Source organism: Salvelinus namaycush, chromosome 31, assembly GCF_016432855.1.
Source record: "Salvelinus namaycush isolate Seneca chromosome 31, SaNama_1.0, whole genome shotgun sequence".
Taxonomy (NCBI): domain Eukaryota; kingdom Metazoa; phylum Chordata; class Actinopteri; order Salmoniformes; family Salmonidae; genus Salvelinus; species Salvelinus namaycush.
The window spans coordinates 12,946,591-13,018,679 of NC_052337.1; the positions used below are offsets into that span (position 1 = coordinate 12,946,591).

Sequence of the window (72,089 nt, forward strand, 5' to 3'; positions counted from 1 at the left end):
CTCCTTTCTGAACAAAGGCACACAACGCAACACGCCTAACGTCCCGAATAAATTTCAAAAATCTAATAAAACTATATTGAAAAAACATACTTTACGATGATATTGTCACATGTATCAAATAAAATCAAAGCCGGAGATAGTAGTCGCCTATAACGAAAGCTTTTCAGAAGGCAATTCCAGGTCCAACCTCGCGCCTTCCTGAAAACAGGAAATGGGTGACACGTCATTCCAAGAGGATTTATTCCATCTCAGACCAAGATAAACACTCCATTTCTTCTCTCACTGCCTCTTGACATCCAGGGGAAGGTGTATGACGTGCATGTATACTAATACGTATCATGCCCATTTATAGGCAGGACCTAGAAGATAGCATCAATTTCAGATTTTCCACTTCCTGGTCAGGAAGTTTGTGCCAAATGAGTTCTGTTTTACTCACAGATATAATTCAAACGGTTTTAGAAACTAGAGAGTGTTTTCTATCCAATAGTAATAATAATATGCATATTGTACGAGCAAGAATTGAGTACGAGGCCGTTTGAAATGGGCACCTTTTATCTGGCTACTCAATACTGCCCCTGCAGCCCAAACAGGTTAATCATCAATAAGGTTCCAACCGGAGAATTTCATTGTCTGAAGAAAAGCATTGGAACGAGAGCATACTCTCTCGTGACCGCGCATAATGAGACCGAGCCTTTCTGCAGACCACTCAGTAAAAGAGCTCCTATGAGCCCCTCCTTTATTGTAGAATCCTACAACCAGTATCTAAAGACGGTGACATCTTGTGGAAGCCCTAGGAAGTGCATGCACATCCATAACTAACAGGGATTTCAATAGGCACTGTTTTGAAAATCGATTTCTCACTTCCTGTTTGGATTTCTTCTCAGGTTCATACTCACAGACATAATTCAAACAGTTTTAGAAACGTCAGAGTGTTTTCTATCCAACAGTAATAATAATATTCATATATTACCATGTGGGACAGAGTAGGAGGCAGTTCAGTTTGGGCACGCAATTCATCCAAAGTGAAAATGCTGCCCCCTATCCCTAACAGGTTTAAATTGTTGCATGTAATTTATATTTTTGTTCAGTATACATATTGCCAAAGCCTACTTTGGAGATTTAGTGATTAATTTACAATATTAACATAATTACAACAATAATAATCAAGATTGTCAACGGGACAATCAGTAACAACAATAACCATGGGTAAAAATAACCATATCATGGACAATAACAGTCATAGAGGCCGTGTGCAGGTTGGTTGGTCTGTCAGACACTGTTCCTCATCTACTGGCAGGCAGCAATGTAGTGCATTGCCAACCCACAGCTTTCTGCGTCTTCCCCCAACAGGACGGGTAGCCTGTTCTCTTCAGATAGGTCTTTGAAACCTTGAATAAGGGTCTCAAATTTGGGGAAATTACACTCTAAATTGTTTTATATTTTTTACATTTTGTCAGGAAATGCACCTCTGTCTCAGGTTCTGCTGTGGTGCAGTGGTTGCACAGCTTTTCTTCTACAGGGAGCCAGGTTTTCCTGTTTGTACCCTTCTCAATGGCAGAGGGGGTCAATGTATTTTACATGTTTCCAAAACTTAAATGCTCTATTTCTAGTTTTTAGTTTTTGTGGATATCTTCTTCTTAATAGGGGGCGCTGTTTTCACTTTGGGAAAAAAATAGTGCCCAAATTAAACGGCCTCGTACTCTGTTCTAGATCATATGATATGCATATTATTATTACTATTGGATAGAAAACACTCTGAAGTTTCTAAAACTGTTTGAATTATATCTGTGAGTAAAACAGAACTCATTTGGCAGGCAAAGTTCCAAACAGGAAGTGAAAATTCTGAAATGGGTCTCTGTGACAGGCCTTGCCTATTCAATTGCCTTGCATTTATGGATCTGTATGCACTTCATACGCCTTCCACTAGATGTCAACGGGCTGTAGAACGTTGAATGAGGTGTCTAGCCTGATGTGGGACCGAATGAGAGCTTTTGGAGTGACAGGTCAGCCATATTGGCAGTATTTTGCTACGCAGTTGGGAACGCCATATCTTTGTCAGCAATGCGTTAGGTAGACACGAATAAATGCTCCGTCTGGGACGTTATTGGATACATACGAGAAAAACATACTAAAGGTGGATTCTCAACTGAGTTTGACCAGTTTATTCGACTTTTATTATCAGTTTTTGAATTTTTCATTCCATGCGCCAAACGTTGATGGACACTTGAGCTCCACCATGCTAGACAAAGTTGCTAATTCGACAGAAGAAATGGACATTCTAAAACAAAACAACGATTTATTGTGGAACTAGGACTCCTTGCACTGCATTCTGATGAAAGATCATCAAAGGTAAGAGAATATTTATGATGTTATTTCGTATTTTTGTGGAATATGTTGACTCCAACATGGCGGAGAATGGCTGAGCGCTGTCTCAGATTATTGCATGCTGTGCTTTGTACTAAAGTTATTTAAAAAAATCTAACACAGCGGTTGCATTAAGAACCAGTGTATCTTTCATTTGCTGTACAACATGTATTTTTCAGCAAAGTTTATGATGAGTTTTTCTGTTAAATTACGTCGCTGTCTAAAATTTCTCCGGACATTTTGGTTTTATTTGTGACGATGGCTGCGTTGTAAAACCCAGATTTGTAGTTATAAATATGCACATTTTCGAACAAAACATAAATGTATTGTATAACATGATGTCATAAGACTGTCATCTGATGAAGTTGTTCAAGGGTTAGTGACTAATTTTATCTCTATTTGTGGGTTTTGTGAAAGCTATGTTTGCGGTGAAAAAATGGCTTTGTGTGTTTGGCTATTGTGGTGAGCTAACATAAATATATATTGTGTTTTCGCTGTAAAACATTTAAAAAATCGGATTCACAAGATGTTTATCTTTCATTTGCTGTATTGGACTTGTGATTTCATGAAATTATATTATATGATATCCCTGTGGCGCTAGGCTAGGCTATGCTAGTCAGCGTTTCTGATGAGGAGGATCCCGGATCCGGGAGGGTGATTAACTTCTTTGGGCTGCAAGCCCGAAGCCGGGCACAATATGACAACAGCCACTTCAAGTGCAGGGCGCGAAATTCAAAAGATATTTTTTTGAAATATTTAACTTTCACACATTAACAAGTCCAATACAGCATATGAAAGATAAACATCTTGTGAATCCAGCCAACATGTCCGATTTTCAAAATGTTTAACAGCGAAAACACCACGTATATACAGGTAGTATTACATTGGAGCGAGTGGTCGCATTTCGCATTGCTCCACAGGTAGTATTACATTTAATTTAATTACATTACAGTACAACGGTTTGATTTGTTTGATCTTAGCATTTTTTTCTTAGCTAGCTACATAGCCGTCTTTGTATCAAAGATAATTGTGTAGTTTAGATTATTATCGAATTATCGAATCTTCTAACGTTGTCAACACTGCTAGCTAGCCAGCTAGCCAACTTCTACCGAATCATTACAACGGAACGATTTGATTAGTGTAGTGTTAGCTAGCTACATAGTTGTCTTTGCATCTAGGATAATTGTGTAGTTTCGAGTAATCATCTAGCCAGTTATCGAGGTTACCTAGCCAGTTCCACTTTTAAACAAAGTCAGCTAGCCAGCTATTTTTGCCGTCAACACTGCTAGCTAGCCAGCTAGCCAGCTAGCCAACTTCTACCGAAACAGTACAACGGAACGATTTGATTAGTGTAGTGTTAGCTAGCTACATAGTTGTCTTCGCTGTCTTTGTATCTAAGATAATTGTGTAGTTTAGAGTAGTTATCTAGCCAGTTATCGAGGTTACCTAGCCAGCTCCACTTTTAAACAAAGTCAGCTAGCCAGCTATTTTCGCCCTCCTAACGTTGTCAACACTGCTAGCTAGCCAGCTAGCCAACTTCTACCGAAACAGTACAACGGAACGATTTGATTAGTGTAGTGTTAGCTAGCTACATAGTTGTCTTTGCTGTCCTTGTATCTAAGATAATTGTGTAGTTTAGAGTAATTATCTAGCCAGTTATCGAGGTTACCTAGCCAGTTATCGAGGCTACCTAGCCAGCAACACTTCCAAACATAGTCAACAACGCAGCCACTGCTAGCTAGCCTACTTCACCAGTCAGCAGTACTGCATCATTTTAATCATTTTAGTCAATAAGATTTTTGCTACGTAAGCTTAACTTTCTGAACATTCGAGACGTGTAGTCCACTTGTCATTCCAATCTCCTTTGCATTAGCGTAGCCTCTTCTGTAGCCTGTCAACTATGTGTCTATCTATCCCTGTTCTCTCCTCTCTGCACAGACCATACAAACGCTTCACACCGCGTGGCCGCTGCCACCCTAACCTGGTGGTCCCAGCGCGCACGACCCACGTGGAGTTCCAGGTCTCCGGCAGCCTCTGGAACTGCCGATCTGCGGCCAACAAGGCAGAGTTCATCTCAGCCTATGCTTCCCTCCAGTCCCTCGACTTCTTGGCACTGACGGAAACATGGATTACCACAGATAACACTGCTACTCCTACTGCTCTCTCCTCGTCTGCCCACGTGTTCTCGCACACCCCGAGAGCTTCTGGTCAGCGGGGTGGTGGCACTGGGATCGCCTCCTTTGAATTCCATGCTGTCACAGTTACCAGCCCTTTCAAGCTTAACATCCTTATCATTTATCGCCCTCCAGGTTCCCTTGGAGAGTTCATCAATGAGCTTGACGCCTTGATAAGTTCCTTCCCTGAGGATGGCTCACCTCTCACAGTTCTGGGTGACTTTAACCTCCCCACGTCTACCTTTGACTCATTCCTCTCTGCCTCCCTCTTTCCACTCCTCTCCTCTTTTGACCTCACCCTCTCACCTTCCCCCCCTACTCACAAGGCAGGCAATACGCTTGACCTCATCTTTACTAGATGCTGTTCTTCCACTAATCTCATTGCAACTCCCCTCCAAGTCTCCGACCACTACCTTGTATCCTTTTCCCTCTCACTCTCATCCAACACTTCCCACTCTGCCCCTACTCGGATGGTATCGCGCCGTCCAAACCTTCGCTCTCTCTCCCCCGCTACTCTCTCCTCTTCCATCCTATCATCTCTTCCCTCTGCTCAAACCTTCTCCAACCTATCTCCTGATTCTGCCTCCTCAACCCTCCTCTCCTCCCTTTCTGCATCCTTTGACTCTCTATGTCCCCTATCCTCCAGGCCGGCTCGGTCCTCCCCTCCTGCCCCGTGGCTCGACGACTCATTGCGAGCTCACAGAACAGGGCTCCGGGCAGCCGAGCGGAAATGGAGGAGAACTCGCCTCCCTGCGGACCTGGCATCCTTTCACTCCCTCCTCTCTACATTTTCCTCTTCTGTCTCTGCTGCTAAAGCCACTTTCTACCACTCTAAATTCCAAGCATCTGCCTCTAACCCTAGGAAGCTCTTTGCCACCTTCTCCTCCCTCCTGAATCCTCCTCCCCTTCCCCCCCCCCTCCTCCCTCTCTGCGGATGACTTCGTCAACCATTTTGAAAAGAAGGTTGACGACATCCGATCCTCGTTTGCTAAGTCAAACGACACCGCTGGTTCTGCTCACACTGCCCTACCCTGTGCTTTGACCTCTTTCTCCCCTCTCTCCCCAGATGAAATCTCGCGTCTTGTGACGGCCGGCCGCCCAACAACCTGCCCGCTTGACCCTATCCCCTCCTCTCTTCTCCAGACCATTTCCGGAGACCTTCTCCCTTACCTCACCTCGCTCATCAACTCATCCTTGACCACTGGCTACGTCCCTTCCGTCTTCAAGAGAGCGAGAGTTGCACCCCTTCTGAAAAAACCTACACTCGATCCCTCCGATGTCAACAACTACAGACCAGTATCCCTTCTTTCTTTTCTCTCCAAAACTCTTGAACGTGCCGTCCTTGGCCAGCTCTCCTGCTATCTCTCTCAGAATGACCTTCTCGATCCAAATCAGTCAGGTTTCAAGACTAGTCATTCAACTGAGACTGCTCTTCTCTGTGTCACGGAGGCGCTCCGCACTGCTAAAGCTAACTCTCTCTCCTCTGCTCTCATCCTTCTAGACCTATCGGCTGCCTTTGATACTGTGAACCACCAGATCCTCCTCTCCACCCTCTCCGAGTTGGGCATCTCCGGCGCGGCCCACGCTTGGATTGCGTCCTACCTGACAGGTCGCTCCTACCAGGTGGCGTGGCGAGAATCTGTCTCCTCACCACGTGCTCTCACCACTGGTGTCCCCCAGGGCTCTGTTCTAGGCCCTCTCCTATTCTCGCTATACACCAAGTCACTTGGCTCTGTCATAACCTCACATGGTCTCTCCTATCATTGCTATGCAGACGACACACAATTAATCTTCTCCTTTCCCCCTTCTGATAACCAGGTGGCGAATCGCATCTCTGCATGTCTGGCAGACATATCAGTGTGGATGACGGATCACCACCTCAAGCTGAACCTCGGCAAGACGGAGCTGCTCTTCCTCCCGGGGAAGGACTGCCCGTTCCATGATCTCGCCATCACGGTTGACAACTCCATTGTGTCCTCCTCCCAGAGCGCTAAGAACCTTGGCGTGATCCTGGACAACACCCTGTCGTTCTCAACTAACATCAAGGCGGTGGCCCGTTCCTGTAGGTTCATGCTCTACAACATCCGCAGAGTACAACCCTGCCTCACACAGGAAGCGGCGCAGGTCCTAATCCAGGCACTTGTCATCTCCCGTCTGGATTACTGCAACTCGCTGTTGGCTGGGCTCCCTGCCTGTGCCATTAAACCCCTACAACTCATCCAGAACGCCGCAGCCCGTCTGGTGTTCAACCTTCCCAAGTTCTCTCACGTCACCCCGCTCCTCCGCTCTCTCCACTGGCTTCCAGTTGAAGCTCGCATCCGCTACAAGACCATGGTGCTTGCTTACGGAGCTGTGAGGGGAACGGCACCTCCGTACCTTCAGGCTCTGATCAGGCCCTACACCCAAACAAGGGCACTGCGTTCATCCACCTCTGGCCTGCTCGCCTCCCTACCTCTGAGGAAGTACAGTTCCCGCTCAGCCCAGTCAAAACTGTTCGCTGCTCTGGCACCCCAATGGTGGAACAAACTCCCTCACGACGCCAGGACAGCGGAGTCAATCACCACCTTCCGGAGACACCTGAAACCCCACCTCTTTAAGGAATACCTAGGATAGGATAAAGTAATCCTTCTAACCCCCCCCCCCCCCCCCCCCCTTAAAAGATTTAGATGCACTATTGTAAAGTGGCTGTTCCACTGGATATCATAAGGTGAATGCACCAATTTGTAAGTCGCTCTGGATAAGAGCGTCTGCTAAATGACTTAAATGTAAATGTAAATGTATATTTATGTTAGCTCACCACCAAATACAAAAAAGGACAGACATTTTTCACAGCACAGGTAGCATGCATGTATTTTCTAGTAACGTTTATGAATAGTTATTTGGTCAGAATAGTTGAGTGTCATAAAAATATCCGCACATTCTGGGAAAAAGATGCTACGTTAGCACAATGTATAACCACTGATTTCAGCTCTAAATATGCACATTTTCAAACAAAACATAAGTGTATGTATAACCTGATGTTATAGGACTGTCATCTGATGAAGGTTTATGAGGGTTAGTGAAAATTAATATATTTTGCTGGTTTATTCGCTATAGCTAACGTGCCTATTGCTATCGCTAACGTGCCTTGATGAATGAATGCGGTAGTGTGGTAGGCTATTGTAGTAAGCTAATATAATGCTATATTGTGTTTTCGCTGTAAAACACTTAAAAAATCGAAAATATTGGCTGGATTCACAAGATGTTTGTCTTTAATTTGCTGTACACCATCGATTTTTCAGAAATGTTTTATGATGAGTATTTAGGTATTTGACGTTGGTGTCTGTAATTACTCTGGCTGCTTCGGGTACTATTTCTGACGGTAGCTGTGATGGTAGCTGCAATGTAAAACTGATTTATACCTCAAATATGCACATTTTTCGAACAAAACATAGATTTATTGTATAACATGTTATAAGACTGTCATCTGATGAAGTTGTTTCTTGGTTAGTTTGGTTGGTTCTTGGTTAGTTAGGTTGGCTTTGTGCATGCTACCTGTGCTGTGAAAAATGTCTGTCCTTTTTTGTATTTGGTGGTGAGCTAACATAAATATATGTGGTGTTTTCGCTGTAAAACATTTAAAAAATCGGACATGTTGACTGGATTCACAAGATGTGTATCTTTCATTTGCTGTATTGGACTTGTTAATGTGTGAAAGTTAAATATTTCTAAAAAATATATTTTGAATTTCGCGCTCTGCCTTTTCAGTGGAATGTGGGAGGAGTTTCGCTAGCGGAACCCCGGTGCCAGACAGGTTAATGCAATCGCCGTGTTAGAATTCTAAAAATAACTTAATTACGACATCCAGCTTAGTTATAGCGAGAGAGTGCCCAAAATCTGGGCGCAAACTACTAGTTCACATGTTCGACAGATATATGAAATAGCATCATAAAATGGGTCCTACTTTTGATGATCTTCCATCAGAATGTTGTACAAGGGGTCCTTTGTCCAGAACAATCGTTGTTTGGATTTAGAATGTCCTCTTCTCCAGTCAATTAGCACGGAAAGCTAGCAAAGTAGCGCGAAGCTCTCCTTCCTGAACAAAGGCAGACAAAGCAACACGCCTAACGTCCCGAAAAAATTTCAATAATCAAATAAAACTATATTGAAAAAACATACTTTACGATGATATTGTCACATTTATCAAATAAAATCAAAGCCGGAGATATTAGTCGTCTATAACGACAGCTTTACAGAAGGCAATACCAGGTCCCTTCTCGCGCGTTCCAGGAAACAGGAAATTGGGGTCACGTTATGCCAAGAGCTTTTATTCGACCTCATATCATGTTATACACTCCATTTCTTCTCTCACTGCCTGTTGACATCTAGTGGAAGGTGTATGAAGTGCATGTATACTAATATATATGAAGCCCATTTATAGGCAGGCCCTAGAACAGAGCATCGATTTCAGATTTTCCACTTCCTGTCAGGAAGTTTGCTGCAAAATGAGTTCTGTTTTACTCACAGATATAATTCAAATGGTTTTAGAAACTAGAGAGTGTTTTCTATCCAATAGTAATAATAATATGCATATTGTACGAGCAAGAATTGAGTACGTGGCCGTTTGAAATGGGCACCTTTATCCAAGTTACTCAATACTGCCCCTGCAGCCATAAGAAGTTAAGTAGAGGATATTGGCCTAATTCTGCCCTGCATGCCTTGTGTGTAGTTTTATTCTGGACATGTAGGAGAATCTTACAGAAATCTGCATACAGGATTTCATTTGGGTATTTGTCCCATTGGGTGAAAGCTTGTTTTGCAAAAGGACCCTACACCTCGTAGCCATAAAGTGCAATTAGGTCAATGACACATTCAATTAGTTTTAGCCAAATGTTAAAATTTCAATTTGAATACATTTTCTTATGCCGTAGAATGCCCTTAAAACTTCTTATGGCTGCATCCCGCTACCGGGATCGATATGACAGCAGCCAGTGAACATGCAGGGCGCCATTTTCAAAACATCAAAAATCTCATAATTAAAATTCCTCAAACATACATGTATCTCATACCATTTTAAAGCTATTCTTGTTGTTAATCCCACAACAGTGTCCGATTTCAAATATGCTTTACAGCAAAAGCACCACAAACGATTATGTTAGGTCACCACATATAGCCACAGAAAAACACAGCCATTTTTTTTCCCAGTGAAAGAGAGGAGTTTCAAAAAGCACAAATAGAGATAAAATTAATCACTAACCTTTGATGATCTTCATCAGATGACACTAATAGGACTTCATGTTACACAATACATGTATGTTTTGTTTGATAAAGTTCATATTTATCAAAATATGAGTTTACATTGGCGTGTTACATTCACTAGTTCCAAAAACATCCAGTGATTTTGCATAGCCACATCACTCAACAGAAATACTCATCATAAATGTAGATGATAATACAAGTCATACACATGGAATTATAGATATACCTCTCCTTAATGCAACCGCTGTGTCAGATTTCAAAAAAACTTTACGGAATAAGCCAGCCATGCAATAATCTGAGACGGCGCTCAGAAAAATTAGTCACAATTAGCTGCCATGTTGACGTCAACATAAACAAGAAATTACATGATAAATATTCCCTTACCTTTGATGATCTACATCAGAAAGCACTCCAGGAATCCCAGGTCCACAATAAATGTTTGTTTTGTTCGATAATGTCCGTTATTTATGTCCAAATACCTTCTTTTGTTAGCGCGTTTGGTATACATATCCAAACGCTCATTCTGGTCAGCGTTACATCGGACCAAAACTTCAAAAATGTATATTACAGGTCGAAGAAACATTTCAAACTAAGTACAGAATCAATCATTAGGATGTTTTTAACATATAGCTTCAATAAAGTTCCAACCGGAGTATTCCTTCTTGTCTTCATGAGAAATGGAACGCAAGTGGGTACCATGAGGAATAAGCGTGATCAGAAAATGGCTGACTGCCAGACACCTGAAAGATTCTGCTATCATTCACTCCCACAACACCATAGAAGTCTCATTATAATTTATATTGATGGTTGACATCTAGTGGAACCCCTAGGCAGTGCAACATCATTAATATCTCAAGGGGATTTCATTGGGGACTCTGGTGAACACATACAAAGCTCAGATTCTCACTTCCTGTTTTGATTTCTCCTCAGGATTTTGCTTGCCATATGAGTTCTGTTATACTCACAGACATCATTCAAACAGTTTTAGAAACTTTAGAGTGTTTTCTATACAATACTAATAATAATATGCATATATTAGCAACTGAGACTGAGGAGCAGGCCGTTTACTTTGGGCAAATTATTCATCCAAGCTACTCAATACTGCCCCCCAGCCATAAGAAGTTAATGCTTTATCTCTCAGTTCATTCACTGCCTCATTTAGGTGTCAAGTCAAGCTTATTTTTAAACCTAAGTAAATGTAGTGTTTGCAGTACTTAATATAAAATCATTATTTTGTCTTTTGGGGATTTTCTACCGCTCTAGCAGGTCCAGGCTCTGCTGTGGGAGACAGCAGGCACAGGTCATCTGCGAAGAGCAGGCATTTAACCTCTGAATTGTGGAGACAAACACCAGAGGCTGAGGATTTTTCTGGAATAGTGGCCAATTTGTTGATGTAAATATTGAAGAGTGCGGGGTTCAGATTGCAACCCTGGTGAAGGCCGTGCCCCTGGTTAAATAATTATTATGTTTTCTTGACAATTTTGATGCTGCATGTATTGCCTGCATTCGGAAAGTATTCAGACCCCTTTACTTTTTTCACATTTTGTTACGTTACAGCCTTATACTAAAATTGATATAATAATGTTTTCCCTCATTCTACATACAATACACCATAATGACAAAGCAAACACAGGTTTTTCTTAAATTTCTGCAAATTTATAAAATAAAAAATACTGAAATATCACATTTACATAAGTATTCAGACCCTTTAATCAGTACTTTGTAGAAGCACCTTTTGCAGCGATTACAGCCTCGAGTCTTCTTGGGTATGCACAGCTCTGCACAGCTATTTTCAGGTCTCTCCAGACATGTTCGATCGGGTTCAAGTCCGGGCTCTGGCTGGGCCAATCAAGGACATTCAGAGACTTGTCCCGAAGCCACTCCTGCCTTGTCTTGGCTGTGTGCTTAGGGTCATTGTCCTGTTGGAAGGTGAACCTTTTTGGTACCCTTCCCCAGATCTGTGCTTTGACACAACCCTGTCTCTGAGCTCTACAGACAATTCCTTCAACACCATGGCTTGGTTTTTGCTCTGACATTTTGCAAACATTTCTAAACATCTGTTTTCTCTTTGTCATTATGGGTTATTGTGTGTAGATTGAGGGAAACAATAATTGTATCCATTTTAGAATAAGGCTGTAATGTAACAAAATGTGGAAAAAGTCAAGGGGTCTGAATACATTCAGAAGGCACTGTGTATGTGTGTGTGTGTGTGTGTGTGTGTGTGTGTGTGTACAGTATATGAATAGGAAAGGTGTGTACAGCACTAGTTACAGTATATAGGATGAGCCATGACTAGAATTAAGCAAGATGGCCCGAGGGGGTGTGGTATGTGGCCACTATACCACGGATAACGATGCAACGCGGATTGCCTGGATACGGCCCTTAGTCGTGATATCTTGGTCATATACCACAAACCCCAAAGGTGCCTTATTGCTATTATAAATCGGTTACCAATGCAATGTGAGAAGTAAAAATAAGTGTTTTGTCATACCCGTGGTATATGGTCTGATATACCAAGGCTGTCAGCCAATCAGCATTCAGGGCACGAACCACTCAGTTTATAATACAGTATATACACATATGAAGTGGGTAAAACTGTATGTAAACAATATTAAAGTGACCAGTGTTCCAATATTAAAATGTCCAGTGTTCTAGTATTAAAGTGACCAGTGTTCCAGGACTATCCACGTAAGACAACAGTCTCTAAGGTGCAGGGCAGAGAACCGGGTGGTAGCCGGCAAGTGACAGTGACTACGTTCAGGGCAGGGTACTGGGCTAGTGGTGACTATTTGACAGTCTGATGGCCTGGAGATATAAGCTGTTTTTCAGTCTCTCGGTCCCAGCTTTGATGCACCTGTACTGTCTCTGCTTTCTAGATGGTAGCGAGGTGAAGAGGCCGTAGCTCGGGTTGCTACAGGTCCTTGACAATCTTCTTGGCCTTCCTGTGACACAGGTGATGCGTTGGGCTGACTGCACCCCCTTCTGGAGAGCCCTGCGGTCGCAGACAGTGCAATTGCCGTACCAGGCATTGATGGGCCAAGACAAATTTCCTAAGCCTCCTGAGGTTGAAGAGGCGCTGTGGCTCCTTCTTCACCACACTATCGGTGTGGATATGCCATTTCAGGTTGCAACTTGAAGCGTTTTCACCCTCTCCACTGTGGCCCTGTTGATGTAGATGGGGGTGTACTCTCTTTGCTGTCTCCTTAAGTCCACAATCAGCTCCTTCATTTTGTTGATGTTGAGGGCGAGGTTATTTTCCTGGCACCACTCAACCAAATAGGGGGAGTTTTTATATATATTTTTTTGAAAGGTGGCAATTATAGCAGGAAGGATGTTGTTTTTTAAAGGATGGTAGTTGTGGTCACCAAATAGATGACATGACATGACAATGCACAAATTCAATTGTTCATTATCGCAAGAAGAAATGGTCTTCCAAATGTATGCAGGGTTGAGGAGGAATGTCATTGAATATGCTGGTGGTCATTGCACAGAGCAGTGGCATTATTGTCACTGTTATTGTCACAGCCAGTCAGTCAGTGGTTGTTGTGGCTGTGGTTGAGTCATCATTCAGGGACTGCAGCATTATAGGCAGCAAGGCTGGAACCAACCCACCCCAGGAATAACATGATGAATGGCTCACTCACTCTGTCCAAGAGGAGGACGTTGGTGGTGGTTCAGAGGTGGTTAGAGTCAGAGTATGGGGTCAGAGTAGTGATGAGAAAAACAACTCCCTGCCTGCCTATCTCCATGGGGAGGAGCAGCCTCCTCTTACTTAATCTCTAATCACTACTGGGGAGTCCCTTTGTTAGGTCCCACTTGACCCCCTACCACTCCCCCTTCCTCCCCTACCATCCCTTCCTCAACCTACACACAAAGGGAGGAGATTAAAGTATTGAAAGCTTCTACATCGGTCTTACTATTCACCCTGTCTCCTCTGACTGTTCCGCTGCTCTTTTCATGATTCCTTTCTTTTCTCTCTTCTTTCTCTCTTTCTCTTTTCTCAGCCCTCCTTTGCCTCTTGACTCCCTACTGTCTTTCTTTTGCTTCTCTATTCTCCTCTCCTTTGTCAATACTTCTCTCAATTTTTCCCCTCATCCCTCTTCCCCCTCCTCGTTCTTTAACTTATTCCTCACTTGTATGTTTAGACCTGTGGCCTCATTATCTGCCTCTCCACATTCCACTTGAAGTCTGCTGGTAAAAACAGATGAAAAACACAAAAACATAAATAAATAAAAATTATTTGTTGAATGACACATTTCAAGGGACCATAAACGGAGTGAACATAACCCCTCCCCCCAAGCTACGCCCCAGAATGAGTAGATCAAACGCCTCTCTCCCTAATTCCCTTTTCTCCCTTTCTCTCTTTTTTACCCACCCATCCCTCTATTTCGGTCATCCTCTTTCATGTTGCGGAACACTGGCTTAAGTGGCTGAGCTTTCTGACAGGCCTCTCAAATGAAGCCTGTGAGTCGGCTGAGAGGGAAAGTGAATTGGTTTGTTCTGGGGGCTGTGGCCTTGATGGCGCACCCTGCTGTGAACTCTCTGATCTGCCCCCTAGCAGGATGAGACAGCCAGCCAAACACACATGCACACACAAGCACAGGGGTGGGGAGGGAGATTGAATAGGACGGATGAGTCACACTAGTTTCATTCTTGGAACAAGCCTTGTTTCTTTACAATATATTCTGGTTATTGCCTGTTTTGAAATGGGGATTGAGTACCCTGAATGTCAGGTTTTTACATTGGGAGGTAGGATTAGACTGAAGGAGAATATATGCGAACCCACACCGTCATCTAGTGGCCACTCTGCATTCTGGCACCACAGATTTGACTTGAGGCTTTGAGACAGTTTTGTCTAGAAGGGATACAACCAATGTAAAAATTTCCTTTTTTGTAGCAGGTTAGGATAATTAACGTAGCAGGTTAGGAGAATTAGGTTAAGGTTGGAAAATATTTAGGGTTAGGGTGAGCTAAAATGCAAAACAAAAATATGTATTCTAGCCTCAATTTGACAAACTGTATCCCTTCTATCCCTTTGTGACGGGTGTTTGGTTCTGGTTCATCCTCCTGAAAAGCAGAAGTCAGTTGACTGTCTGCTATCAACTATAACTCTATAACCAGGGGAAATCATGGAGCTGTTTATTATCCTTTTACTTATCATCTTCTCTGCTTTGTCGGTTTTGTATCACCGTCATAACGGCTGCATAACACAATAACAATGGCATATACAGTCATATAATTATTGGAGTCAGTTTATAACAACTTACTGTGCACTGACTGTGCACTATCACACCACAGACAGTGTTTGATGTAAACCTTTCATCTTCCAGTGGGATCTTAGTTACAATATCTGTGTTTGTGCAGTAAAAGGGTGTGCCCTGTCAAATTCCCCGACCATGCCCTAAATGTGCCTCCTCTCTGAGGGTTATAGGAAGACAGTGTTTGTGTCCCCTATTCCCTTTATGGTGCATAACTTCTGACAAAGGCCAATAGGGAATAGGGTGCCATTTGGGACAAAACCAGTATTGTCTTGATGAATAAAGGAACAACAGTATTGTCTGACAAGGAAAACAAGTTCCTCAAATTAACATTGATGTATTCTCTGTGTGTGACTCTCTTTGTTACAATGATGCAACAGGTGAGTTACTTGTATAGCAATATGTTTAGGGCATGTCATTTCTTATCATAAAACATGTTCTCTATTTTATAATGATAAATTGCCTGTTCAATAAACTCAACCATGGTTGTGTTGTTGATGTTCTGATGCGGTTTTCTGAACAGGTTCATGGAAATGTCTTATCATAGGTCTATATATTCTGGCAGATCTACTCAATTGTTCCTTTCAAATGAGCGGGCATAGCTGCGGGAAGTAGGGGTGCTGAGGGTGCTGCAGCACCCCTGTAAAATCTGAATAATAATAAAATAAATAATAATACTTTTTAAAACTACAGTATATTTTTTCACCAAAGTAGTGCACTGGGCCTTTAATAGTCCTGTATTAGCAGACCGATATAGCCATCTGCATCTCGGGCAAAAAGACCACCCCCCACAGTATTGACTCACCCACTAAAATAAAACCGTTTATATTTTTAATCTGCACACAACACAGGCCTACCTCTCTAGCTTCTACCTCGCATCCAGTGAAAAGCACTTATGTTTATTAGGGAGCGAAAGCCGCTTACGGCCAGGGTTCGGGGGTGGCGCCCTATGTTCAATGCCAGTGTTTGGTTGGACGCTGGTGTATCAGGAAGTGTCAAACATCCAATGACAAGCACGGATTCCTGTGCTGTCATAGACCGTCCTATCCGACCTACCTGTCACTGCGCTTATCTATCCACAACAATGTGGCTTCACCAGCAGAAAAGTTCACCTTTGCAGATTTAGCACATTAAAAATAGACTATTATTCACAAGAAATGGGCAACGGACTATGAAGCGAGAACTTTATTTGTGAGGGTATAAGCGCAAAGCTGCTTATAGATCCTCTCTACCCTCTCCAGGTCAGGTTGAGCGCACAAGGCGCCATCTGTTCTCTCCCTCTCAAACCCGGGCCTGACAGTCTGAATAACTCTTGGTCGGAATGACATTTGTTGCTGGCAGTAAAATGGACTTCCTGTCCCCGCGATATCACAAGCAGTCCCTAGCTCAAACGCTCTGTCGTTTGGGATTGTTCGTGATCTGTATGGTAAGTTTATTATTTTTGTTGAATACAATTATAGAAATGTATCCAGATGGCAAATTAATAATGTTTTGGAATGCAGTTTTGTTGCAATAATTCACACGTGAGATCAGTTACCTATAACAATACAATATCCTCCCCAAATAGTCACAGATTTATTTTATTAAAGTGAAATGCTTCTCTCGTACTAAACAATTGTTGACAGATGTTTTTTTGGGGAGGGGTCACTTTGTTATTTAGTGAAAGGCCAATCACTCATGCCATGCTGCTTGCAGAGAGACAGAGAGAGGCTGCAGCGAGAGAGAGAGGATTATAAATTGGCCGCTGTCTGTTCCAACTAGCCATTCAGCTGTGGGAGCACAATAATAAGAGGATAGAGAACAGAGAGAGTCACCAAGATTAAGCCCGGACACAGCATTCTGATGGGGCAGCAGGGATAATACCTGGCATTGTTCACTGACCAATGAATGACCATCAGGGACCATGTCCTGACTCCTTCCACAACTTGCCCTGAAGTGACCTCAACTCAGAGATGTGATTATAGTAGGTGGGATTTTGCCCAATAGCCTAACAACTGATGCAGGGTCAAAGGTAGGGTATCTGATCCTAGATCTGTCTTTAAGGTAAGGACAATTTGTTCTACCTGGAGTGATATGTGAAAGCATTACACTTGTTATGTGGCATAAGTGGCATGCCATCAGTACATTGTTACTTATAAGGCCATTTTAGGAAAACTGCCATTTTATCTATCCTCTCTTCTAGCTCAAAATGAAAACACATACATGCTTAGATCTCAATCTTGTTTTATGCTAACGGTCCCGAACATTAGAACCGAGCATGGAAAAAGGTCCTGTCATTACTCAGCCCCCTGGTCTTGGAATTCCCTAAAACCCCAGGACCTGGTGTCCCTGGAGGAGTTCAAAGGACACATAGATGAATAGGTTTTTGAGACGCAGTTGTTTCTAGTTGTCACCCTATGTCAAGAGTTTTCATTGCCTTATGTAAGGAAGCATGTTGTTATACTTCACACAAACATCCACTGTTTGTTTGCTGTTGTATTTGTGCTGTTGCCAGTGTCTTCTGTCTGTGTTGTCCATTTTGTTTGACATTGTTTTTTGTTGTTGTTTTTTTATCCCCTATCCCCACAGGAGGCCTTTTGCCTCTTGTCAGGCCGACATTGCAAAGAAGAATTAGTTCTTAATTGACTTGCCTGGTTAAATAAAGGTTAATTACAAAATCTGAACACAAGGTGGGTGGGAAATGAATTGTGTTGCTGTTCCTCCTCCTCCCTCTTCTCCAGGGAATGGTGTTGACCATGTCTATGTATCCCATGCTGAGGTTCCTGGGTGGAAAGCTCCATTCTTCCTTTACAGGGAGCTATCTACCTGGACACCACTCTGTTCTCCTCATCAACTGCCCCAACGAACAGGCAGCCAAGGACATCGGCCGGTAGGCTACAGTCCAACCTACCATTATCACACTGTAACTAAACAATACTACCCCACCACACACAAACTACACAATGAATCAGTGGTGAAATGCTTCTAGGCTAATCAATGTGATGGTTGTGTTTACTTAACAACATCATGCACCCAAACGAAATGAGGGGAAAACCCTTGAACGCAACTTCGACTGTGTGAAACAGGATCACTCATACACAATGTCATCTTTTGATGAGGTAGAGTTAGGGTTAGAGCATTTTCTGAGAATGAGCTAGGTTGAAGATAACAGAGGTTAAAACAAGAAGATTATATCCCATATCCCATAATGCATTGCTGTCACGGCCGTCGAAAGAAGAGGACCAAAGTGTAGCGTGGTGAGCGTACATTTCCTTTTATTTTCGAATGTCGCCAACAAAACAAGAAACAAAATAAACGACCGTGAAGCTTCCGAGGGCTATAGTGCCACTAACAAAGATACCTACCCACAATCACAGGTGGGAAAAATGGCTGCCTAAGTTTGATTCCCAATCAGAGACAACGATAGACAGCTGCCCCTGATTGAGAACCATACCCGGCCAAAACATAGAAACACAAATCATAGAAATAAAGGACATAGAATGCCCACCCAAATCACACCCTGACCAAACCTAAAAGAGACATAAAAAAGGCTCTCTAAGGTCTAGGCGTGACAATTGCATAAATGAGGAAGAATTCTAAACAATGGGACCAGCGATGCTAGTTTGCGCTGGTCTCATGAATCTGTTTATTTTCAAAAGCTTCCTCATGGAATTATTAGCTTGTCCTAACCTGGGTACCTTCAACCTAGATATTGAGTTAGTGGTTAGAGAGGCTGAGCGGCACGGCAGTGTTGAATAACTATTTTAGGACAGAATCATTTAGATGGGAGTAAAATTATGGAGGATTACGTTTTGGAGGATTACGAATAAGGGTTATTAGAAATGTGTTTGTGGTACTGCAAGGTTACTCTCCCTTTATAATACACTATATATACAAAAGTATGTGGACACCCCTTCAAATGAGTGGATTTGGCTCTTTTTTTACCCTTATTTTACCAGGTAAGTTGACCGAGAAAACATTCTCATTTACAGCAACGACCTGGGGAATAGTTACAGGGGAGAGGAGGGGGGATGAATGAGCCAAATGTAAGCTGGGGATGATTAGGTGACCGTGATGGTACGAGGGCCAGATTGGAAATTTAGCCAGAACACCGGGGTTAACACCCCCACTCTTACGAGAAGTGCCATGGGATCCGTTGTGAACACAGAGAGTCAGGACACCCGTTTAACGTCCCATCTTAAATACGGCACCCTACACAGGGCGATGTCCCCAATCACTGCCCTGGGGCGTTGTGATATTTCTTTACACCAGAAGAAAGGGTGCCTCCTATTGGCCCTCCATCACTACTTCCAGCAGAATCTGGGACTGACCTGGACCAACCCTGCTTAGCTTCAGAAGCAAGCCAGCAGTGGGATGCAGTGTGGTAAGCCACATCCGTTGCCGACAGGTGTTTAAAATCGAGCACACAGCCATGCAATCTCCATAGCCATAAATTGGCAGTAGAACGGCCTTACTGAAGAGCTCAGTGACTTTCAACGTGGCACCGTCATAGGACGCCACCTTTCCAACAAGTCAGTTCATCAAATTTCCGTAAGTCCTGTTATTGTGAAGTGGAAACGTCTAGGAGCAACAGTGGCTCAGCCGTGAAGGGGTAGGCCACACAAGTTCACAGAACGGGACCGCCAAGTGCTGAACGTAGCGCGTAAAAATGGTCTGTCCTCGGTTGCAACACTCACTACTGAGTTCCAAACTGCCTGTAGAAGCAACGTCAGCACAAGAACTGTTCGTCGGGAGGTTATTGAAATGGGTTTCCATGGCCGAGCAGCCGCACACAAGCCTAAGATCACCATGCGCAATGCCAAGCGTCGGCTGGAGTGGTGTAAAGCTTGCCATGATTGGACTCTGGAGCAGTGAAAACGAGTTCTCTAGAGTGATGAATCACGCTTCACCATTATGCAGTCAAACAGACAAATCTGGGTTTGGCAGATGCCAGGAGGACGCTACCTGCCCCAATGCATATTGCCAACTGTAAAGTTTGGTGGATGAGGAATAATGGTCTGGGGCTGTTTTTCATGGTTCGGACTAGGCCCTTAGTTCCAGGACATTTTAACACTACAGCATACACTGACATTCTAGATGTGCTTCTGTGCTTCCAACTTTGTGGCAACAGTTTTGGGAAGGCCCTTTCCTGTTTCAGCATGACGATGCCCCCATGCACAAAGTGATGTCCATGTTTGTTGAGATCGGTGTGGAAGAACTTGACTGGCCTGCACAGAATCCTGACTTCATCCCCATCGAACACCTTTGGGATGAATTGGAACGCCGACTGCGAGCCAGGCCTAACCGCCCAACATCAGTCCTGACCTCACTAATACCATTGTGGCTGATGAGAAGCAAATCCCTGAAGCAATGTTCCAACATCTAACGGAAAGCCATCCCAGAAGAGTGGAGGCTGGTATAGCAGCAAAGCGGGGACCAACTCCATATTAATGTCCATGATTTTGGAATGAGATGTCTGACGAGCAGATGTGTATCTTTCAGAACACATCAAGATCGCAGGAGGTTGGTGGCACCTTAATTGGGGAAGACAGGTCCATGGTAATGGCTGGAGCGGAATATACGGAATGGTATCAAATGCATCAAGTGTTTGATGCTGTTCCAATTGCTCCATTCCAGCCATTATTATGTGCCATCCTCCTCTCAGCAGACTCCTGTGATCAAGTTACAATTATTCTGCACTGGCCATAACTAGGACCCAGAGATTTTCCTGGTTTGGTTGCTTGGTCAGGAAAAACACCTGGCCCTATTAATATCACATGTGATGTGACCAACCACTAAGCAGAATATATGCTAAGTAATTAGTATTTCCACAATGCTTCAATGCTTCAGCTCTCTCCTGTTTGTAGATCTCACTAAATAGAATAAAAAATAAATTAATAAAAATTACTACTTATTTAGTAATTATTACAGTCCAACGAAATGCTTCCTTGCAGGTTCCTCGAAAATGCAACAACAATAATACATTATAAAAGATAAGAATATGAATATAAAGTAAATGGCTCAATAGAATATAATAAACAATTTAGCATAAGTATACAGCTATTATTTCAATTCAACCCAGGATTCAACAAAAAAAGACAATATATATATAGTGGGAATGAAAAGTATGTGAACGCTTTCAACTTACCTGGATTTCTGCATAAATTGGTCATAACATTTTATCTGATCTTCATCTAAGTCACAACAATAGACAAACACAGTCTGCTTAAACTAATAACACGCAAACAATTATAATTGTACATGTCTTTATTGAACACACCATGTAAACATTCACAGTGCAGGTAGGAAAAGTATGTGAACCCTTGGATTTAATAACATGTTGACCCTCCTTTAGCAGCAATAACCTCAACCAAACGTTTTCTGTAGTTGCGGATCAGACCTGCACAACGGTCAGGAGGAATTTTGGATCATTCCTCTTTACAAAACTATTTCAGTTCCACAATATTCTTGGGATGCCTGGTGTGAACTGCTCTCTTGAGGTCATGCCACAGCATCTCAATCGGGTTGAGGTCAGGACTGACTGGGCCACTCCAGAAGGCGCATTTTCTTCTGTTCAAGCCATTCTGTTGTTGATTTACTTCTGTCTTTTGGGTTGTTGTCCTGTTGCATCACCTAACTTCTGTTCTTCAGAAATTTGATTTAATTTGATTTAGTCCTATTCTTTAACCTTGAGTTTTGGTTGAGATATAGATGTAAATCCAACATATCAATTATTCATTTGTAGACAAACTGTAATTAATATAACATTTATAGATATATATTTAAAGATGCAATACCTAACTTTCTGGGCGACCCAATCAAATTCACACAAAAATGTTTAGATCTGTCATTCTCATTGATAGCCAATCTAACAAAGCGGTAGATCTTTTCAATGTGTGCTTTTTCTTTGTGTCCCATTCTTAAGTTAAGTTTTTTTTCCATCTTTTACTTTTGATTTTGTACACCAGCTTCAAACAGCTGAAAATGCTATATTTTTGGTTTTGAAAAATATATTTCACAGTGGGATAAGATGGTACAATGATTCTCTACACTATGCTTGCTTGTTTTGTCACATAAAATGAACTCTTCGAATTCTAGCAACCAGGAAATGGCGGAGCGATTCCTGCATAGTGCATCTTTAAAACTTTCAGAGTGAGTATCAGAACAACAATTTTTTTCAAGCGGACATTCTCAGCTAAGCTACAACATAATTTCTGACTCATTCTGCCACTCACCAGACACTTATTAAAAAGAGGATATCTCTCTTTAACAATTATACCATTTCAGAGGAAAGAAATAAGGAAATGGTCAAACGTGAGGGCAGTGAGACACTTTCTGCAGAAGTGAAATTAGTTCAAATATATTTTTAACATTACCAGATTGAAACAAACCTTCCATATTTGGCTAGACTGTCGAAAAGTAATTGATACATTTTTAAACAAATAATGATGAGGCTGTGTGAAAAGATCTATCCTATAAGAGGTCTCAAATTGGTCTCAAGTTGTTGAGAACACAGTATGTGGGCTTCAGTAAAAAATTCAGAATAACCTAGGTCACACTTTACATTATGTTGCACTGATATGCCAACAGGAAATGCTCAACTGAATTGCTCTGTAAATAAATCTGTCTCTCGCCGCAGAAGTTTGATTTGATTTGATTGAGTCTTATTCTTTAACTTTAAAAAAATGTTATGTTAAAACATACAATTTACTTGTAGTGAAGCCGCTCAACATTACATTCAGTCGTCTAACAGACTCCCATCCAGAGTGACCCACAGAAGCAATCAGGGTCAACGTCCTGCTCAAGGGCACGTCGACAGATCTCCAACAAGGTCAAAAAACGGGGACCCGAACCAGTGACTTATCAGCCACCGGCCCAAGCTTCCAACCGCCAGGCGACCAGCCCTCTAAAATCCCCCCCACAGTTTCCTGAGAGCTGCCCCTCAACCATACGAGACCACCCCTACAGTCCCACCCCCCGAGATAAAGAAAAGTCATAATAGAATAGAATAAAATCATTCCATTCCCTACCCTCCAAGCACCCATCCCCCCGTCCCCCAATGCACCAACAACCATCAAAAGGAACAAAAGAGAAAAAAGAGAAAAACTAACGAAAACAGAAAACTACAATGCAAAAAACAAAAGACATCAAGTACAACAAAAATCCTAACAGCAAGGCACCCTGAATACGTTTGAGTGCATGTATGGCACTATTTACATGTATGTGTGTGTGTGTGTGTGTGTGTGTGTGTCCGTGTATGTGCACGTGTGTGCGTTTGAATGTGAGTGTGTGTATATGCATAAGTACATGAGTACAAACACCTGCGTGGCATCAGCCTCAGGTAAACAGGCAGTAGATGTAACAACAGTGCACCTATTCTTTACATTTTTGGCTGAGATGGAGACAAGCTGGAAATAAAGAGAGACTAAGTCAGTGGCACAGATGGAACTATCCAAGCAGAATGTACATCTCCTTCAAATGTTGATATTTGGTTGCATTGTCAAAAAAACAGAATTCGATATAACTTTTGCAATAGACTAAATTTGCAAAAAAAATATTTACATAAATAGCTTCTCTTTTTCAGGTCATTGAGAAGTCATTAAAAATAGATGCCCCTTAAAGGACTTGTTTTAGGAAAGTAGGCGTATGTCACACGTTAATACTTCTCCGGAGAGCCATTTGAACGTATACTTCGTTTTTGTGCCGAAATGCCTTCTGGAACATGTGAACTTTCATATACCTTAATAACAAACTTGTATGCCATCTAGTTGATTAAGCCACGGAAAGAGACAGGAACTTTCCCGCAAGCTGATTGGCTGAGATAATGGATGGGCTGGACATGTCGAGAGATGAGTTCATATTGGTCTGCCATGTAGCATGCTTATGTCTATAACATGATCTGTTCAGTATGTGTTAGGTAATCCTTTCCTGGTTGGTTAGCTATTTGCAGATTCAGGGTAGTAATGTTATGAGTTGGGATTATGGTTTATTGTTTAGCTAGCTAGCTAGCTAGCTACATGTCTAAACAAAAGACTCCACTATGCAAGTAACCTATGCAAGTAACCATTTCACTACAACTTCTGTATCCTGTGCATGTAAACAAATAAACGTTTATTTTATTTTATATAGTATGTGTTTACGAGAGATGGCAATGTGAAGAACATCACAACAAAGTCAAATTAGTATATAATGTTAGGCCAATGAGACAAGTTCTAAAATTATCAGGTAGAATGCCCTGCTTTTATTTTTTCACACTCACAACAATAAGCACATTTCTGTAATTGGCTTGCCATTATTAACTTGTAAATAATGATCTAGTTATAAGTTTATTTTCCTGTAATAATGAAGACAAATGAGCTAAAGTGAAGATGTTGTCAGCTACAGGATATGATCATTATTTGAATTGGCTAACTAGTTTACTTAGCATTAGCTAGCTAGCTAACAAGCTACAAACTAACCAAAACATTGTTGAGAAAGTGGCTTTTTGTTGCCTGGTTTGCTAGATTGACATATACTAAATTCATTTTTAAACGGGTGGGTTTATTGGTGTTAAAATACACTAATTATGCTATTCTTTGGTTGTTTAGTAAATGGCCTCACGTGAATCCTTAAAGATATGGGTGGGGTTGGGGCTAAGGTTCAAGAGGGTGTGAAAGATGCTGAATGGGTGTAATCAAAGAAGAGTGCTCCAGTAGGTTTACCAAAACATTCAAGGGCCATTTTCTCAAAGGTGAGGTTACAAGTTTATCAACTTTAAAAGCAGAATAACTTTCTCATTGTTCCTTAACTGTAGTGTATGATATACCATTTTCTAGCTCTGAGTCTCTACTTTTATCCAATGTAAAAAACACAGGCGATTCCAGGATGCTGGCCTTCTAGGCAGAGTTTTTCTTTTTCTTCTAGGTGGCTTTTTCTTTGCAACTCTGCCTAGAAGGCCAGCATCCCGGAGTCGCCTCTTCACTGTTGATGTTGAGAATGGTGTTTTGCGGGTACTATTTAATGAATCTGCCAGTTGAAGCTTGATTAGGGCTTCATCAGCGCTTGTGAATTCTATCCTTTTCGTTCCCTTCCATACCCACAGCATTGCCAGGAAGCAGAGTTGAGATTTGATTCCTTTTCCCTCCAGTGACTGTTTGATCGGAATGTATTGCTTGCGTTGTTTTCCATAAGCCTAGCAGACAGGTCCTGGATGAATTGAATGGACTGGCTGTGGATTTTGATCTCCTTTCCACCCTGTGCCTTCAGAATGTTGGTCAGATGTCTGAGATATGGCTTTTTCTTTGCAACTCTGCCTAGAAGGCCAGCAGGAGTCGCCTCTTCACTGTTGACGTTGAGACTGCTGTTTTGCGGGTACTATTTAATAAAGCTGCCAGTTGAGGACTTGTGAGGCATCTGTTTCTCAAACTAGACACTCTAATGTACTTGTCCTCTTGCTCATTTGTGCACCGGGCCTCCCACTCCTCTGTCCATTCTGCTTAGAGCCAGGTTGCGCTGTTCTGTGAAGGGAGTAGTACACAGCGTTGTACGAGATCTTCAGTTTCTTGGCAATTTCTCACACAGAATAGCCTTAATTTCTCAGAACAAGAATAGACTGACGAGTTTCAGAAGAAAGACTTTGTTTCTGGCCATTTTGAGCCTGTAATCGAACCCACAAATGCTGATGCTCCAGATACTCAACTAGTCTAAAGGCCCGTTTTATTGCTTCTTTAATCAGAACAACAGTTTTCAGCTGTGCTAACATAATTACAAAATGGTTTCCTAATGACCAATTTGACCTTTACAATTATAAACTTGGATTAGCTAACACAACGTGCCATTGGAACACAGGAATGATGATTGCTGATAATGGGCCTCTGTACGCCTATGTAGATATTCCATAAAAAATCTCCCGTTTCCAGCTACAACAGTCATTTACAACATTTAACAATGCATTTCTGATCAATTTGATGTTATTTTAAGGGACAAAAAATGTAATTTTCTTTAAAAAACAAGGACATTTCTAAGTGACCCCAAACTTTTGAACGGTAGTTCACATGTACAGTTGAAGTCGGAAGTTTACATACACTTAGGTTGGAGTCATTAAAACTCGTTTTTCAACCACTCCACAAAATTCTTGTTAACAAACTATAGTTTTGGCAAGCCGGTTAGGACATCTACTTTGTGCATAATACAAGTAATTTTTCCAACAATTGTTTACAAACAGATTATTTCACTTATAATTCACTGTATCACAATTCCAGTGGGTCAGAAGTTTACATACACTAAATTGACTGTGCCTTTAAACAGCTTGGAAAATGCCCAAAAATTATGTCATGGCTTTAAAAGCTTCTGATAGGTTAATTGACATAATTTCAGTCAATTGGAGGTGTACCTGTGGATGTATTTCAAGGCCTGCCTTCAAACTCAGTGACTCTTTGCTTGACATCAATGGAAAATCAAAATAAATCAGCCAAGACCTCAGAAAAAAAATTATAGTCCCCCACAAGTCTGGTTCATCCTTGGGAACAATTTCCAAATGGCAGAAGGTACCACATTCATCTCTACGAACAATAGTACGCAAGTATAAACACCATGGGACCACGCAGCCATCATACCGCTCAGGAAAGAGACGCGCTCTGTCTCCTAGAGATGAATGTACTTTGGTGCGAAAAGTGCAAATCAATCCCAGAACAACAGCAAAGGACCTTGTGAAGATGCTGGAGGAAACAGGTACAAAAGTATCTATATCCACAGTAAAACAAGTCCTATGTCGACATATCCTGAAAGGCCGCTCAGCAAGGAAGAAGCCACTGGTCCAAAACCGCCATAAAAAAAGCCAGACTACAGTTTGTAACTGCACATGGGGATAAAGATAGTACTTTTTGGAGAAATGTCCTCTGGTCTGATGAAACAAAAATTGAATTGTTTGGCCATAATGACTATCGTTATGTTTGGAGGGAAAAGGGGGAGGAATGGATGTGGGAGGACATCCTGAATGGTAAAGGTTTCTGGACGTGGGAGGAGATCCTGGCTGGGAAAGATCGCCTCCCATGGGAGCAGACGGAGGCAGCAAGGAGGGAGCAACTATACAAGGGGTCACGGCTAGCACGGAAGCCCGAGAGGCAGCTCCCGAAAAACATTTTTGGGGGGGCACACAGGGAGATTGGCGGAGTCAGAATTTAGACCTGAGCCAACTCCCCGTGCTTACCGTGGGGAGCGTGTGACCGGTCGGGCACCGTGTTATGCGGTGATGTACGCATTCATAGCCCGGTGCGCTCTGTTCCAGCTCCCCGCAGTTGCCGTGCTAGAGTGGGCATTCAGCCAGGACGGATTGTGCCGGCTCAGCGCTCCTGGCCTCCAGTGCGTCTCTTCGGTCCAGGATATCCTGCACCAGCTCTACGCACGGTATCCCCAGTTCGCCAGCACAGCCCAGTGCGGCCTGTTCCAGCTCCCCGCACTTGCCGTGCTACAGGGGGGATTCAGCCAGGACGCGCTGTGCCAGCTCTGCGCTCCAGACCTCCAGTGCGCCTCCACGGCCCAGCATATCCTGCACCGGCTCTACGCACTATGCCTCCAGTGCGCCTTCATAGCCCAGTGCGTCCCGTGCCAGCTCTCCACACTCACCGAGCTGGAGTGGGTATCCGGCCAGGACGTGTTTTGGCAGCTCCCCGCACCAGGCTTCCAGTACGTCTCCTCAGTCCGGTGAGACCTGTTCCGGCTCCACGTACAAAGCCTCCAGTGATGATCCATGGCACGAAGCCTCCAGTGATGATCCATAGCACGAAGCCTCTAGTGATAATCATTGGCACGAAGCCTCCAGTGATGATCCAAGGCCCGGAGCCTCCAGTGATGATCCATGGCCCAGAACCTGTAGTGGTAATCCATGGCACGGAGCCTCCAGAAATGATCCATGGCCCGGAGCCTGTAGCGATGATACATGGCAAGGAGCCTGCAGCGACAGTCCCCTGTCCGGAGTCTGCAGCGACGGTCCCCAGTCCGGAGCCTCCAGTGACGGTCCCCAGTCCGGAGCCTTCAGCGACGGTCCCCAGTCCGGAGCCTCCAGTGACGAGCTGCAGTCCAGATCCTCCAGCGGGGGTTCCCATTCCAGGTTCTCCGGCGACAATCTGCAGTCCCGAGCCTCCAGCGGCGATCTGCAGTCCAGAGCCTCCGGCGATGATCTACGGTCCGGAAGGTCCCGGCGACGATCCCTGCACCGGAGGCGCCACCGAAGTGGGGGGAGCCTAAAGCGGGGCAGGGTCTGCGTCCCGCACCGGAGCCCCCACCGAGAGTAGATGCCCACCCGGACCCTCCCCTATAGGTTCAGGTTTGCGGCCGGAGCGGCACCTTTAGGGGGGGGGGGGGGGTGGGGGGGTCCGTCACGCTCTGACCTTAGAGATCCTTATTTATTCACTATGATTGGTTAGGTCAGGGATTGACTCGGGTGGGAGATTCTATGTTTTCTATTTCTTTGTTGTTTTTGCCATGTGTGGTTCCCAATCAGAGGCAGCTGTCTATCGTTGTCTCTGATTGGGGATCGTATATAAGTTGTGATTTTCAGTTTGGGTTTTGTGGGGAGTTATTTTCTGTTTAGCTGTTTTGTTGCCTGATGGAACTGTTCGCTTTCGTTTTTGTATTCGTTATTTTTGTTTGAGTGATTCTTGACAATAAAGATCATGAACATTTTCCACGCTGCGCTTTGGTCTCATTCCGACGACAGCCGTTACACCCAAGTTAAACCTCTCTTGGGAACGTGAGACGTTAGCGTCCCACCTCTTCAACAGCCAGTGAAACTGCTGGGCGCCAAATTCAAATACAGAAATACTCATTATAAAAATTCAGAAAACAAAACATATTTTACATAGGTTTAAAGGTTAACTTCTTGTGAATCCAACCACGAAAAGCAACAAATGCTTTACGGCGAAAGCATACCTTACGATTATTTTAGAACATAGCCCAGCAGACAAATCATTACAAACCGTAACCAGCCAAGTAGAACAGTTACACAAGTCAGAAATAGAGATACAATTAATCCCTTACCTTTGATGATCTTCATATGGTTGCGCTCAGCAGACATTCATTTACTCAATAAATGTTCCTTTTGTTCGATAAAGTCTCTTTATATCCAAAAACCTCCGTTTTGTTCGCGCGTTTTCTTCAGTAATCCACAGGCTCAAACGCAGTCAAAACAGGCAGACAAAAAATCCAAATTGTATCCGTAAAGTTCATAGAAACATGTCAAACGATGTTTATATTCAATCCTCAGGTTGTTTTTAGCCTAAATAATCGATAAAATTTAAACCGGACAATAACGTCGTCAATATAAAAGGTTAACAAGAAAGGCACTCTCTCGGTCGTGCGCATGAAAAAGCTCTGTGACACTTTAGGGTCCACTCATTCAGACTGCTCTTACTTCCTCATTTTTCAGAATACAAGCCTGAAACAATTTCTAAAGACTGTTGACATCTAGTGGAAGGCATAGGAACTGCAATTTGAGTCCTAAGTCAATGGATACTGTAATGGCATTGAATAGAAAACTACAAAAGCAAAAACAACTACTTCCCGAATTTGTCTCAGGTTTTCGCCTGCCAAATCAGTTCTGTTATACTCACAGACACTATTCTAACAGTTTTGGAAACTTTAGAGTGTTTTCTATCCAAATCTACCAGTTATATGCATATCATATCTTCTGGGCCCGAAAAGCAGGCAGTTTAATTTGGGCATGCTTTTCATCCAAAATTCCGAATGCTGCCCCCTACCCTAGAGAAGTTAAACAATTTAAATGCAATGCTACCAAATACTAATTGAGTGTATGTAAACTACTGACCCGCTGGGAATGTGATGAAAGATATAAAAGCTGAAATAAATCATTCTCTCTACTATTATTCTGACATTTCACATTCTTAAAATAAAGTGGTGATCCTAACTGACCTAAACCAGGGAATTTTTACTTGGATTAAATGTTAGGAATTGTGAAAAACTGAGTTTAAATGTACTTGGCGAAGGTGTATGTAAACCTCCTACTTCAACTGTATGTATCTCCTTAAGGAAGAAGGAACGTATTTGTACTTGTATTACGTATTGGTAACGTAACTGTACATATTACCTCAAACTCTTACTTTTTGACTCTGAATTGTTAGGAAAAAGCTCATAAGTAAGCATTTCATGGTAAGATCTATAACTGTTGTATTCGGCATGGGACAAATACATTTAATTCAATTTTTATTTCCTGAATTGACTGCCTGGAATTGAGCCCAACCCTGGTCTGTCGTGCATGTAGATGAGCTGTTCTCTTTTTAACATGGCGCTAACTGGAGAGAACACTGAGTAGGTTTCAAACGAGCTGCTCCGAAATTTAAATGTTCTTCCCCCCATCCATCCTCTCAGGTTAAAGCAGTAGTATTAGGAAATGTTTTCAAAATGAGGATATTGAGCAGCAACACAGGTCGTCTAGACTCTAGCTAACGACCATATACTAAAATATCCACAAAAGTCGATAGCCAGCCAGCCATATATACAGTATATTGATTTAGAAGATTAGTAATATTATACAAAACAAAAATATAAACATAACATGTAAAGTGTTGGTCCCATGTTTCATCCGCTGAAATAAAAGATCCCCAAAATGTCCATACCCACGAAAAGCTTATTTCTCTCAAATTGTGTGCTCAAAGTTTACATCCCTGTTAGTGAACATTTCTCATTTGCCAAGATAATCCATCCACCTGTCAGATGTGGCATATCAAGAAGCTGATTAACTTCTACTTGCACACAATCCCGGATCCGGGAGCACCCCCATCAGTAAAAAAGCTGACTAGCATAGCCTAGCATAGCGTCACAAGTAAATACTAGCATCTAAATATCATTAAATCACAAGTCCAAGACACCAGATGAAAGATACACATCTTGTGAATCCAGCCATCATTTCTGATTTTTAAAATGTTTTACAGGGAAGACACAATATGTAAATCTATTAGCTAACCACGATAGCAAAAGACACAACTTTTTTTTCCCACCATTTTTTTCCTGCATAGGTAGCTATCACAATTTCGACCAAATAAAGATATAAATAGCCACTAACCAAGAAACAACTTCATCAGATGACAGTCTGATAACATATTTATTGTATAGCATATGTTTTGTTAGAAAAATTTGCATATTTCAGGTATAAATCATAGTTTACCATTGCAGCCACCATCACAACTCTCACCAAAGCAACTAGAATAACTACAGAGACCAACGTGAATTACCTAAATACTCATCATAAAACATTTATGAAAAATACACAGCGTACAGCAATTGAAAGACAAAGATCTTGTGAATCCAGCCAATATTTCAGATTTTTTAAGTGTTTTACAGCGAAAACACAATATAGCATTATATTACCTTACTACAATAGCCAACCACACAACAGCATTGATTCAAGCCAACAATAGCGATAACGAATAAACCAGCAAAAGATATTAATTTTTTCACTAACCTTCTCAAACTTCTTCAGATTCTTCGACCTCCCGGGTGGCGCAGTGGTCTAGGGCACTGCATCGCAGTGCTAGCTGCGCCACCAGAGTCTCTGGGTTCGCGCCCAGGCTGGGCTGGGTTCGCGCCCAGGCTCTGTCGCAGCCGGCCGCAACCGGGAGGTCCGTGGGGCGACGCACAATTGGCATAGCGTCGTCCGGGTTAGGGAGGGTTTGGCCGGTAGGGATATCCTTGTCTCAGTATGTAAAAAATGTAATAAAAATGTAATAAAATGTATGCACTCTACTGTAAGTCGCTCTGGATAAGAGCGTCTGCTAAATGACTAAAATGTAATGTAAATGACAGTCCTATAACATCATATTACACAATACATATAGAGTTTGTTCGAAAATGTGCATATTTAGCGGCACAAATCGTGGTTATACAATGAGAATAGTAGCCAAGCTGCCAACAATATGTCGGGAGAAATCTTGGGAGAGGCACCTAATCTAATCAGTAACTAATCATAAACTTGACTAAAAAATACAGGTTGGACAGCAAATGAAAGATACATTAGTTCTTAATGCAATCGCTGTGTTAGATTTTTAAAATTAACGTTACTACGACATACAGCGTGCGTTAAAGCGAGACCGCACCGAAATTAATGGCGGAATATGAGTTTTACATTTTTCAACAGAACAACGAATTAACATCATAAATACTTCTTACTTTTTGATGAGCTCCCATCAGAATCTTGGGCAAGTTGTCCTTTGTCCAAAAGAATCGTTGCTCGGTTGTAGATTGTCGCCTTCAACTTTGGAATTAGCAGTAAACATTAGCCATGTGGCCCAGACGTGCCCAACTCACCAGAACGCAGCACAAATAAATACCCGAAAATCGCAATATACTGATATAAACTGATAAAACTCGGTTTAAAATAACAACATTATGATGTCTTTAACACCTATATCGAATAAAATCAGAGCCGGATATATCTAAGGGCTATAACGGGAGCTTTCTAGAACGCCATCCTGAGGTCTGTCTTGCGTCATGGCGAACGAAGGAAAGAGAGGACCCCACGTTGCCAGCCCATTTATAAGGCCTCAGATCTGCCTAGCAACTCCATTCCAATTCTCACTATTTGCTGACATCCAGGGGAAGGCGTATGCAGTGCATCTCAACCAATAGAAGACATGCAAATTAATAAACTGACCTCAGAACAGCCTGCAGATTTCAGATTTCTCACTTCCTCATAGGAAAATTGCTCCAACTCGAGTTCTGTTTTACTCACAGATATAATTCAAACGGTTTTAGAAACTAGAGAGTGTTTTCTATCCAATAGTAATAATAATATGCATATTGTACGAGCAAGAATTGAGTACGAGGCAGTTTAATTTGGGAACGAAATTTTTACAAAGTGCAAACAGCACCCCCTATTGAGAAAAGGTTAAACAGCATGATCATTACACAGGTGCACCTTGTGCTGGGGACTATAAATTCCACTCTAAAATGTGCAGTTTTGTCACACAACACAATGTCACAGGTGTCTTAAGTTTTGATGGAGGGTGCAATTGGAATGCTGAATGCAGGAATGTCCACCAGAGCTGTTGCCAGATAATTTAATGTTCATTTCTTTACCATAAGCCGCCTCCAACGTCATTTTAGAGATTTGGCAGTACATCCAACCGGCCTCACAACCTCAGATCACATGTAACCACACCAGCCCAGGATCTCCACATCCGGCTTCTTCACCTGCGGGATCGTCTGAGACCAGCCACCCGGACAGCTGATGAAACTGAGTTTGCACAACCAAATCATTTCTGCACAAACTGTCAGAAAACGTCTCAAGGAAGGTCATCTGCGTGCTTGTCGTCCTCACCAGGGTCTTGACCTGAATGCAGTTTGACTGCATAACCGACTTCAGTGGGCAAATGCTCACTTTTGATGGCCACTGGCACTCTGGAGAAGTGTGCTCTTCTCAAATGAAACTCGGTGTCAACTGTACCCGGAAGATTGCATATGGCGTCGTGTGTGCGAACGGGTTTGCTGATGTCAGCGTTGTGACCAGTGTCCCATGGTGAGGGTGGGGTTATGGTATGGGCAGGCATAAGCTACAGACAATGAACACAATTGCATTTTATCCATGGAAATTTGAATGCACAGAGATACAGTGGCGAGATCCTGAGGCCCACGGTCATGCCATTCATCCGCCGGCATCACCTCCTGTTTCAGCATGATAATGCATGGCCCGATGTCACAAGGATCCGTACACAAATCCTGGAAGCTGAAAATGTATTTTTCATGGTCTGCATACTCATCAGACATGTCACCCATTGAGCATGTTTGGGATGCTCTGGATCAACATGTACGGCACCGTGCTCCAGTTCCTGCCAATATCCAGCAACTTTGCACAGCCATTGAAGAGGAGTGGGACAACATTCCACAGGGCACAATCGACAGCCTGATCAACTCTATGCGAAGGAGATGTGTCGTGCTGCTTCATGCAACAAAAGAAATTGTGGTCACACCGGATACTGAAAGGTTTTCTCATCCACACCCCTACTTTTTTTTAAGGTATCTTTGACCAAGATATGCATATCTGTATTCCCAGTCATGTGAAATGTATAGATTAGAGCCTAATGAATTTATTTCACTTGACTGATTTCCTTATATGAACTGTAAGTCAGTAAAATCTTTGAAATTGTTGGATGTTGTTCAGTGCATATTATGAAGTTATTATTTAAAAGCATTGGAGATAAATCACAATTATAAAAACAAATCGAGCTAGCTAACTAGCAGATTTACATCAATCATCAATATGAATGATCAATTGATAGCCCACCATCTTTTCCTGATGTCAATCATGTCTTTAGGAGGCACTGTAACTAGCTTGCTTACAATTTGTGATGAGTGAGTGTGCTGTTGCAGAATTATAAAGGCCTATTCTCAAAAATTGTAACATTTTTGCTACAGAAGCAGTTGGTATGCTGTGAATTTCAAGATATTCATTTGTAGTTTCAGCACGTGTCCCTTGTAAACTCTGTGCACAGCCCTGGGCCATATACTAAATAGGCCAAATATTCTTTAAAATAACAACACATCTGCAAAATAACTGAATGATATCATAATTGTTGCGGTCTCTCTCCTCTCCTCCCTTCCTTCCTCTTCTCTCCCACAGAGCCATTATGGAGAGGAGGATGGCAGCATGCATCAATATTCTGCCCAGGACCTCCACCATGTAAGTACTGCCAGTGCCAGTCTGGCTCACACACATTTTTCAATTTTAGCAGACTCTCTTATCCAGAGCGACTTACAGTAGTGAGTACATACATTTTCCGTACTGGTTGCCCCAAGGGAAGCTAATCCTGGCATTGCAAGCACAACCCTGGCATTGCATGCACCATTCTCTACCAACTGAGCCACACACACACACACACACACACACACACACACACACACACACACACACACACACACACACACACACACACACACACACACACACACACACACACACACACACACACACACACACACACACACACACACACACACCCCTAACCTTAACCCATAACCCTAAACCTAACCACTAACTCGTTCCTCAGGACCCCAAAGGGGAAACGCTGCACTAAATCTTACCTTTACCCTAACCCAAACTGTAACACTAACTGTAACCATAAACCTAACCCCTTACCTTTACCCTAACCCAAACTGTAACCCTAAACCTAACCCTTACCCTAACCCAAACTGTAACACTAACTGTAACCTTAACCCTAAACCTAACCCCTAAGCTTAAAATAGCCTTTGTCCGCTTGGGATGTGGGAATTTTCCTCACAATGGAGAATTTACTATCCTTGTTTTTACTATCCTTGTGAGGACTTTTGGGGATTTTAGGTCCCCACAAGGATAGAAGAACCAACCCACACACACACTCACACAAACACACACACACACACACACACACACACACACACACACACACACACACACGCTTCCTGAGTGTGGATATCCATTGCTAAGGAAACTACTGAGACTTGGAATTGTATCAACTCACCACCCAAGACTTATTGTTAAGTGCACTAAAGAGGAACAATGGGTAATTATTGAAGATACACATGCTCACCCACTGAATCTTTTCACATGTCTATTTTCAAAGGATAAAGCTAAGAACATTAACATCTTCATAGTTAAGAACACTATAACAATATGGAAGAAAACCGATTCTACAAGAACCAATATCTCTCCCAAAAATCTAATCAAATCAAATAACATCAAAGTTTATTTGTCATGTGCGCCGAATACAACAGGTGTAGATCTTACAGTGAAATTCTTACTTACAGGCTCTAACCAACAATGCAATTTAAAAAAAGGAGGTATTAGGTAAACAATAGGTAAGTAAAGAAATAAAAACAACAGTAAAAAGACAGGCTATATACAGTAGCGAGGCTATAAAAGTAGCGAGGCTACATACAGACACCGGTTAGTCAGGCTAATTGAGGTAGTATGTACATGTAGATATGGTTAAAGTGACTATGCATCTATGATGAACAGAGAGTAGCAGTAGCGTAAAAGAGGGGTTGGCGGGTGGTGAGTGGCGGGACACAATGCAGATAGCCCGGTTAGCCAATGTGCGGGAGCACTGGTTGGTCGGCCCAATTGAGGTAGTATGTACATGAACGTATAGTTAAAGTGACTATGCATATACGATAAACAGAGAGTAGCAGCAGCGTAAAAAGAGGGTTTGGGGGGTGCACACAATGCAAATAGTCCGGGTAGCCATTTAATTACCTGTTCAGGAGTCTTATGGCTTGGGGGTAAAAACTGTTGAGAAGCCTTTTTGTCCTAGACTTGGCACTCCGGTACCGCTTTCCATGCGGTAGTAGAGAGAACAGTCTATGACTGGGGTGGCTGGGGTCTTTGACAATTTTTAGGGCCTTCCTCTGACACTGCCTGGTGTAGAGGTCCTGGATGGCAGGCAGCTTAGCCCCAGTGATGTACTGGGTTGCACGCACTACCCTCTGTAGTGCCTTGCGGTCGGAAGCCGAGGAGTTGCCGTACCAGGCAGTGATGCAACCAGTCAGGATGCTCTCGATGTTGCAGCTGTGGAACCTTTTGAGGATCTCAGGACCCATGCCAAATCTTTTTAGTTTCCTGAGGGGGAATAGGCTTTGTTGTGCCCTCTTCACGACTGTCTTGGTGTGTTTGGACCATTCTAGTTTGTTGTTGATGTGGACACCGAGGAACTTGAAGCTCTCAACCTGCTCTACTACAGCCACGTCGATGAGAATGGGGGCGTGCTCGGTCCTCCTTTTCCTGTAGTCCACAATCATCTCCTTAGTCTTGGTTAAGTTGAGGGATAGGTTGTTATTCTGGCACCACACGACCAGGTCTCTGACCTCCTCCCTATAGGCTGTATCATCGTTGTCTGTGATCAGGCCTACCACTGTTGTGTCATCTGCAAACTTAATGATGGTGTTGGAGTCGTGCCTGGCCATGCAGTCGTGGGTGAACAGGGAGTAAAGGAGGGGACTGAGCACGCACCCCTGTGGAGCTCCAGTGTTGAGGATCAGCGTGGCAGATGTGTTGCTACCTACCCTCACCACCTGGGGGTGGCCCGTCAGTAAGTCCAGGATCCAGTTGCAGATGGAGGTCCCAGGATCCTTTGAGGGTACTATGGTGTTGAACGCTGAGCTGTAGTAAATGAATAGCATTCTCACATAAGTGTTCCTTTGAATGCAATAGAGATTGCATCATCTGTGGATCTGTTTGGGCGGTGTGCAAATTAGAGTGGGTCTAGGGTTTCTGGGATAATGGTGTTGATGTGAGCCATTACCAACCTTTCAAGCACTTCATGGCTACGGACGTGAGTGCTACAGGTCAGTAGTCATTTAGGCAGGTTGCCTTTGTATTCTTGGGCACAGGGACTATGGTGGTCTGCTAGAAACATGTTGGTATTACAGACTCAATCAGGGACATGTTGAAAATGTCAGTGAAGACACCTGCCAGTTGGTCAGCACATGCCCGGAGCACACGTCCTGGTAATCCGTCTGGCCCCGCAACCTTGTGTATGTTGATCTGTTTAAAGGTCTTACTCACGTCGGCTACGGAGAGCGTGATCACACAGTCGTCCGGAACAGCTGATGCTCTCATGAATGCCTCAGTGTTGCTTGCCTCGAAGCGAGCATAGAAGTGATTTAGCTCGTCTGGTAGGCTTGTGTCACTGGGCAGCTCGCAGCTGTGCTTCCCTTTGTAGTCTGTAGTAGTTTGCAAAACTCTGCCACATAAGACGAGCGTCAGAGCCGGTGTAGTATGATTCAATCGTAGCCCTGTATTGACGCTTTGCCTGTTTGATGGTTCGTTGCAGGGCATAGCGGGATTTCTTGTAAGCTTCCGGGTTAGAGTCCCGCACCTTGAAAGCGGTAGCTCTACCCTTTAGCTCAGTGCGAATGTTGCCTGTAATCCATGGCTTCTGGTTGGGGTATGTACGTACAGTCACTGTGGGGATGACGTCCTCAATGCACGTATTGTTAAAACCAGTGACTGATGTGGTGTACTCAACGCCATCGGAAGAATCCCGGAACATGTTCCAGTCTGTGATAGCAAAACAGTCCTGTAGTTTAGCATCTGCTTCATCTGACCACTTTTTTAAAGACCGAGTCACTGGTGTTTCCTGCTTTAATTTTTGCTTGTAAGCAGGAATCAGGAGGATAGAGTTGTGGTCGGATTTACCAAATGGAGGGTGAGGGAGAGATTTGTACGCGTCTCTGTGTGTGGAGTATAGGTGATCTATAATTTTTTTCCCTCTGGTTGCACATTTAACATGTCGATAGAAATTTGGTAGAACTGATTTCAGTTTCCCTGCATTAAAGTCTCCGGCCACTAGGAGCGCCGCCTCTGGGTGAGTGGTTTCCTGTTTGCTTATTTCCTTATACAGCTGACTGAGTGCGGTCTTAGTGCCAGCATCTGTATGTGGTGGTAAATAAACAGCCACGAAAAGTATAGCTGAAAACTCTCTAGGCAAGTAGTGTGGTCTGCAATTTATCACAATATACTCTACTTCAGGCGAGCAAAATTTAGAGACTTCCTTAGATTTCGTGCACCAGCTGTTGTTTACAAATATGCACAGACACCCCCCCTCGTCTTACTGGAGTGTGCTGTTCTATTTTGCCGGTGCAGCGTATATCCCGCTAGCTGAATATCCATGTCGTCATTCAGCCACGATTCCATGAAACATAGGATATTACAGTTTTTGATGTCCCGTTGGTAGGATATTCGTGATCGTACCTCGTCTAATTTATTGTCCAGTGATTGCACGTTGGCGAGTAGTATTGACGGTAACGGCAGCTTTCCCAGTCGCCTTCTCCGGGTCCTGACCAGGCATCTGGCTCGTTGTCCTCTGTACCTGCGTCGCTTCCTCCTGCAAATAACGGGGATGTCGGTCCTGTGGGGTGTTTGGAGAATGCCTTGTGCGTCGTTTTTGTTGTAGAAAAAATCTTTGTCTCATCCGAGGTGAGTGATTGCTATCCTGATATCCAGAAGCTCTTTTCTGCCGTAAGATACGGTTGCAGAAACATTACGTACAAAACTAGTTACAAATAACGCGAAAAAACCCACATAATAGCACAATTGGTTGGGCGCCCGTAAAACTGCTGTCATTTCTTCCGGCACCATTTTACACAAAAACACAACCCTATGGAACAATCCTTGGATAGCTTTTCAGAATGCACTGTTAAATTGGTCCACATGGAAAACTAAAGGCATAGAAACTGTAAATGACTTGGTAATAGGAAATACGTTGAAACCAAGACATAAAAATAATTTCTATTGGGACAAGATGGAGGGAATGTTTTGGTCTTAACTAACAAAATTACATTTAACAAAAATGTACGCTTAATCCAGTATAAACTAATGTATAGAATTTATTATACAGGAGACAAAATTCACAAATTCATGTCTTAAACCTTGTGTAGTCTTAACATTCTGTATACTCCCCTTGTCCTATGGGACAAAAATGACCCGACTTCACTAAACCCATAAATAAAACAGCTTAATTGAATTTTAAACCCCAAATCTATTTTGCATGAAGAAACAACCTGTCATTCATCACAAACTTTGTGAATATCTGGGTTTTACCTCTTCACAATGCAGAAAGACTGCATTTAATCAGTGGACACCACTCGTTTTTATTACGACACACCTGTCATAATTGTTTTCTTTACTAAAGTAGAGGTTGATTATTATTATTTGTTATTGCTAAAGGTACTGCAGAGGTGTAAACATAATATTTTTAGCAAGAGATAGCACTTGTATAGCCTAAAAAAAGTAGCAGAAATGTGCAGAAGGTAGTTTATAGTGATATATTCTTATATACTGTACAATGAGGAATTCTACAAAATACTAGTCTTCTCCCATTTTTTGAATCATTGCCCCCACCCACAAGGTGTATAAACAACAACAATTAATAAGAATAAAATAAGATAATAGATAGAAAAAAAAACGTGAAGAACGTAAATCAATCAACTCTAATTAGCACATGTAGGACAGTATGCAAGTGTGTGTGCACGGACTTTGCAGATATATTTCTCACATGTGCAGCACATAGTATTTGTTTTACAGTCCTCCTTTGGGGGGCAGTATTGGCATCTCCTCCTCTTGCCTGCTCCAGCTGAAGCCTCAGGTGGATCAGGACAAGATTCAGCCCCCTGAACAGCTTTCACAAGCACAGAAATGTTTATATTGTCTGAAATTGTGTTTATTTTGTCTGAAATGTTGTTTATTTTGTCTGTGAACTTGAGTCATGTGTGGGGTCATGGAGGGGAGATGCTGCACATAGTTTTGTCTGAGTTCAATCAGTAGCACACACAATCTCAATTTCTCATTGTGTGTGTGTGTGTGTGTGTGTGTGTGTGTGTGTGTGTGTGTGTGTGTGTGTATGTGTGTGTGTGTCTTTGTGTTTTTTTATGGTGTGTAAATTATTTAAAACTGCCAGGTCAAAAATTACCCTTACACGGAACCCAAACCGGCTGCGAGCATGCGCCATCGTGCATACATTTATTTTGTCCCCCCACACCAAACACGGTCACGACACGCAGGTTAAAATATCAAAACAAACTCTGAACCAATTACATGAATTTGGGAACAGGTCGAAAAAGCATTAAACATTTATGGCAATTTAGCTAGTTAGCTTGCACTTGCTAGCTAATTTGTCCTATTTAGCTAGCTTGCTGTTGCTAGTTAATTTGTCCTGGGATATAAACATTGAGTTGTTATTTTACCTGAAATGCACAAGGTCCTCTACTCCGACAATTAATCCACACATAAAACGGTCAACCGAATCGTTTCGAGTCATCTCTCCTCCTTCCAGGCTTTTTCATCTTTGAATTTATATGGTGATTTGAAATGATTGGCATCTAAACTTTCATAGTATTACTACACCGACTGGCACCACAGTTCGTCTTTCGATCACCCACATGGGTATAACCAATGAAGAGATGGCACGTGGGTACCTGCTTCTATAAACCAATGACACGAGCGAGCAGTGTGGGTGCAATAATTGAATAACAGATTTCAACATTTATTTTGCAACGCTCGCGTCAGCCTATAAGACAATCTTTGTACTTTGGTGGTGTACAGTTTTCATGGAAATATGAATAAAGGCGATGTTTCATTTTTCTAATGTTGGGGTCATTCTAAGTCATCATATTTCAAGTTGAAAAACATATTTTAGGGGTTTTTCTCTGCAACTTCTTTGGAATCGGTGTCCCTTCCACGGGACGTTTGAGCTAACGTAGGCTAATGCGATGAGCATGAGGTTGTAATTAACAATAACATTTCCCAGGACATAGACATATCTGATGTTGGCAGAAAGCTTAAATTATTGTTAATCTAACTGCACTGTCCAATTTACAGTAGCTATTACAGTGAAATAATACCATGCTATTGTTTGAGGAGAGTGCACAATTTTTAACATGAAAAATTATTAATAAACAAATTAGGCATATTTGAGCAGTCTTGATACAACATTTTGAACATAAATGTAATGGTTCATTGGATCAGTCTAAATCTTTGCACATACACTGCTGCCATCTAGTGGTCAAAATGTATATTGTACCTGGGCTGGAATAATACTTTATGGCCTTTCTCTTGCATTTCAAAGATGATGGTACAAAAAAATACAAAAGAACGATTGTTTTTTTCTTTGTATTATCTTTTACCAGATCTATTGTGTGTTATTCTCCTACATTCCTTTCACATTTCCACAAACTTCAAAGTGTTTCCTTTCAAATGGTACCAAGAATATGCATATCCTTGCTTCAGGGCCTGAGCTACAGGCAGTTAGATTTGGGTATGTAATTTCAGGCTAAAATTTTTAAAAGGTGTGGATGGCAGGTCATTTTTGACCCTTAAGACAACACAAGGGTTAAGTGTAAAACTAACAATGACTCAATAATCCATGCCTTCTGGGAATGCTATAAAGTCCAAAAGTTATGGGCAGAGTTAGAAAGTTGGCTGTCAGAAGTATTACAATGTAAATGTACTTTTAATCCGTCTGTCTGCATATTTCAAGACGTCATGAGGGTGCAGTGAGATATCTGATGGGTTTTCAATACTCTTCTCGTCAATTATCTTGAAAAAAATGGAATTCAACCAATCCTCCATTGAAAAATCATATGCTTCGTTATCTAAATATTGAAAGGGCATGGGAAATAGGGGTGAGAACAGGTGGATCTGGGCAGGGCTGATGTCATTGATGTTTGTGTGCGTCGGTCTGTATGTTGTTTTTTGTATGTATATGTTTTTTTATTGTAAAAAGAAATGTGTACAGCCCCCCCACTGTTGTGGTTACTTGAATGTAAATTACTCTCACCACTAGTAGCCTAAGGGAGTGGGAATGTTTCTCTCTAAATTGTGCAAACCACTGTTTTGGTTTAGTTGTCAATGTAAATTACTCTCACCACTAGTAAGAGAGTGGGAAAGTTTCTCTCTAAAGTGTATAAGCCTGTAAATGCATAATCACATAGTCATTGAGTCAGCAAAAGAAGGTGAGAATCAGATAAGAAAAGTGTGTGCTAAAACACAAAGGAGAGCTTGTTGAACGGTAATGAAACACTTGTAAAACCAACAGTCATTTGAATGCTAATAGTCGTCTGGAGCTCTTCCTTTAACTGATTGATAAGTAACTATTTTAGTAGCAGGGCACTGCTGTTCTGTTTCCTGAAGGTCCAAATCTAGTAGCACCTTGTTGAGTAGCTGGTTAACCATAGACAAGCATACAAGAAACAACACACATTCTTATTATTGACCTACGATAGAGAAAGATGGAATGACGATACAGCAACAGCCACCAGGCCAGAAACAGGTGACGAACCCTCACATTAACAGGCCATTGTGTGACTTTGGCACTGTAGAGAAACTGTGAATATTGGACAACTGTCAATCAAAGTGTATGTGTCTATCACTGATAGGCCTGCTTGTCTTGAGACTAACTTCCTGGTAGAGATTAATGTTGGAGAAAAACTATTCTATCATTGAAGAGCATTATTTAGCCTATCACACTACACATAAGTATACTGTTTACTACATCTGCGTATGTGGGTTGTTCCACCAAATAGGTGCCTTTTGAATAGTGTAAATTCTTTTTCTTTTTTATTTCACCTAATTTTAACATTCTGTCATAAAAAGCACATGTTCAACTTCATAAAAAACCTATTTTCCCATCTCAAAGGTTAAATAAAAAAGACTATAGTAAGTGCCTATTAAGTGCCAAATAAAGTAACATGGTTTACCATAACAGGATTGACGACATCGCCTTAAATCATTCATAAATCCAATTGTGACAGGAGGATTGGAAGCTTGTTGTGTGTAACAGGGAGTGGTAATTAAATGCAAACTTCACAGAAATGGACATTAAATTGTTCAAACATTTCTAGCCTGTCTATCTAGGTGTAATAGGGTTAATGTGTTATGCTTGACCTGCTAATTTTCCCACCACAAAACACCAGAAAATGGTCAAAAAGAGTAGAACCAGCTCACCTGCTTTACACTATGATTTTACTATTAGATGTTCAATGTTTATTTTGGTAAAAAAAAAAAAAAAAAAGGAAAAGTTTTGCATAACAGTTCACGTAGCAGGGTTGACCTTAAAATGAGGGACATGTTTTTCTTTTTTCTTTTTCTTTTTAACCTTAATATGAATCACATGAAATGAATAATAATCTTCAGAAATGACTTTGTCAAAGCAACTAAATAACTACAATGATGGTGTAAACTTGGATAAATGTTGGGGTTAAGTGAGTTAAAATCCTCCTAGAAGTCACAGAGGATGTACAAAGGGACATGTCAAAATACTGAATTTTATTGAATGCACCATGTGGTCTATATTAAAGGGCACATCATTTAATATAACATACTTTTAATATTCAATATTTGCGCTCAATTTCTACTTAAAATATCAAAGGCGCTCGTTTCATTGAACAACCCATGTACAGTTTACTACTGTGAATGTCCCAAAGGTTTTTATTTTTGTCCCATAGGTATTACTGGAAAGGGGAGATTCAAGATGCGACGGAAATTCTGATGGTAAAGTTATTTGGTAGAGCTATGCTTTCATGTCTCTGGCTGGTTGTTCAGTATTACACTGTGAGTTGAAACCAACTTTCCAGAGTAATAGCTAGGATTTTTCTGCATTGTAGTTGGTGAAGACGAGGACCTCGAAGACCCAAAGGCTCATAGACTATGTCAAGTAAGTTACATTTGTTTTTTTTATAGAAATTATCCCAAGCAGTTGGGTCTCGGGCAACAGTACTTCAGGTCTCAGGAAGGCAGTAGCAATGCTAACTTAGGCACCTGCTACATAATGTATGTGTTGTTGCTCCTCCCCAGGTCTGTGCATCCCTATGAGACTCCAGAGGTGCTTAGTTTCCCTGTGGAGGACGGGAGCCTGCCCTATTTGAAGTGGGTGGATGAGGCTGTTCCTGACGACTGACCAATCAGGGAGAATATCCTCAATGACTTGTGATCTTATTGGACGTGAATATCCAATCTATTGGTTATCTGGAGAGTAAGGCAACAGAGATTGGCTGGGAACCAGCAAGCTTTGGATTGGCTTGAGGGGTTCCAAGTTCAAACTCTTGCTTTTGAACTTGATCCACAGATGCTAAATGTTTAGCTCCTCCCACCATGACATTGATATTGACTCATCTCAGAGTTGTTATAGCTCTGTTTTATACAGGTCCTGTTGTTGCCATTGAAATTCCGAGCTTGACATGACCTCTGTAACGTTCATTGTCAGTTTGTCAGACCTGAAAGAGTTTGTAGCTCCAGATCTGCAGATAATTATCTCGAAACAACATTAAACATTAAATAATAATATTCAGTGTTGATTCAAGGTATTAGTTACGTTAGAGTATTGTTATTTAAAATTATTTATATTGCATTGTATTCCTAAAACATCATATTCATGTTAGATTAAATCACATTCCTTTTACTTATCTGGTTTGTCTCTAGATGACACAGCACCCCTGTTTACCGTTTCACTGTGAACCAAAAAGTTGATTGCACTGCATTTTGAGAGGGAATCTGAGACCTGTTTGATATTTGTGTTCTAAGGATAACTTTTTGTGATATATGATGGCACAAAAATACGTTCCTTCTTCCTTAAGGTGATACATACAGTTTAAGTCGGAAGTTTACATACACCTTAACCAAATACATTTAAACTCAGTTTTTCACAATTCCTGACATTTAATCCTTAATCCAAGTAAAAATTCCCTGTTTTAGGTCAGTTAGGACCACCACTTTATTTTAAGAATGTGAAATGTCAGAATAATAGTACAGAGAATGATTCATTTCATGTTTTATTTCTTTCATCACATTCCCAGTGGGTCAGTAGTTTACATAAACTCAATTAGTATTTGGTAGCATCGCCTTTAAATTGTTTAACTTGGGTCAAGCATTTCGAGTAGCCTTCCACAAGCTTTCCACAGTAAGTTCTGTGAATTTTGGCCCATTCCTCCTGTCAGAGCTGGTGTAACTGAGTCAGGTTTGTAGACCTCCTTGCTCGCACACACTTTTTCAGTTCTGCCCACAAATTTTCTATGGGATTAAGGTCAGGGTTTTGTGATGGCCTCTCCAATACCTTGACTTTGTTGTCCTTAAGCCATTTTGCCAAAATATTGTAAGTGTGCTTTGGGTCATTGTCCATTTGGAAGATCCATTTGCGACCAAGCTTTAACTTCCTGACTGATGTCTTGAGATTTTGCTTCAATATTTCCACATAATTTCCCCCCCTCATGATGCCATCTATTTTGTGAAGTGCACCAGTCCCTCCTGCAGCAAAGCACCCCCACAACATGATGCTGCCACCCCCGGGCTTCACGGTTTGATGGTGTTCTTCGGCTTGGAAGCCTCCCCCTTTTTCTCCCAAACATAACAATGGTCATTATGGCCAAACAGTTCTTTTTTTGTTTCATCAGACCAGAGGACATTTCTCCAAAAAGTACGATCTTTGTCCCCATGTGCAGTTGCAAACCGTAGTCTGGCTTTTTTATGGCGGTTTTGGGGCAGTGGCTTCTTCCTTTCTGAGGGGCCTTTCAGGTAATGTGATATAGGACTCGTTTTACTGTGGATATAGATACTTTTGTACCTGTTTCCTCCAGCATCTTCACAAGGTCCTTTGCTGTTGTTCTGGGATTGATTTGCACTTTTCGCACCAAAGTACATTCATCTCTAGGAGACAGAGCGCGTCTCTTTCCTGAGCGGTATGACGGCTGCATGGTCCCATGGTGTTTATACTTGCGTACTATTGTTTGTACAGATGAACGTGGTACCTTCAGCCATTTGGAAATTGCTCCAAGGATGAACCAGACTTGTGAAGGTCTACAATTTTTTTTCTGAGGTCTTGGCTGATTTCTTTTGATTTTCCCATGATGTCAAGCAAAGAGGCACTGAGTTTGAAGGTAGGCCTTGAAATACATCCACAGGTACAGCTCCAATTGACTCAAATTATGTCAATTAGCCTATCAGAAGCTTCTAAAGCCATGACATAATTTCCCAAGCTGTTTAAAGGCAGTCAACCTAGTGTATGTAAACTTCTGACCCACTGGAATTGTGATACAGTGAATTATAAGGGAAATAATCTGTCTGTAAACAATTTTTGGAAAAATGACTTGTGTCATGCACAAAGTAGATGTCCTATCCGACTTGCCAAAACTATTGTTTGTTAACAAGAAATTTGTGGAGTGGTTGAAAAACGAGTTTTAATGACTCCAACCTAAGTGTATGTAAACTTCCGACTTCAACTGTATACGTTGTACATACCACGTACAAGTCTGAATTTGATGGTGGGGTGGGAGCTTTTACAGTTCATATTTTTTTAAAGAGAATGTTTATTGAAAGGCAAATATTTAATCTATTTCCACATTCATATACCCTATCCATATTTTCTGGTTTTTTTGCCTTACGTGAAGAGGAGATTAGGAACATGCACTACCACTCAAATTCAATGTATACTGTAGCTTGTAGCCACATTACCAATTTGTAAGTCGCTCTGGATAAGAGCGTCTGCTAAATGACTTAAATGTAAATGTTGTGTTTATGCATCTTTAGCCAGTGATCCGTGGCTCTTAGATCCAGAGAGGAAGCTGTGTCCACATTAAACCCGTTCCCCTGGGTACACAGAGCACAGAGAATAAAGGTCCAGCTGTTTAGGTCCCAGACGGACCCGGGCCTGGTGAAAGCAGGGACTGTTGGGTAACACACATTAAAGCAGTCAGGTCACTGTTTACATTGGATACTGTACTGAGCTCTGGTTTATAGAAACACACAGTGAACATAGTGTACACTGACTGACTGAACATTTTTCTCAAACAGGCCCAGTTTGAGGGGATTGACTTATCATGGTACAATTGTCAGAGGAAGTTTTGTTTGCTTCCTCTGAGACTTACATACCAATGCTGGTTAAACCAATCTATAATTTGATGCAGCCTTACTCGCTTACCTCGCTGAAGTTAAAATGGGGGTTAGTCCCCAATTCTGGCATCAAGGCCTCACAAAGGAAATGCCGACATGGCTAAGCAAGGTTTTGTTCCTGTGGATTTACCAATAATCCACTTTACCCCAAATGTCAGCAGATGGATGTGGAAGGGGTCAGTATGTCCTAACTGATTTATGTCCGTGAATGAGTGGCTGACTGGGTTTTGTAGGTTAGAGGGGGACACTACAGACACTATTTTGAAATTGTCAAGTGCATGCTGCAGTAATATTGCAATGCCATTAGAGGGCACTGCTACTGTAGGGTACTCATCACACATATCCAATAACTTTGGACTTCTAACACTTGACACATTATTCTAGTTTAAGTGGTATATTGCCAAAGAGATTTTTACATTTGTTGTCATTTAGCAGACACTCTTATCCAGAGCAACTTACAATAGTAGAATACATTTCTGTATTTTTTCATACTGGTCGCTCCTGGAAATTGAGCTCAACCCTGAGCTGTGTTCGAATAACTGTACTAACATATTGTATACTGCATACTTAATGAGTATATACTACATACTATTAGTTCATTTTAGTGTACTGTAAACGGAACAGTATCCTTTCAGTTGAGCGTCTAGCTCTTCGCCGGACTACCGGAAGTTGATGCTGTTGCTATGCAACCTCTTGCTAGCTAGTTAGCATAAAAAAATGACTAGTTAGACATTTTATGCCTTCGGGTGTGTTGCCAGAGTGCGCTCATAAATTCTGAGCATTGTCAGATTGTCCGTTTGTAAAGAGCGTTACGCTCTCGGAGCGCACACTGACGCTCGGGCCGAGGAGTAGGGTTGATTTGAGCATTCTGCACTTACAACGTCAGTCAAGCACCAAAGCTAACGTTGCTAGCTTGCTTGCTACCTCCAGACACAAATGAGAGTGATCACTCTGACCATTTTACTCGCCATAGCAGAGCAGGTTAGGCAGTTTATGTTATCTAGAGCGTTGGTGACTAACTGTGTTGCTGGCAACAATTTAAATACGCTTTTTTTGCTGACGTTATCTGACACCGGCCATATTCAAAAGGTGTTGAGCGCTCATAAATTCATTATTCTGTGCTCTGGTACACTCAGACATGAGTGCAGTGATGCCAATTTAGCAATTTTGTTGCTAGATTTAGCAACTTTTTTTTCAAACAGCACCTAGCTACAAATTTAGCTACTTTTAAAAATGTATTTTGAACTTTTAGCAACTTTTGAAAAGTGACTCAAATGCTAAAATGCACGCATTTTCCCTCTAAATGACACAAAAACGATTTTCTCTGTCACACACGCAGTCACAACACACGTGCCTGGCTGCAAAAGTGCATTGTGAGTGACGTCAGCAGCAGGCGCTCAGCAGCGATTTCAGCAAATTGCAAATCATTGTTGGCTGACAGCAGCAGCAGTAGTACGGGTTCGACGACGACGAGCCAAACCCAATGAATATAGTTGGTCACGAACGTTTGATCTTGAACAGAACTTACAACATGTCTCAATCAAATTTGTACAGCCAGACGAACAGAAGAGTGGGAGTCTGTACCTGAACAAATGTCAAATCATATTTTTCGTTGAGATGGCCAGTCAATTTGAGTAACGTTATTGTGTATTCTACGCAATGACATCACAACATCATTTAGCAACTTTTAGCAACAAATCAACTTGCCTCTAGCTACTTACCCTGAAAATTAGTTGGCAACACTGCATGAGTGCTCTGAAATCAAAATCGGAGTAGGTAGCCAGAGCGAATTTATGAGAGCTTCCAAATGTCCATTGAGAACGCACATTGACTATATCATTTAGCGAAGCTAAGAATGACGGGAATAATCAATAAACGTTGGGTAGTTAGTTAGATAGCTCATACTTAATATACTGGTAAGTTTGATGTTGTCTTGTTTTGCACGCTTTGTACAAAATAATAAAATGCAGTACTACAGGATATTTCTTAACGTAGCTCTTTATTAGCTAGCTATAACTGGCATGTTCACGTATCGCCAACCAGGATCAAACTGACCATGACCTAACAATTTGGGTGGTCTTAACCAATCATAGCACAGTATGATATGGCGGTAAAATGCATCCAATTATAATTCAGTATGTTTATACATATGAATATTACAGATGTATAAGTAGCCAACTAACGTAAGGTAATTAGCTAACATACCGGTACATACTGCTGTAATGATATGCGTAGCTGACAAATTGTCAGCCAACATAACGTGTACGGTAACTTATTTGAAAAGTAATTACTTTATTACATTGCTCAACATGTTGTTAACATTTGTCATAATTAGTTAAAGCAATGCATTTGTATCAGCTATCGTTGGACTTCGGTTACATATTTTTCGCTGTTCAAATCTGAAAACGATGTGAAGCCAAGCTCAATTCCTGAAGAATTGCATTATGGGCCCTAAAGTACGGAAATATTGTCCTCGTGAATACTTCATATTTTGGCAAATTTAGTACGACTTCTGGGGAATTTTTGGCATACTAACTATATCAATACTATGACCAATAAGCATACTATATACTACATTTACGTCACAAATGGTATGGTTAGTGTGGATAGTATGAGTATTCAAACACAGCTCTGGTGTTGCACGCGCCATGCTCTACCAACTGAGCCACATAGGTCCACAATAGAGAGCAATAGTAATGGCTTCTTTTGGTCGGCACTAATGGAGGCTAACTCCGCCATGGCACGTTGGCCAAAGCCTATGGGGAAATTATTAAATAATTTTTTTGTTGAGGTTTTGGATAAATGCCGAAAATAAGATGTATAATAAACACAGGCTTAGGAGATCTTATTATACATTTTGTTCTATCTTCATCAACTAATGTCACCTACTGGGAATTTTTAAGCATTTATTTAAATCAAAACAAGCACATAAATCACACTAAAGCTTCAAAATTCATAAAGGTCATGTTAACTGACTGATATTATCTCATAGAACAAAACATACAAGATTTCCCAAGCCGGTTTTAACCTCAGACCTTATTTTCTGAGTTTATTCCAAAATCCTATTCTTTCTCCATTTACAAACTAGATGTATAAAATGCTAACTAATTTCTGTTTTGTAGGGCTACAAGCTGGCAAGTGCTATATGAACGTCAAGTCACCATACTAAGCCTGTGAGCAAAGTTTTTGTAAAGAAGAAAGGTTGGGTTTGAAAAATGTTTTAAGTTTTGTTGTAGATTAATAAAACAATTGTCAGGTGATACAATTGGCATGACTATGCTTTTATTCTAATAACTGAATACATAGGCTAATAGAATATAGCTTTTTCCTCTCAGAAACATACACAGGGTATACAAAACATTATGAACACCTGTTCTTTCCATGACTAACCAGGTGAAATCTATGATCCCTTATTGATGTCACTTGTTAAATACACTTCAATCAATGTAGATGAAGGGGAGGAGACAGGTTAAAGAAGGATTGTTAAGCCTTGAGACAATTGAGACATGGATTGTGAATATGTGCCATTCACAGGGTGAATGGACAAGACAAAAGATTTAAGTGCCTTTGAACAGGGTATGGTAGTAGGTGCCAAGCTCACCGGTTTGAGTGTGTCAAGAACTGCAATACTGCTGGGTTTTTCACGCTCAACAGTTTCCCATGTGTATCAAGAATGGTCCACCACCCAAAGGACATCCCGACAACTTCACACAATTGTGGGAAGCATTGGAGTCAACATGGGCCAGCCTCCCTGTGCAACGCTTTCGACACCTTGTAGATCCATGCCCCAACAAATTGAGGCTGTTCTGGTTGCAAAAGGGGGTGCAATTCAATATTAGGAAGGTGTTCCTGATGTTCTATACACTCAGTGTATTATTTATCCTCCAAATAAATCAATTGAGTGAAATCAATATTTACAGGACATATAGAGCCACTATATTAAACCAGTAACAGTATGGTGACCAATGACATTGACAATAACAAAGAAAAGGATATTGATACTGGTGACTTACCTTAGTTTTTCAAGTCACAACTCCAGTAAGCTCTCTGTTCTTAACATGACCTCAAAAACTCACTGCTATATTTGATGCCAACTCCCTGGCAATCTCACTCCAGTTCCTCATTTCTCTCTCTCCCACTCCTAAATGTTTCTACTCCTATATCTCACTCCTGTACTCTGACCCCATTGAAGATTGTCCACCGTCCAAGTGGTGATCTCCCTGCTGTTTTCTCCGGTTTGGCCTTCTGATGTCCGCTTCTGAGGAGGCTGGAGTATCTCCATCCACTGAAAAGTGCAGTATAGTGGGTGACATTAGCTTCAGGGGACAAATCATAGTGTTTAAAACTATAGTACACAAGAGTATATGTAAAGTATATAGTATTTAGTTGAGTATACAAATTAGTAAGGAAATATCTTACCATTTTTTAAATGTGAAATACTGGAGTGTCTATGGTTGTTTATCTTCAAATAGTGTACTTGGTGAAAAAAGATAATGGCCACGTCCGAATACCCATACTTGCATTCTAAATAGTAGGCATTTTAGGTATGCAAAAATCGAATGTTTTATAGTATGTGAAATTTAGAAAATCGAGTATGCTTTAAATGCCAGGACGTTACACTCATTTCGGCTTTTCATCTTTTAGAATTTGCTGCACACTTATCCTTCTGCCCTCACCAAGAGTCCAGAACTGATCACATCAGAGATAGAGAGAAGTGTGTCTCTGTGGCCCTGGGCCCCACACATTCCTTATCGTTGTTGACTTAAGAAGTCCTGTCACAGAGACACAAAGAGCTGCAATAGAGGAGCAACTTGCCTGCCTCGCAGAGGTGTGGATAAACAACATAGTTCTCTTCACCAGTGCGGATCAGCTGGGAGACAAAACTATAGAGGAGCACATTGAAATCGGGTGAAGATCTCGAATGGCTTGTTGGTAGATGTGGAGACAGGTACCATGTTTTCAGCAAGAAGATGTTTGAACACTACTCCCAAGTCAAAGTGCTGCTGGAGAAGATAGACAGTCTAACATTGTGGCAGAAAAGAGAGGAGGCAGAAGACAGTGAACAATATTTCAATGTTTTCAGGGCCATCTTTTCGGTATCCTCCAGTAGCTCTTTGACCTGAGAGCTATCCCCCCTGTACCTATAGTTGAAAATGTGATATCTGTTCCCACAATTTCTTAAAAGATTTTGAAGACTTTTTTATTTTTCCTTGATCATGTACTCTATGATTGTGCCCTGCAGTATGTCTGCTCCAGTGAACAGCACCATGGTGTTCCCTAGTAGCCCCGTTCACCGCTCCACAGACCTCCACTGGGGGTCTGTGAATGATGAGCACGTTAATGACCAGGAGGAGAACATGAGGTTTGGGGGACACTGACAAACCCAGTGCACAATATCTTGCTCGGGTGAGAAAGCTGTGGAATTCTTCTGCCAGCCAGAAGTGTCTACCACCACCACTCTCCTTCCTACCACCTCAGCCTGTGCCTTCTGGTGCTTGGAGGTCCACTGCCCAAATGCATTTATGCCCAGGATGGTGTTTCCTGTAGAGCTCTTGACAGCATTCCACCCCCCTCCTCCCCCAGAAGCACCATCCTCAACTCTGAGAGCGGCTGAGCTGCACCTGTAATGAGAATGTGTCTTTTCAGTCTAAAAGGTTGTATCAATGTCAACATTTTAGGACATTCCTCTTTGTTAGTGATGAACAGTTTGCTGAGACCTGCCTATAAGAGATCTGATAAAATTATCTTGTAAAAATATAAATATTTCACTTAAAAAGTGCAACAGTAGTGTGTCAGAAAATGTAAGCATTGCGTAAGGCCGGCAGACACTAACCACAAGGCCACTGAGTTGGTGAGAAAATGTACTCACACCTAAAGACTGTTTCTGATTGTTTCTGGATAACTTCAGCCTCTTCTTCTTCTTGTGTCTCTTCCAGCACCTGAGAAACGTCTCCCATCACCACAGAATGTCCGGCGCTGGTCTCTGCCAACATGTTGTCGATCTTCTCCAATAGTTCTTCTACTTGTCCTTCACCCCCTTTCCTCTTATTGTAACAAGCATGGTACCTGTTCCCACATCTGCTAACAAACCTCCACAAGGCCTCCTCTCTCTCAATGTGTTGCTCTATGATCTGGTGTTGTAGAAAGTCTCCAAAAGTGAAAAGCACTATGGTGTCTCTCTGGACTGTGTCCCCCAGTAGACCAAGGTGTTGGTCCACTGAGCATAGGTACTGGTCAGTGATGACTAGGTCTGCAGGGATCACCAGCAACACAGCGTCTGGGGCAAGCTCAGCACATCTCCTGATCTCCTGCTGCTCAGAGACTGGAGTGTCTTGCACAGAAAAATCACTCCAGCCAACAGTGTCCACAACATTCATCTGCCTAATGACTACAACAGTAACAGTAAATCAACATCAGATTTTTCTTAATAATCAGACAGCAACATCATCGTCAACTTCATCAATAATTACGTCCACAACAGTCACCTGCCTAATGATAACAACAGTAAAAGTAATCAACATCATATTTTTCATCATCAGACAGTAACAACATCATCAATAATTATGATTTTATTTAGTGTTATTTTTCTTGCCCCCTCAAGGTACTTTTCATACATATAGGTGATGGGATTCAGGAAGCTGGGCGTTTGGTGCTAGTTCCTACTGTTGTCTATTGGGGTTGTGTCACAAAGCATGGAGTTTTGCATGTGTTAAGATGAGCATGTTCCAGATAAATGGTTGAACTGATTAATTTCTCCTGTCTCATCATTATTCCATTGTTACAAAGACATGATTATGAAACCCACAAGATATGACAAAAGATTGGTGACAAGTAAGTCTTCAACCTACAGGAACTTTTCTTTCCGGAAGAAGTCGGGTTTTTACAGTGCCTTGCTAAAGTAATCATCCCCCTTGGCATTTTTCCTATTTTGTTGCATTGCAACCTGTCATTTAAATTGATTTTTATTTGGATTTCATGTAATGGACATAGACAAAATAGTCCAAATTGGTGAAGTGAAATGGAAAAAATAACTTGTTTAAAAAAATAAAAATAAAAATGAAAAGAATTGTGTGCGTATGTATTCACCCCTTTGCTATGAAGCCCCTAAATAAGATCTGGTGGAACCAATTACCTTCAGAAGTCACATAATTAGTTAAATAAAGTCAATCTATGTGTCACATGATCTGTCACTTGATCTCAGTACATATACACCTGTTCTGAAAGGCCCCAGAGTCTGCAACACCACTAAGCAAGGGGCATCACCAAGCAAGTGGCACCATGAACACCAAGGAGCTCTCCAAACAGGTCATGGACAAAGTTGTGGAGAAGTAGAGATCAGGGTTGGGTTATAAAAAAATATCCGAAACTTTGAACATCCCACAGAGCACCATTAAATCCATTATAAAAAAATGAAAAGAAACTCACGGACCAGGCAAGGAGGGCATTAATCAGAGAGGCAACAAAGAGATCAAAGATGACATTGAAGGAGCTGCAAAGCTCCACAGCGGAGATTGGAGTATCTGTCCATAGGACCACTTCAGGCCGTACACTCCACAGAGCTGGGCTTTATGGAAGAGTGGCAAAAAAAGCCATTGCTTAAACACCAAACATGTTTAATGTTCGCCAAAAGGCATGTGGGAGACTCCCCAAACATTTGGAAGAACTTACTCTGGTCAGATAAGACAAAATTAAGCTTCTTGGCCATCAAGAAAAACGCTATGACTGGCGCAAATCCAACACCTCTCATCACCCCGAGAACCAGTGAAATATGGCGGTGGCAGCATTATGCTGTGGGGATGTTTTTCATCGGCAGGGACTGGGAAACTGGTCAGAATTGAAGGAACGATGGATGGCGCTACATACAGGGAAATTCTTAAGGGAAACCTGTTTCAGTCTTCCAGAGATTTGAGACTGGGACGGAGATTCAGCTTCCAGCAGGACAATGACCCGAAACATACTGCTAATGCAACACTCGAGTGGTTTAAACGTGAGACGTTAGCGTCCCACCTCTTCAACAGCCAGTGAAACTGCTGGGCGCCAAATTCAAATACAGAAATACTCATTATAAAAATTCTGAAAACAAAACATATAGGTTTAGGTTTAAAGATTAACTTCTTGTGAATCCAACCACGGTGTCAGATTTAAAAAATGCTTTACGGCGAAAGCATACCTTACAATTATTTGAGAACATAGCCCACTAGACAAATCATTACAAACAGTAACCAGCCAAGTAGAAGAGTTACACAAGTCAGAAATAGAGATAAAATGAATCTCTTACCTTTGATGATCTTCATATGGTTGCACTCAGCAGACATTCATTTACTCAATAAATGTTCCTTTTATTCGATAAAGTCTCTTTATATCCAAAAACCTCAGTTTTGTTCGCACGTTTTCTTCAGTAATCCACAGTAATCAAACGCAGTCAAAACAGGAAGACAAAAAAATCCAAATTGTATCCGTAAAGTTCATAGAAACATGTCAAACGATGTTTATATTCAATCCTTCAGGTTGTTTTTAGCCTAAATAATCGATAATATTTCAACCGGACAATAACGTTGTCAATTTAAAAGGTAAACAAGAAAGGCACTCTCTCGGTTGCGCGCATGAAAAAGCTCTGTGACACTTTAGGGTCCACTCATTCAGACTGCTCTTACTTCCTCATTTTTCAGGATACAAGCCTCAATTTCTAAAGACTGTTGACATCTAGAGGAAGGCATAGAAACTGCAATTTGAGTCCTAAGTCAATGGATACTGTAATGGCATTGAATAGCAAACTACAAAACCCCCCAAAAAACTACTTCCTGAATGGATTTCTTTCAGGTTTTCGCCTGCCAAATCAGTTTTGTTATACTCACAGACACTAATTTAACAGTTTTGGAAACATTAGAGTGTTTTCTATCCAAATCTACCAGTTATATGCATATCATATCTTCTGGGCCCGAGAAGCAGGCAGTTTAATTTGCGCATGCATTTCATCCAAAATTCCGAATGCTGCCCCCTACCCTAGTGAAGTTAAGCGGAAACATGTAAATGTCTTGGAATGGCCTAGTCAAAGCCCATACCTCATTCCAATTGAGAATCTGTGGTATGACTTAAAGATTGCTATACACCAGCGGAACCCATCCAACTTGAAGGAGCTGGAGCAGTTTTGCCTTGAAGAATGGGCAAAACTCCCAGTGGCTAGATGTGTCAGGCTTTTAGAGACATACCCCAAGAGATTTGCAGCTGTAATTGCAGCAAAAGATGGCTCTACAAAGTATTGACTTTGGGTGGGGGTGAATAGTTATGCATGCTCAAGTTTTCTGTTTTTTTTGTCTTATATCTTGTTTGTATCACAAAAAATATTTTGCATCTTCAAAGTGGTCGGCATGTTGTGTAAATAAAATTATACAAACCCCCCAAAAATCCATTTTAATTCCAGGTTGTAAGGCAACAAAATAGTAAAAATGCCAAGGGGGTGAATACTTTCGCAAGCCACTGTCAAGTTTAAAACTGTTATTTTCTGTGTTACAGTCTAGGCTACTGATAGCATAGTGTATTGCAGAGGCAAGTGTCTAGTCAAGCTAGCTAGGAGAGAGAGTTAGCATCGTCATGGACAGCAGAAAAGGATTTCAGACTGACGTCAGAGCGGAAAACAACATGATTAAAAAGGGAGGAATATACAGTGATTAAAGGAAAGGATATTTATTCAACTGTAAGACTTTATTCAACTGTAAGAATTTTAGAATAAAGAAACTGCCCAATGAGCGAACTTGAGGATAAAACGTCAGCGTGTGAAATTAATCAAGATCACTTGACTGAGGAAAACATTGCAGTGTTAGAGGACAATATTGAAGTGAGTGCCAATCAGGAGCCTATTGAAAGTTTGATGAAAGTATTGAGCAGTGGTGCTCATATATGGTGAATTCAGAAAGAGTTGGACATCATGTGAACTGGGACAGCTTAATTTTAACGCGTTTACTTCTTGGTCTGACAAGAGAAAGTTTAAACTATTGTTATGGGCTAGGCGTCCCGCTAGCGGGACACCTGTTGACAACTTCCGGTGAAATTGGAGGGCGCGCAATTCAAATAAATAATCATAAATATTATGGATATTAAACATTTATGTACATTCAAGATTCTTATATCGGTTAAAAGCTTAAATTCTTGTTAATCTAACTGCACTGTCCGATTTACAATAGGCGTTTACAGTGAAAGCATGCCATGCGATTGTTTGAGGATGGCGCCCCACATCAACATATTTATCCACCAGCACAGGTTCCATAAATTCACAAATAGCAATTAAATATTCACTTACTTTTTGAAAATCTTCCTCCGATTTGTCATCTAAAGGGTCCTAGCTACAACATGTAGTGCCATTTTGTTAGATAAAATCCTTCTTTTTATCCCAAAAAGTCAGTTTAGTTGGCGCCATCAATTTGAGTAATCCACTCGTTCAACCTGCAGAGAAAGTAATCCAAAAAGCTACCTCTAAACTTTGTTGAAACAAGTCAAAATATGTTTCTAATCAATCCTCAGATACCCTATAATGTAATTAAACTATAATATTTCATACGGAAAGAAGTATGTTCAATAGGAATCAAATCAAATCAAAGTTTATTTGTCACGTGCGCCGAATACAACAGGTGTAGACCTTACAGTGAAATGCTTACTTACAGGCTCTAACCAATGGTGCAAAAAAAAAGGTATGTGTGTGTGTGTGTGTAGGTAAGTAAAGAAATAAAACAACAGTAAAAAGACATTTGAAAAAAGAGTAGCAAGGCTATATACAGACACCTGTTAGTCAGGCTTATTGAGGTAGTATGTACATGTAGGTATCGTTAAAGTGACTATGCATATATGATGAACAGAGAGTAGCAGAAGCGTAAAAAGAGGGGTTGGCGGGTGGTGGGACACAATGCAGGAAAGCGATATTTGCAGGTGTGCGTCCTCTTCGTCGCGTGCGCATATACAATAATTTCCATGTCTGTATCACAGTACTAAAACTCATTATTCTTCTTCGTTTTGGAAGAAACAAGCCTGAAACCTTGGAAAAAAGACTGTTGACATCTAGAGGAAGCCATAGGAATTGCAATCTGGGAGCTGGATTTGGATATGCCCCTATACTTTCCATTGTAAGAGCATGGCCTCTCAAAAAAAATAAATCTGGTTGGTCTCCATCATTGGTGTGATATCATAAAGGGGGGCAGAGCAAGCTTCAAACAGGATGCTCACCCCTCGAAGCACACAGCTTTTTTTAATGTTCTGATGTTAAGGTTATAAAACTGTCATAAATAATGCACTGTGCCAAATTGCTATGTGCACACTATGTACTAGTGCATCAAAATACATAAAAAGGTGGTCAACATTATGTCTAAATTGTGTAATTCAGAAATGTTTTGTTGTTGTCCCACTTTACCAACCATAGCTACCTAAAGTGATAAAGTAGGACAGCATGTAGTAGCTAAAGTGGGACAGTCTTATAGACTTTTCCAATGGAGGAAAGAGATCCAGTTGCATGCAGTAGCTAAAGTGGGACAGTCTTATAGACTTTTCCAATGGAGGAAAGAGATCCAGTTTACATTAGGGAACCCTGTACTTAGGTTAGGCAGGGTGTAACGGCAGTCTAGCTCTTTCTCCTCCTCAGACGAGGAGAGGCGAGAAGGATCGGAGGACCAATGTGCAGCGTGGTAAGTTTCCATGATTTAATAAGCACGAAAACTATACACAATACAAAAAGAACAAAAAGAACTAACCGTAACAGTCCCGTGTGGCACAAACATTGACACAGAAAACAACCAATCACAAAATTCCAACACAAAACAAGCCACCTATATATGATTCTCAATCAGGGACAACGATTGACAGCTGCCTCTGATTGAGAACCATATTAGGCTGAACACAGAAACAGACAAACTAGACACACAACATAGAATGCCCACCCAGCTCACGTCCTGACCAACACTAAAACAAGCACAACACATAAGAACTCTGGTCAGGACGTGACACAGGGCTCTGGTTAATGTAGTACTATATCCTGTACCTTTTTTCCTTGTAGTACTGTTATTAGTACTGTTATTTGAGTGAATTCAGAAAAAGTGGGAGACCTTTTGCATTTCTGTCTCCTGTAACCTTGTCACGTTCCTGACCTTGTTTTCCTTTTGTATAGTTGTGTTTAGTGGGTCAGGACGTGAGCTGGGTGGGCAGTCTGTGTTGTTTGTTCTATGTTAAGTGTCAGGTTTAATTGACCTTGTATGGCTCTCAATCAGAGGCAGGTGTTTTACGTTTTCCTCTGATTGAGAACCATATATAGGTAGGTTGTTTCACATTGTTTGTTGTGGGTGGTTGTCTTCCGTGTCTGTGTATGTTGCACCACACGGGACTGTTTCGGTTTGTCGTTCGTGTATGTAGTCTGTTCGTGCGTTCTTCGTATATTGTAAGTTCTCAAGTCCAGGTCTGTCTACATCGTTTATTTGTTTTGTAGGTTGTTGAAGTGTTTTCGTGTTTCGTCTATCATTTAAATAAATCAGTATGTCAAACTATCACGCTGCGTATTGGTCATCTGATCCTTCTCGCCTCTCCTCGTCTGAGGAGGAGGACGAAGTAGACGATCGTTACAGAACCACCCACCAAACAAGGATCAAGCAGCGGGGAAAAGGGCAGCGACAGCAACAGCAGAAATCCCAGGACTCCTGGACATGGGAGGAGATCTTGAACGGAGAAGGACCCTGGGCACAGGCTGGGGAGTATCGCCGCCCCAAAGCTGAGCTGGAGGAAGCGAAAGCTGAGCGGCGGCGATAGGAGGAGGCAGCAAGGCAGCGCGACAGGTACGAGAGGCAGCCCCATAATTTTTTTGGGGGGTGGCTAGAGAGGAGTGTGGCTAAGCCAGGTAGCAGACCTGAGCGCACTCCTCGTGCTTATTATAAGCAACGCGTCACTGGTCAGGCACCGTGTTATGCGGTTAAGCGCACGGTGTCGCCAGTGCGTGCCCATAGCCCGGTGCGCTATAGGGCAGCCCCCCGAAAGTGTCGTGTGAGTGTGGGCATCCAGCCGGGGCGTATTGTGCCTGCTCAGCGCGTCTGGTCTCCGGTACGCAGTTTCGGTCCAGGGTATCCTGCGCCGGCTCTGCGTGCTGTGTCTCCGGGGGCGCTGGGAGGGTGCAGTGCGTCCTATGCCTACGCTTCGCTCGTACCGGGCAAATGTGGGAGTGGAGCCTAAGGGAGAGGTGCGCATAGTAGGCACTAGATCTCCAGTGCTCATCCACAGCCCGGTTCAACCTGTGCCTGCACTCTGGAGGGTACGGGCTGGAGTAGTATTCCAGCCTGGGGGAGTGGTGCCAAGGCTGCGCACCAGGGCTCCAGTGCTCCCTCACAGCCCGGTCCTTCAGGTGCCTCTTAACATCAAGCCTCCTGTAGGTCTCTCCAGCCTGGTGGGTCCTGTGGCAGCCCCACGCACCAGGCTGTCTCTCCGTCTCCTCCCTACAGGTGTGCCAGTCTGCCCAGAGCCGCCTGCACTGCCAGTCTGCCCAGAACTGCCCGTCTGTCCCGAGCTGTCAGAGCTGCCCGTCTGTCCCGAGCTGTCAGAGCTGGCCGTCTGCCCAGCGGCGCCTGAACTGCCCGTCTGCCCAACGGCGCCTGAACTGCCCGTCTGCCCAACGCCGTCTGAACTGTCCGTCTGCCAAGCGCCGCATGAACTGCCCGTCTGTACTGAGCCTTCAGAGCCGTCCGCCAGACAGGAGCCGCTAGAGCCTTCCGCCAGACAGGAGCCGCTAGAGCCTTCCGCCAGACAGGAGCCGCTAGAGCCTTCCGCCAGACAGGAGCCGCTAGAGCCTTCCGCCAGACAGGATCAGCCAGAGCCTTCCGCCAGACAGGATCAGCCAGAGCCTTCCGCCAGACAGGACCAGCCAGAGCCGTCAGCCAGCCAGGACCAGCCAGAGCCGTCAGCCAGCCAGGACCAGCCAGAGCCGTCAGCCAGCCATGACCATCCAGAGCCGTCAGCCAGCCATGACCAGCCAGAGCCGTCAGCCAGCCATGACCAGCCAGAGCCGTCAGCCAGCCATGACCAGCCCGAGCCGTCAGCCAGTCATGACCAGCCAGAGCCGTCAGCCAGCCATGACCAGCCAGAGCCGTCAGCCAGCCATGACCAGCCAGAGCCGTCAGCCAGCCATGACCAGCCAGAGCCGTCAGCCAGTCCGGAGCTGCCGTCCCTCAGTCCGGAGCTGCCGTCCCTCAGTCCGGAGCTTCCGTCCCTCAGTCCGGAGCTGCCGTCCCTCAGCCCGGAGCTGCCGTCCCTCAACCCGGAGCTGCCGCTCAGTCCGGTGCTGCCCCTTATCCCGGTGATGCCCCTTAATTTAGGTGGGTTTAGTTGGAGGGTGGTCATTGGGAGGGGGATACGGAAGCGGGGAGTGACTATGGTGGTGTGGGGACAGCGTCCGGAGCCGGAGCCGCCACCGTGGACAGATGCCCACCCAAACCCTCCCCTTGAGGTTGAGTTTTGCGGCCGGAGTCCGCATCTTGGGGGGGGGGGGGGTAATGTCACGTTCCTGACCTTGTTTTCCTTTTGTATAGTTGTGTTTAGTGGGTCAGGACGTGAGCTGGGTGGGCAGTCTGTGTTGTTTGTTCTATGTTAAGTGTCAGGTTTAATTGACCTTGTATGGCTCTCAATCAGAGGCAGGTGTTTTACGTTTTCCTCTGATTGAGAACCATATATAGGTAGGTTGTTTCACATTGTTTGTTGTGGGTGGTTGTCTTCCGTGTCTGTGTATGTTGCACCACACGGGACTGTTTCGGTTTGTCGTTCGTGTATGTAGTCTGTTCGTGCGTTCTTCGTATATTGTAAGTTCTCAAGTCCAGGTCTGTCTACATCGTTTATTTGTTTTGTAGGTTGTTGAAGTGTTTTCGTGTTTCGTCTTATCATTTAAATAAATCAGTATGTCAAACTATCACGCTGCGCATTGGTCCTCTGATCCTTCTCGCCTCTCCTCGTCTGAGGAGGAGGACGAAGTAGACGATCGTTACAAACCTCTTCAGACATCTATCCAACATATTGGCCCAACACATTATACATTTCCGAAATCCACAGATGTTTCCTAATCCCACATTTTATTTAATTGTCATCGGGGTACAATTGGGTCTAATAATGAGGGCTCAGTTCATCTAACCTGCTTTCCCACTCTACCAAATGAAAACTAAAATGTGGTTTTGACTCCTGTGAATATGATATAAACATTTGTTTTGTGTGTGATTAGAAAACATCTTGAGGATTTCAGAAATGTATCATGTGTTGGGCTAATATGTTGGTAGATGTCTAAAGAGGTCACAGAAGATGGAAATCACCCTACAGAACAGTTTGAAAATGTTGTTCTTGCAAATGACATATGAGGACTAAAGCGTGCCTACATTTTTTTGTGTAATGGGGCTAAAGACATTTAATTTACTACGCAGCCTTCTACAGACAGACAGGCCAGGTAATAAGGTGTATGGGGATATTGTGGAAATACTGAAAGGACACTTTTCACCAAAACCACTAGTTATTGCTGAAAGGTTTAGGTTTCACAGAAGAAATCAGGAAGAGGGAGAATCAGTGACAATGTTTGAAACTGCATTAAATAAACTATAAGAGCACTGGGAGTTTCATGATGTTCTAAATGACACCATTAGAGACAGTCTAGTATGTAGGCTATGGAGTGAAGCTACACAAAAAAGACTATTAACTGAAAGTAATCTGACCTTAGCAAAGGCTATTGAAGTCAGTGTGTCCATGGAACTATCTGCTAAAGAGGCTTAGCAGTTGGGTTTGTCAGGACGAGTGCACAGAGTTGCAACTGAAAATCAGAGACTGGGAAATCGAGGCACATGCTTCCGCTGTGGCAAAGCGGGACATTAGGTATCTACATGCTGGTATAAGGACATGGATTGCTGAGCCTGTGGTAAAAGGGCCACATCAAACGAGCCTGCAGAAACAAAAATAGCTCAGAGAAAACGTAAATGACTGAAACGTGGAAAAAGACATTCCAATGAAAGAAAAAGAGACATGTTCACGCTCTTGAGCAGGAGAACACAGATGTGAGTTACTCAGATGAGGAAGTCACACTGGATATACTGACTGTAGCTGGGGAGCTGCACCTTTCTAGGGGGCAGCCGGTGCGTATGGAGTTTGACATAGGGCAGCTGTATTTTTTATGTCAGACAGTCTACAAAAAGACATTGAAACACCTTCCACTTCAGCCAGCACATATCATGTTAAAGACTTATACAGGTGAATCTGTCGCTGGGAGACATCACTGAGGTCACAGTTCAGTTAAACGGGCAAACTGAAAAGCTGCCACTTGTCGTGTCTTTGGCTATGCCGGATTAAGTGATATGACATGCTATTCTATAAAATCCTTTCTCCGTAATTAATATTACCTGATTGAGCTAATCATGTAAATGTAATTAACTAGAGAGTCGGGGCACCACGAAAGAATATTTATAGAGCTGTTATCTTCCGAATAAACTCTTAAAGACCTAGTAATATTTTACATCAATAGCAGTCAATATTAATCGTGACCTTAATTCAGTCTCATCTGAAAGTTGTAAATTCTTGGTTATCTTCACGAACCCTGGCTAACAAGTTGAATCAGCAATACAAAATTGGGTTTAATTATTTATTTACCAAATACCTAACTAATCACACAAAATTACATATACACAGAATGAATCATACCTTGATTACAAATTATGTCATAAAGGAAAACGTCCCTAGCGGAACAGATATGACAGCTGGTTACACAAAAGAAAAGGGGGCTGGGTTTGAGTGAAAGAGTTGGAAGACTTGAGGAACCAAGAAAGAAGCCATGCTATCGTAAATACAGTATCCTATGCATTCTAAATTACCGCCCATTTGGAAAAAGAAAATGCAATAAATATTTACTCTGAGCTGCGCTTCGGTAGGTTGGTGGTAGATGGAAGGCCGTGTTGCCCAACCAAGTCCTTTGTCCTTTGAAGAATGTCTCTGCTGGTAAATTGGATACGTTGTAGTAATGTCGTTGTGTAGTAGACGGGATTCTCGGTCTGTTCTTTCCTAATTTACGGTTGCAGCTGCTGTTGCGAACTCAACGTCTAGGAGGTATCACTTCTGTAGTGAATAAGAGTTCAAAGTTCATACCATTCGCAACCAAAGCTCACGCTGATGTTGGCTTAGTTCTGTAGTTGACATGTTAGTCCTTTTTAACGCAGAGGCTGCAGACCTCACGTACTTGGAATCGGAGGTTACATTTTCGTCAAGGGCTTATATAGTGGAGGGAGAAAAGGGGTGTGTTTCATAATTAACAACCTATGTCTCTTCACGTGGGCGGGCTACTGAGTCGGGCCTAATTCACTCATAAAAACCCAATTCTCACATTTTAGAAGCTAAAATCACATTTCATCCCATCACGAATAATTTCATATTCAAACATTTAAATTGAACAACAATTCCATGTGAATCCGATAACTCTGATGTGTAGACTTTCCACTGTAGAGTTTATGTCATCCTATCATTGATGAGAATGTCTCAGATGACAACCGAACTGACATCATATTCATTAAGTACCATCGCATATGTTCATTTGGTCGGATTACCAGAATATAGTTCATTTCCCCTCACCTTCTGATGTTCCCAGAATCTATATGTTAACCAAGGGGTTTTCTAATGTCACATCAGTAGGGTAGAGAGAGGATACCCCCAGGCCAACGTCATGACAGTCCCCCCATGTTGGGTTCAATCTTGCGATTAACCTGCATGTTGCAAACCAACATAAAAATGACTGTGGGTTGTCCTGGTTGTGGACCATTGTTGTGGTCCCCATCTGGTGGTCGACCCGGGTAGGGTTTCTGAGAATGATGTCCGCTCCATGGCTGGACAGCAGATGTCCAGTTGGTGATCGCTGTTGCAGTCCCCCCTCTGGTGTGGTCTACCCGGGTAGGGTGTCTGCAAAGGAAGAAGTCCGCTCCATGGCTCGGCAGCGGATGTCCAGATTGGGATCGCCGTTGCAGTCCCCCCTCTGGTGGTCGACCCGGGTAGGGTGTCTGCAAATGAAGAAGTCTGCTCCATGGCTCGGCAGCGGAGGTCCAGATTGGGATCGCCGTTCCGGACCCGTCGTCTGGTCGTCCAGACTGGAAGATCTGGGCAGTAACTTAGGCAGATCTTAACAACGCACACACACTCATGAAATATAGCCTATAGCCTATAAGATCTTAACAACGCACACACACTCATGAAATATATCATTACATTTCCTCTCAAATGAGCGGCGTTGTGGCACTAACTGATGGTTGCATGGGGAAGTTGTTTATGGCTCTATCACTTTCTACGTGCCGAAGAAAATGAAACAAAATGAATGAAAGCATAAACAAAACAAAATATAGTTATGCCACCTTAACCATCTAATTGGACTGTATTCTATCTACGTCCATGGTCTTGGCAAAATGACCCTATCATGGCATTGTCTAATGTCATATCTAGGGCTTTCCTAATTTGCAGGGTGTTGCTTAGGGTACTATCCTAAGTTGATAACTATATGATAAGTCTACAGCTGTAAGGCACTAGTTTTGGGCAGTCTACAGGGATGACCTATGGACTTCTGGGAAGAAAACTTGTGAGTGCTGTAGCTGTAGAGTTAAAGGCCTCAAAATAAATGTTCAACTTTACTAAGGCTGGTATTTTGCTCGGACCTTTAAGTGATCCTAGCATACATCCTAATTGGATGTTCCGTTGTGCATGTGTGTTTATGCTTACGACAACTCACATGTCAGGGGAAGGACACCAAGTATCCTGGCAGATTACAACTTGTTCAGAATGAGTCTGACGTAGTCAGGTAATTTTCAGGTCAATGCCTGGAGGTCAGTCAGAATTTGTGTCGAGGGAGTCTGTAGTGGTTTTACTACCAGTCACTGTCTTCCACTATTGTAGTGGCGGTAGGTATGAAGAATACTTCATAGCTATGTATACTAAGTATACTTCATAGCTATGTTATCCACGGAGGAGCTAACCTCATGACGGAAGTACTCTTTAAGTATTAGACCAGTCGTACGTGGTGTGATCGTGGTTCATGACTTCTAATAACTTTTCTCCTGAACGGAGGGTTCTATTTATTAGTGGCATGTGTAACCATTGGAAGACTGCAATGGAGATTCCCTTCCCCGTGTTGCACTCTGAGTGACTGCTATGTCGCTATTATCAATAGCAATTTAACTTGTGAGGTTATTAATCCTCTTACTGAGTGTTGCTGGACTGACTGTGGTATTGGTACTGGTACTCAAGGGGTTCAGTTGTCCTACCGATTTATTCTGAAATGTTATCCTACAGGAATACATGATTAGAGCATTTTACTAGTTGTCTTGTAGTGACTACTACACATTGCAAGGAATGATTATTGTTGCCATTTGTTTTGGAGGTGGACAAATCCACTGGACTTCCTTTACGACCAGTGTGGTACAGCTCAGTACTATCTTAGATGTGTTCTAAGATAATCCCCGTCTAGGGGCCTGTCTGCTCCTCACTGTTCTCAAAGGGGAGTTTACAACTAGATTTGATTTATGCTCTGGCGGCCTCGTATGGTGTTGTCCGTAGTCTCGACCCCCCCCACCGGCCTCGATAAGGCTCATCATGGGTCTGGGCTACTATTCCCCCCCTTTGTGTCTCGGGACCCCCCCACCAGCATGTGGTGTTGGTATCTGAGGCGCAAGTGAAAGGTTCGGACCCTATGTACGAGTTGTCAGTGGCCGCGTTATTATGAGAATGGCTGTAACCTTTCAACCAAATCTCCTGGTGTTTGTGCTTCAACACCCTCAGTGGCTGTCGAGGTCTGTCAGTCACCACCGCGTCCGCTTGTGGCAACCTCGTCAGTACCTGCAAACTGAGACGAGGATATCGGTCTGTGATATCGCAAAGTGTTTCACCAGGGGGAGTCATCGGGTCAGTTGCTGGACTGACGCCATTAGTGTCATTGTAAGGGTTGACAGTCCCCCACAAAGCGGAAGGTGTGTCATCGGAAGCAGAGTATACTCTGCGCATCGATGTTTTTCTTGCTGAGACGGCCGCAGTGCTTGCGGAAGTGTCCGAAGGGCAAGAGAAGTTCATCTCAACTACTGTATTGCATGACTGCAAGGAGGAGGGAAGTTGCTCATTCACAGACACAGCTGGCTCGAAATCATGAAAAGTATTGTCAATCAGATTGGCTGATGGAATGTGTCGAGATATTGTAATATCTCCTTGGATCGGATTCTGCACCAAGTGTTTTCTAAACGTCTTTTTCCCAAGGGCAGCTTTCGACAGATACCCCTCGTGAATGACTGCGTTGCAGCTAGCGTTAGGGAAAGACAGTGTGGTCGGTGGAGAAGACACTGTAGCCTGTGACCATACCTGGTTGGTTTTCCAATCCATCAATGGGAGTAACCGATCCATCAAGTCTGCTCCAAATAGCAGGGGTACAGTTTCGAGGCTGGTAACATACACAGGGTGGACGAGCGATACGTCCTTGAAGTGTAGTTTCAGCATGACTCTCAATAGTTTCACCATATTAAAATCACTGTTGAGGTACGTATTATTTGTCTTTTTTTATGAATCACTAATTACATGAAATAAATCATGCTCATCAGAAATTACTATGTCAAAGCAAAATAACTAGTGTTAAACAATGATGGTGAATCTTGCATACATTTTGGGGTTAAATTAGTTTAAAGTACATGTTATATTGTATTGTATTATATTATGTAGTGTTATGTATTTTATTTGTTGTGTTTTGTTTCCTGTTTGGAACCCAGAAAGACGTGGCAAATTGGGGAATCTAATAAAATACTAAATACTAAAATCTTCCTAGAAGTTACAGAGTGCGCACTGAGAGACATTTCAAAATACTGAGTTTTTGCACTTTAGCTAGACTTTATTGGTATAAAATCTGATTTATGGATATATCCATGTTGTCTATATTAAAAGGGCACTTTACTGAATGTAACAGGCTTTAAAAAGCAATAATGGTGCACAATTACTTCTTAAAATATCAAAGGGATGCAAAAGACACTCATTTCGTGGAATGACAGTTAGCAAACTAGTTAAATTAAATATGGCGCACTGGAAAGTTCCCTATTTTTTTGCTGTCATTGTTTCTTTATTCCACTCTCCTCTCACAGAAGTGACCGCGTGGTCCATGCTCTCTGATTGGCTCGGAGTAGAAATGTCTCTAGCCAATGAGGAAACCCCGTCATCTACAAACGCTAGCAAATGTTGGCAGTCAGGCACTATCGGCGGGTTGTCCCCAAAACACACCACACAGTCAGCAAGCGAACAAATGTCAGATGTGTATGGTCCTTGAGTGGTTTTACAAGTTTATCAACTTTCAAAGCAGCATAACTTTCTCATGTTTCCTCCAACTACAGTGTATATACCATACCATTTTGATGCTGTCAGTCCGTACTTTATATAAACAAAATTAGACTTAAGCTCACATAGAGCTGTGCCATCACTTTATTAGCGCAAGAGTACAATCAGAAAACTGTTAAGACATACACAAGAGCACAATATCAGACAGATAAAATAACAAACCTTCCAGCCACCTGGGCATGTCCCCTCACAGATTTATGAGTTCTCCTACACTGTACAAACTCTATCCTGCCCAGGATGGTGTTTGTTGCTTAGCACTTCCCTGACCGGGCACAACCCAGCAGCACCAGCCTGAGTGCTAGGGAGAGACAGGGAAGGTGTTTTACATACTCTTTTTTTTCTCCTCCCACTACACACACACACACACACACACACACACACAGACACACACACACACACACACACACACACACACACACACACACACACACACACACACACACACACACACACACACACACACACACACACACACACACACACACACACACACACACACACAACTATACTCAAGTAATCAAATACACCTGACTATCAGACACAGATCTTTTACTTCACTGAATCACATCATTCCTGATACCTCTTTAGAAACACGTCAGTGGAGAATTGATAAATCAGTGTTATAAATCAGGTGTGACTAAATCATGCATACATAGCAAGCATAACCGCAGATGGTAGGGGTGCTGAGGGTGCTATAACACCACCTGATAAATTAAAATACAAATAAAAAATGTATATAAAAATAAATATTGGTTTCTATTTCACCAAATGAGTGCACTAGGCCTTTATTACTCCTGTATGAGACAGCTCCCCCACCCAAAACATCTTCCTGTGGCCATGATAGTAAGATGTTGTTTACATTTACATAGGTGCAAAACATATTCACATTGTTTTGAGTCTAAGTCCCCTTTTGCCTTGCTTTCTTCTGGTCCTCGTGCCTCTTCCTAGAAACACCACCGCTCTTTATACACCTTCACATGAAAGTGAAATTCCTTTGAGTATGTGTACAGACAGATTTCCATCTTATTTCACTTCCTCTTTTGTAATTTGCATATGCACATTGTACATGGTATGAGTGCTTTTGATTAAGCAAGGAAACAAGAATATCTTATAAATAGTATGTAAAAGACTGAGCTGTAAAAGGAAAGTTTTGTTGGGTTCTAACTTGAAATAACTTGAAATATCCTTGTTCATGTTACCATATTAGAACTGGGTGTATGGAAATACTGAGTGAGAAAGGGGAGTTCAGAACGTTTACATTCTGTTTGAAAATGTTATTGTTAAATGTCATGTATCCTATGGAGAGGAGAAGGGCAACAGTCTGGTTTCGGTCACTGATAAGGTAGGACAGCCGTGAGTTAGGGAGGAGTGAGGAATGCAGGCAGAGGTCAGGTCAGATGAAGTGAGAAGGAACAGTTGCCACTTGAGTTCCTGCCTAGGAACAGAGATGTATTTGCTGTCCAGATGTGCAAGGAGGAGCACCCGCCTAGAAAGAGGGTATAAATATATGGGCTTGTGTAAACATATCTTTCTCTTATGCAGTTGTTCGACCCAGTGGGTGAATAAACTTGTTTTGAGCTTTTTCCTTTTTGTCAGAACGTAAGTTTCAAACAGAAGCTTTGAGTTTTTTCAGCAACCCTGACAAATATGACATAATGGTCACCAGTAGTTACATGTATAGTGGTCACCACCACTACAAATTTTATTAAAGACACATGTAGACACAACGTGACATGTTGATAAATAGTAAAAGCCAATGGAACTCCTCCCTCCTTGGTTAGATGGTTTTCCACCCAGTGGGTTCCCTCTTTCTCTGCAGAGATTGTAATTGCTGTTAGTTCATTTTATCCTCTTTTTATTAACATACTCAGCGGGAGCGCACTAAAGGCGACGTGTTGTAGCCATTACTTAATTGCCATGTTATCTAGTTGGTTCCCTGAAGAGAATTTAATTACACACAAAGGCAAAAAACATTGAGCCATATGTCATATGGTTTTATTATTGACCATTGGGTGTGAATGATATCTCAGAGATTTGAGCATGACAGAGTAAGAGCATTTATCTAATTATTTCAAGTTTAATTATAATAGTTAGTTACGGATACAAGTATTCTGTGTGTATCCTGTGTGTATTTCTTTGCTCTCCTTCTCCCCTACTCACAGGTGACAATCATCATTCCCCAATCAGTCATCAATCAGTTGCTAATCGGAAGACACCTGCTCCTTTTCTCCTACCCAATCACAGTCCCTTTCCCTTGGTTTAAAAACCCTGTCAGTTGTGTTCTCTACAGCTCAATCGCTCTGTAAATGCCATATGTTTGTAGAGCTCTTGTGTGGTTTAGAATACATGTCACTTTGTCCCCACCTGTGAGTATTGTTTTTGGTTATGGTGTTTGAGTGTTTGTTTGATGGTGGGAAAAGGGGGTAACCAGACAGGTCGCCCATGGGCATACACTACCCGTAGGTAAACTTTGTTAAATACACTAGTTAGAACTGGGCGGACCACCCACTGTATTTTTGGTTAGTTAGTTAGCTGTGGTTGAAATGGGCTAGTCTAGCTTAGGGGTGTTTTTTGATTATTATTCTTTCTCTCCTTGGGTCTAGCTCAGCCCCTTTTCCTGCTCCCCCCTTTACCGTGTGTTTAGAAATAAACCCTGAGTGTTTGACGGTAATTAAGTTGTCTGTGTTATTTTGTTCTCACCGTTACTTTGTCACTGTTACACTTTGCATGAGTTATGTTACGGTCTCGTTACCATCCCCCCCTAGACTGTCGGGCCAAAGGGATTCGTAACATAGTTTATTCAACATTACCAACTTTTTAAAATACACTTCCCAAGTAGGCTAGGCCTATAGTCATATCCTCCATGTTGTGCTGTAAATGCTTCATAACTAATTAAAAGTCACTTAAAACACCTTTATTTAATCTTAGTTAACATTTTCCATGTATAGACCTAGATCCTTTAATTAATGTAGCCAGACAAAATGGAAAGTAGGCCTATCTATCCATCTGTCTCTTACTGTACAGTACAGTGATGGTGACCACAGAATTTGCAGTCCTTGAATGTATAGACGTCCATGGACATCGGTGTCGGACGGTGCTCACTGGGAGTAGGCATGATCAGTCAGCAACCTGTCACTACATACGCTGAAATAAAGCTAATTATGTGATTTAGTCTCATAGGAACCCAACCCACTATTCATGAGGCTGACGGTGATATCAAATAAATAGTGATGACATATAAATCATAGCTGTACATTAAAGTGATGCTCCAGAGCATTTGTATTATTTCAGCCAGGA

General features: G+C 42.3%; 1 protein-coding gene across 1 annotated transcript; it reads left to right on the plus strand.

Moving 5' to 3' along the window:
* Window positions 1-16,379: 16,379 nt before the first annotated feature.
* LOC120026208 (protein CutA homolog) lies at window positions 16,380-44,430 on the plus strand. Its single transcript, XM_038971031.1, has 6 exons — window positions 16,380-16,460; window positions 17,755-17,903; window positions 34,623-34,682; window positions 43,979-44,024; window positions 44,138-44,187; window positions 44,328-44,430. Exons 1-6 carry the CDS (start codon window positions 16,380-16,382, stop codon window positions 44,428-44,430), a joined length of 489 nt encoding a protein of 162 aa, XP_038826959.1.
* Window positions 44,431-72,089: the final 27,659 nt, after the last annotated feature.

Excerpts from the sequence above, each read along its gene's own strand:
- LOC120026208 (XM_038971031.1), top strand. The coding sequence starts at position 16,380 with ATGGACTTCCTGTCCCCGCGATATCACAAGCAGTCCCTAGCTCAAACG. Across the intron at positions 34,683-43,978 it reads CTGCCCAGGACCTCCACCAT|GTATTACTGGAAAGGGGAGA; the intron begins GTAAGTACTGCC and ends TTTGTCCCATAG. Across the intron at positions 44,188-44,327 it reads AGGCTCATAGACTATGTCAA|GTCTGTGCATCCCTATGAGA; the intron begins GTAAGTTACATT and ends GCTCCTCCCCAG.